The sequence below is a fragment of the Hibiscus syriacus genome, unplaced genomic scaffold (assembly GCF_006381635.1).
Source record: "Hibiscus syriacus cultivar Baekdansim isolate YM2019G1 unplaced genomic scaffold, ASM638163v2 tig00109972_pilon, whole genome shotgun sequence".
Classification (NCBI taxonomy): Eukaryota; Viridiplantae; Streptophyta; class Magnoliopsida; order Malvales; family Malvaceae; genus Hibiscus; species Hibiscus syriacus.
The window spans coordinates 339,362-411,450 of NW_024062543.1; the positions used below are offsets into that span (position 1 = coordinate 339,362).

Consider the following 72,089-nt stretch of genomic DNA (forward strand, 5'->3'; position numbering starts at 1 on the left):
TTTACCACTTTTTGGCTCACATATTCGATGTCGAATTCTGAAAAAAGCATATGCCATTGGGCTAACCTTCCGGATAGAGCATGTACACCCATAATGTATTTTAATGGATCTAACTTGGAAATCAGCCAAGTAGTGTGATACAGCATATATTGCCAGAGTCTTTTTGTAGCCCAGACTAGAGCACAACAAACCTTCTCAATAGGAGGATATCAGACCTCGCAATCGGTGAACTTCTTGCTTAAATAGTAGATGGCTCTTTCATTCTTCTCGGACTCGTCATGTTGACCCAGGACACACCCCATAGAGTTCTCGAATATGGAGAGATACAAGAACAGAGGTTTGCCTGGGATGGGGAACATCAGGATAGTAGTGCGAGACAAATACTCTTTTATCTTCTCGAATGCAATCTGACATTTTTCATCCCATGCTCCATGGTTGTTTTTTCGGAGAAGGTGAAGATTGGATCACACTTGTCAGTTAACTGAGATATAAACCGAGCTATGTAATTCAATCTTCCTAAAAATTCTCGGACCTCCTTTTGGGTTCGTGGTAGAGGTAGATTCTGGATAGCCTTAACCTTATCAGGATCAACCTCGATGCCTTTTCTACTGACTACAAAGCCTAATAGCTTCCCGGATGTCACCCCGAATGTACACTTGCTAGGGTTCAGTCGTAACTGGAATTTCCTCAATCTCTGGAAGAGTTTTCTCAAATTCTCGACATGTTCATTCTCGGTCTGTGCCTTGACAATCATGTCGTCGACATACACTTCGATCTCTTTGTGCATCATGTCATGGAACAGGGTCACCATAGCTCTCTGATAGGTTGCCCCAGCATTCTTTAATCCAAAAGGCATCACTTTGTAACAGAAAATTCCCCACATTGTGATGAAAGTGGTCTTCTCCATGTCTTCAGGATGCATCTTGATCTGATTGTACCCCGAAAATCCATCCATGAATAAAAAGTATGCATTCCCGGCTGTATTGTCCACCAGAGTGTCTATGTGCGGCAGAGGAAAGTTATCTTTGGGACTTTCCTTGTTATGGTCCCGGTAATCAACACACATGTGTACTTTCCCGTCCTTCTTCGGTACAGGCACTATGTTGGCTACCCACTCCGGGTATTTGGCCACTTGAAGAAAACCAACATCAAATTGCTTCTTGACTTCTTCCTTGATCTTAAGGAGCATTTTTGGTCGCATTCTTCTCAGTTTTTGCTGCACAGGTTTGAATTCTGGTTTGATTGGTAGTTTGTGAACTACCATATATGTGTCTAGCCCCGGCATGTCTTGATACGACCAAGCGAACACATCTCTGTACTCCTGAAGTAAGACTATCATGTTTTGTCTTGCTTCAGGAGAAAGAGTTGTGCCGATTTTAACCTCCTTTCGATCTTCCTTAGTGCCCAAATTTAAGGTTTCGACCGCCTCCTCATGTGGCAGTATTTGCTTTTCTTCTCTTTCTATCATTCTCAACAATTCAGTAGGCAAGTTGCACTCCTCTTCATTATCGCATTCATCAAATTCCCCAAGACAAATGGTTGATTCAAAATCCACCTCCGGATCAGGATCATCAGTGCCTACATTATCGTTATCGGGGAACCTGAAAGAAGAAAAATGTGCGTGCGTGAGAGGATAATATCCCACACGGAACAGTCGAGAATTAACTTCGAGAGTAAGTGGAAATGAAGTACTGGAATGAAGAAGATAGAAAAAGGAAAATTTGTTTGCCATGGAGAAAGAAAAATGCATCTTTTATTAAACTTAAACAAAATATTTATTCACCCTTACAAAAGATCACCTATTGCCTCGGGTATAGGCAAATAGGGATAGTTCGAATATTACTCTGAAAGACTCTTGTAAACCACAGGTAGTTCTTCCACCGACCAACTGCTAGGCACGAACCCAGGTGGCAGAGGGCATATCCGAATCTATCTCCGTTGTCAATATCTTCTGTGGTCACGACATTGATGTTCAGATCTTCCAGAGCCGCTTTTAACTCGGATATGGTGGTTTCAAACACATAACCACCTGACTTGAATGTTTTGAAAAGAGGCGGGAATGTCATAGACTTCCACTGGAATTCGTTTCCAGTCAATCTGGCTAATCTTCTCTCCCGATTCTTTTGGATTTCCTTTCTCTTTTCATGATAACTGGGCTGGAAACCAAGCCCAAATTGATCTAATTTTGAAACATGAAGGACATGATTAATCCTTCCTTGCAAATATTTCCCAAAACCTCTCCCGGTCCTGGCGCCTCGACCCAGGGTTTGCTTGATCTCCATCCTTGTGCATTTGGAGAGTCGGGGTCTTAGAATCCTCTTTTCTTCTACCACGAATGTGGTATTCACAAATTCCAAGGAGCGGAATGAACATTCTACCACTTCTTCATCTACTTCGATGTATGGGGCCTCCGTGGTCACGCTTGCCACGATATCTTCCTCAGCATTGATAATTACTAAGGCCCCGTTAATAACAAATTTAACTTTTTGGTGCAACGTGGAGGGTACTGCACCTACCTGATGAATTCATGGCCTTCCCAAAAGACAACTATAGGACGACATGATATCCATCACAAGGAACTCAACCTCATAGGTGGCTGGTCCGATGGTCAACGGTACCTCAATCTTTCCGATTACCTCTCTTTTGGTCCCGTCAAATGCTCGGACCATATTATGACAAGCTCTCATATGAGATGTATCTAATGGTAGCCTTTTCAATGTAACCAAGGGCATCATATTCAGGGCTGAGCCGTTATCAATTAAGACGCTTGGTAAAGCGTGCCCCTTACAGTAGGTAGTAATGTGTAACGCCTTTGTTCGGCCTCTTCCTCCCGATGGAATCTCATCATCTGAAAACGAGATGAGATTATCAGCTTGAATATTGTTCACCAGTCGATCCATCTTACTGACTGGTATGTCTTGTGGCACGAACATTTGATTAAGGACATTCAACAGTGCTTCTCTGTGCGCCTCCGAATTTAAAAATAGTGCTAGCATTGAAGTACACGTAGGTAAGTTGTGGAGCTGTTCTACAATGTTGTACTCGCTGTGCTTCAAAATCTTGAGGAACTCTCTAGCTTCTTCGTCCTTTATAGGTTCATTGACCACTAGCACATCTTCTTTGAATGGCTCAAGTGGTATTTGCCCCATTTTGCTATCGCATCCTTTGGAAGTACTCACCTGACATTCGTATTTCCATGGCACTTGCCGATTGTCCTTATATTGAAATGGCCGAGGTGCTGTGATTACCACCTTGGTTGGTGTTGTCACTGTCGTATTTGCCTTAGGGGTAATTATCAAAGGACTACCCCTACCAAATCTTATGTCTGATGATTCTCCGGTGGCACAAACATCTACTTCCAAAGAATCTTGAATTTCTTCGCAAAACTCCAACTCTTTCCGGTCCATCATGAGCTGGACTAACAATCTGAATTATGAGCAATCTTGTACTTTATGCCCTTCTTCGTTGTGGTAACAACAATGGTTACCATTTTCATTTTCTGTCGTATCTGGATATGGTACAAGAAATCCCGCCTTTACCATTTGGCTCCATACCCAATCCAAAGGAGATTTGATCTCTGAAACCCTCGATTTGATTCTCCTGCCCCCCTTCGGTAGTAACGACATTGATTCCTGCCTCCTGATGATTGGGCAAGGGATTCTGGGCAACGTTTGGTGCTCCGGAGTTGAAAGTGATCCAATTCTTGTTCCGCATTTGTTGCATAAGTCTCTTGAATACGAGATAACTTTCAATTGAATGCCTCTGCACACCGCCGTGGTATTCGCAGTGAGCGTTCTCTTCATACCATTTCAGGTAAGGGGGATTTATTGGGTTCATAGGATAAGGCGACACTGCATGAGTGTCGAAGAGCTGTTGGTATAATTCTTTATACGTCATGGGAATGGGGTCAAACTGCTCCCTTTCCCTTCTTGGTTCCCTCAAGTTCTGTCTAGAAGTACCGGATGGTACAACTGCTGTGGAATTTGAACTTGAGATCGTAACCCCCTTGTTGACGTTGTAGGTGCTTACATTGTTGATCTCTCGCTCTTTAATTTTCATGAGAGGTTTTTTACTGGAGTCTCCTCCCTCAATCTTTCCTTGTTTAATAGCCAACTCGATCATTTCACAGGCCATGACTAAATCTGAGAAACTTCCCGACGTGATTGCTACCAAGTGCCCGAAGTAAGGTGCCTTTAGGGTCTGTACAAACAACTTTCTAGTTTCCTTTTCATCCAAGGGTGGATGAACTTGCACAGATAAATCCCTCAATCTCTGTGCGTACTGTCGGAAACTCTCATTGTGTTTCTTCTCCAAGCTTTGTAACATAACCCGGTCTGGTCTCATATCGTTGATATGCTTATACTGCTCCAAGAAAGACTTGGCTAAGTCTTTCCAGGTCTTGATATGAGTTCGGCTAAGCTGGTTGTACCACCGAATGGATGAACCGGACATGCTCTCCTGAAAGCAATGGATCATGAGTTGGTCATTCCCCCCATATCCTGTCATCTTTTGACAAAACATATTGATATGGGCTGAAGGGCAGTTGTTCCCGTCGAACTTTTCAAACTTATGAACTTTAAACTTTGGTGGAAGCACCAAGTCTGGAACTAGGCTCAGCTCCATTGCGTCCACTCCATAATAATCATGGTCTCCCTGGGCCATCTTCATTTGATCTTCTAACATTTTTATCTTTTCTTCCACCTTTTTAGCTTTATCTTCCTCATCAAAGTCTGGGACATGATAATCATCCGGATGATCGTCAGGGATGATCGTAGAAGTTTGTATCCTAACAGTAGGTGCAACTTTCGCTTTGGTAGCGGATGAGTTCCCGGGTAATACTTCGGGTGAGATAACCACTTGTGGGGTTGGTGGTATGGCCACCCCCTCGGAAGAAATTCCCCCCTGATACACTAGCTTGTTGTAAACCCGAAAACTTGGCCACGATTTGGTCGACCAAGGACTCCTGGTTTTTCTTGATGGACTCCAGAGTACTTTGACTATTCTGAGTCATTTTGTCCTCTAGTTCTTTCTGCAGTCTTGCCATGTTCTCTCCGATCTTCTCCATTCTGGCCTCCATTTGTCTCTTTTTTGCTCGAGTATTGTGCGGGTGATGCGTATCTAATGCTTGTGGTGGTAAGCTTGGTGTCTGAGACATGTTTTGTTAGTTAATACGAATGTAAAAGCATGGAAAATATAAAATAAAAAAACTAACATGAGATATAAAATGCAAAATATGCAATGTATACTGTATGCAATTTGGAGGCATTGATCCAGAAAAGTGTTCATTATTATAAATAATCCTTATTCAGACAAAAAATGTTTTATCTTTTAAGAGACATAAAAACAAATTAAAGGTACATTCGGACTAAATCCTCTAGACCCCGAACGGCCTCCAGTAGGTTGACAAGTCTTCTGCCTTCATCTGTCACAGGTTGAATGCCTTGTCGAGCCACTCCAGCTTCCCTTGCTAGGCCATGAAGATGACGGGCTACTTTTTGCACTTGATCCAGGAAATCTCTGATGGTTGTATCTCGGGCCTTCACCCTTCGCTGTGCTTGTTCCCAACGGAAACGCCATTGTAATCCTCCGTCGAAGGGCACTATCTGAAGCTCGTTTGCTTGCCTCTTGAACCCATCTACAATAGCTTCTAACTCTGCTATTGTCTTGCCATCTTTCTCATGTTATTTTTCTAAGTCAGCTACCCAAACTCTCAAGCGCTGGTTCTGATATTGACTATCTGCCAAGCGTCTTTGGGCAGTCTTCATCTGCTCCTTCCAAACTCTCTCATCATGCCCTTCGAACTTTCTTTTCAGGCTATGAGCTTCATCTTTCCAGTATTCAGAGGTTACCTTCAACTTGGAGTTATCCTTGACCTTATCTTGATATCCCTTTCTCAAGTCTTCGAGCTCAAAACAGACTCTTTTCTGTTCTCTTTCCAGTTTATCTGCTCGATCTTTCTGAGAGTCGGCATCTAGTTTCCACTGATAGCGCTCGACTTCAAGTTCCCTTATCCTCTGCTTTAGCTCATTATTCACAGCTTCAAACTCGGTCTTGGCTATCTCAAGCTCAGAAGGGACATGCCTGAGATGTTCCTCCATGGTCCGGGTGTCCTCACAGTCTGGCACAGGGATGTTGTCATTTTTCCTCAATCTTCGCCACTCCACATAATCCGGAGTGAGCATGCTTCTGGCAGCTACAACATCCATCCGAAATACTTTCCTCCATGAATCGGCTGCTTCTTTGATCATCTTCTTATAGTTGTCACCGTGATACTCAAACTCTAATCTAGCTAGTCCGCATGTTGCTAGGACAAACTGACGTGCCCCATACTGTCTAAGTGCTAACAATGGAGCATACCCGACCGTACCCCAAAGTCCAAGTAAGGTCATAGTGTCAGAGTCCCCACATCGGAAAAGAACGTCACTGAGGAACAACCAGGGGGCTCTCCAGACAATATCCCGGTCCTGAAGATACGTAAAGACCTTCATCAATTTTTCTTTTGAGGCGCCTTCATGCCATTTCATGGTGATGAATTCACCTAGAGGTGAATATGTGGTGCTGAAACAATGGTAATCAACCTCGTTGGTCTTCCAGAAGTGGCTGTGAATCCAGACTTGAAGGAGTTGAACACACCTAGTGAACCTTCCTCCGCCAGTTCTTCTACAATGGTTGAGAGATCGGAAAGTCTCGACTAAGATGGTCGGTGCTGGATTGACCCTCCTCGGGAGTTGTTCGAATATCTCCACTACAGCGTCATCGATGTATCCCAAGGTCTTTGGGAATATAATTAGATCATACAGACCTAATGCAAACAGGTCTATTGTCTTTCACTCATCGGGATGGTGCTTCATTAGTTGCTTGATATGAAGCCAAGCGATTCCTTCTCCACTACCCTTACATCGAGCCCGGTCAGTTACCCATTTTTCATCAACTCCGGCAACCTTGGCTAGTGCATTTTTGAAAGGTTGGCTTTTAAGGTGCTTAAGGTAGGCCCGCTCTAGTTTGATGTTTTCACAATGCAACAGTGCAGTGTACTCTTCAATGGTGGGCACCATTTCCTCCTGATTAAAAGTAAAGCAACTGTATCCCGGGTTCCAGAATTGAACCAAGGCTCTGATTAAGGGCTTATCGGTCTTGATATGAAGCAAAAGTGCAATGTCACCGTATCGTTGGTTGAACTTCTGTTTCTGATCATTCTTCCAACTGTCCCAGATGTCTTGAAGCTCTTGCACATCATTCTGTTTTAGGCTGATAGAGGCATAGCTGACCAGCTCTGACACATAACTTGTTTGAAGACTGTCTCCTTTTTCCTTCTGAGTCTTCTCGGACCATAGTCGTACCTCAGGGTTTTTAATCTCTTGTATTACAACACCTTTGTCCATTTGTTCAGATTATTTTGTGTGTAATAAACGCTTTTCAAGGATCAATGGCCTCGTGTTATGATGCAAATGCTAAAAAACAAACACATGCAAAAATTTAGTACGATAAAAATAAATAAATAAACATAAAAGGACAAAAGGGAAAGAAACAAAAAAGAAACAAGGTTAGAGTAAAAATATCCTAGGTTTTGGAATGTGGTTTCGGGGTAGGCTCTAATTCTCCATAGTCTCCAAATTTAGGTTCTAAAAAAGGTACCCGAGTTCTCATTGCCGGTGCCCCCTTGGGCTTACCAGACCCTTAGTCCTAAACCCATCACAGGCTTATGTGGACTAAGTTAAACTCGAGAGGACACATTCCCTTATGTCTATGCGGAGAATAAATTCACACGAAGACATAAGGTATATGAATCCCGAAGGCTACTTGCTAGGCATATGCGGTGAATAAATTCACACGAATGCGTTGCTTTCACTCCCACTTAAAAACAGGTTCGGAGCTCGGGTTTAGAGCCTTAAGTGAAAAAAACTTTGAAGGCTGAAATCATTAGAAAACGATTAGTACAACTATTTACTCGAAAATATAATCAAAAGTAAGTAAAAGAATCTAAATGTTACTCTAAAATTTAAACTTACCCTTTTCGTTAAAAAGACAACTGGAAATTACCTTAGCCTGACTCACTTACCTGCTTCCCCAGCAGAGTCGCCAAGTTATCGGAACCGTCTTTCGGGTGCACCCGGAATCGGGATTCGACTTGAATAATTGGGTTGGAGTCGCCACCGATCATTTATTTTATTAAAAATGGGTTGATCGGATACCTTATTTCTTACCTGATATGCGTCTTACCAGTGATATGTCGGATTCGGGAGTCGGTTACAGTCAAGGAAGGGTTAGCACCCATGAAATGCCCTTTCGGTACTACATAATTTCCAGTTGTCTTAAATTAAGAAAAATGTAACTTTAAATTAAAAGGTAAAATATCTCAACTACTTACAATTTATTGATTTGAAAGCGTACCCTTTAAAAGTCAAAATATGTGTTAGAAGAGATAAATGAGTAATAAAGAATGTAGAACTAATGAAATAAGGAAAATAAAAAATAAAGAAGATAAAAAAAAGTGAATATAAAAATGAATAGAATAAAAAGAAATAAATAAATAGAATGAAGAAAAATAATAACACTAACGTATTCGTAGCAAACAACTAAATTAAAAAAAATGATAATGCAAATATAAATAAATAAAAACAAATAAAAGGAAAGAAAAAATGAATAACAAAGTAAATACACATATATACAAGTAAAATAATAAAAAAAATAATATGAAATGGAAAAACCGAAAGTAAATATATATATATATATATATATATATATATATATAAGAAAAAATGGGAAATATATATATATATAATAATAATAATACTAGTGATACAAAACTATATAATCGAATTAATAAAACGTAAATATATATATATAACAAAAATAATACGAAAAAAACAAATAATTAAAAAGTATTAAAATTTAATGATCAAATTGAAGTTGGTCGGGACCAAACTGAAAAGAAAGGAAAATAAAGTGGCCAAATTAGAATGGATTCGGGGTTTAAATGTAATATTGGGACCAAAATAGGCATTTAAAAAAACAAATGGATCAAAATGGGATTTTGCCAATTTTACGTGGAAACACGCGGATCTGATATGCAACGGGTCGGGTCGGATGGCTCCGCGTGTCTACTATATAACCCAAAAAAATGTTTTAAAATCTCATTTGTTATGTTTTCCCAAGCCGAGCACATGAGAAATGAGGTGTAAGATCAAATTGAAAAGAATGAGGAATGAAAGGATAGTATGGTCATTTGTAAAGAAAAGAAAAATATAATAATAATATATGGTATATATAGATATACGTGGAAGGAATGAAACAAAGTTTAGGGGTTTCCAGAGTTCCCTTCTTTTTCTTCTTCTTCTTCTTCACGTGGGAAGCCAAGCAAAGGTGAGTTTCTCTTGAGCTGATTATGTGATGAAATTTAAGTTTAGTTTTGATTCTTAGATGCTAAGTAAGATTAAGGAAAGATTAATTTGCTTTAAAATAACAAAATGAAGAGTTTATGAGGATTTAAAGATTTGGAGTTTTTGAATGAAATATCGAAATAAAGTTTATATTGAGAATTGGAAGTTGAATTTGACTTGTCATCAAGTTAATTAAGGGATAGGAAGTGTTAGAATAGGAATTTGAACATGTTGCAAAACTAGTATAATTTTTGCAATTACATAGGAATGACTAGATTTGAAGTTAAAGAAGTGATTATGGAATATAAATAAGTTTAAGTATGTGTATTAAAGTTAAGAGTATTAAAGGAAGTGAAATAGGAAGGTTTGAGCTGAAATAATGTGATTTTCGAGCTCAAAATAGGATTTCTGGGCTAGATGAATCGGTACCCATTCAAGGGGAATCGATTCCCCCTCAAACGAATATGAATTTCTAGAATGCTAGAGGGGAATCGATACCCCCAGGGGGGAACCGATTCCCCCATAATGGAAAAAAGAAAGAAAGAAGAGAGACTAAACTATTAATCCCTTCAATTGGTAGGCTATTAGAGGTTAATTTCAAGACTTAGGCATCTGATAATCATCTTGAAAATTATGTTTATGTAGATATTGAACGTGACTTTGCTTCAAAGTAATCGAAGGGTTAGAATTGATTTCATTCAAACAAGGCTAAGGTGAATACATGTGCATAATATGATTATGTTAGTATATTCAGTTCTAGACTTGCGATAATTCTAGATTTAATATCTTGATACATGATTCATTCAATATTATTAAATATGATATGAATGCATACCATATGCATTATGGGATATACTATGCAGATTGTGGTAAGTCTATTTTCCAGATTAGAGCTTATATATGAATGTATGTGTCATATGGGATTGAACGAGTTACGAGATATCTATATTAGGTATATGAAGTGTTTGTGCTGTGTTTGTTATGGTTTATATGTATGAATGAGCATATGTATTGGCATGTTACAGTATAAATATATTATATGAGTTATGAGAACTATAAGTATAGTTGGCATGCCAAGAGTCAAAGAACTACCTATGTCTTTCGAGGTCTTTCGAGACATATGGACAGTATACCTATGTTCTAAGGAACATATGGATAGTTTACCTAGGTTCTTCGGGACCTCTGGACAGTTACCGAGGATCTTTATGACCTCTGGACAGTTACCGAGGATCTTTATGACCTCTGGACAGTTACCGAGGATCTTTATGACCTCTGGACAGTTACCGAGGATCTTTATGACCTCTGGACAGTTACCGAGGATCTTTATGACCTCTGGACAGTTACCGAGGATCTTTATGACCTCTGGACAGTTACCGAGGATCTTTATGACCTATGGACAGTTACTGAGGATCTTTATGACCTCTAGATAGTTACCGGGGTCTTTGTGACCTCTGGATAGGTCCTTCGGGATATTTATATGAGCTGTGGTGACAGCATAGTGATGCACAACCTCAATAGACTCACATATCTACAGTTCTCACAGGTGCACATGGGCTAATAAGAGATAACATGGAATGTACTGTATATGATATATGAGTGTTAGTGATTATTGTATATCCTATAAGATATATGATATGAGCTTAACTGATCATATAAACAAGAGAATAGAAATATGAAAGGTGATAATATGATAATGATAGGAAAGAAGATAATTATATGTATGCGTGGATATGTATATATATATATATATATATATATATATATATATATATATATATATATATATATATATATATGAAAGGTGCATAGTAGGAATTATTACATGTATATGTGGGTATGATGCTGGTATGTGATATGTTAGTAGAAATTGTTCAAGCATGATTACGAGTTAGAGTTTTATTATATGTTTATGCCTCACTAAGTCAACGACTTAGCGTGTGATTGTTTCATACGTAGGTTACAGAAGTGAGAAGAGTAAAGAGCTAAGAGGAGCAGGACAGGTCAGTTCTCCTTACCAAATGTCAGATCAGAAAAGAGGTGAATAATACGTATTTTAATAAATAAAGTTTAGTTGGCATGTAATCAAAAGAATATATATATTGTATAAGCTCTGAATAGTTTTGTAAACGTTTGGAATAAGTTTTAATGTTATGAAAGTTTTAAATTTCCCTATTTTTTTCTATAAGAGTCAAAGTTCGAAAAGTCAATGTGACACCTCAGACTCGTATCCGGGTCGGGTATGGGTTGGAGTGTTACATCTCTCATCGCCAGCCCGATCAAAACCCCTAAGGTCGTTCGGTGCTAGTTGACATTGTTAACCGTGGGGGAAGCTCGCCGTAGTTATTAAATCCCTAGCGTCGCCATTGTTTTTTATATTCCGACAAGTCTAGACACCGATTTGGCTCACGACTGCCATCATTGCACTCCCCACCTCCATCCGCTCAAAACCCGACCGGTGGGTCGGGTTAATGTCGTGGTTGCCGATGTGAGTAAACTATCTGAGCTAATTTTGAACATTTTAAGTTGTTTGGATTGAATATTGAGCTATGATGGATTGATTTAATTATATTATTGCTCAGAGGAGAATCAGTCGTTTAAAAGGGCCTCCGTTGCCGCCGCACACGCTGGTAGTGCGAATGGGCTTATTCCCTGCCCTGGAAGCTTCTGGACCGGTGCAGTCGGTCTAGACCGACCCGAACCGGTCAACCCGACCTGATTGACCTGGCCCAAACTGATTTGACCTGACTCGAATCGTTGACCGGTCAGACCGTTGACTTTTACTTTGATCGAAAAAGTTAAATTTTTTGAAAAATATTATTTTATGTTTTTCGACATCCTGAGTCCAAATCCGAAGTTTGTTTTGCCAAATTCACACCCGGTAAGCCGTTATGTTTTATCTTTGAATTCAAGTTAATTTCTCATTTAAGTTCAGTTTCTGACGTAAGTTCGGTTGCAATGTATCCGAGGAATTATTAGACATTGAATTAAAGTTTGAGGGTAATCTAATAGAGTTTAAATGGTCGATCGTTATGGCACGAAAATCGATATAATACTCTACTACCTTTTGTATGCTTTTCGAAACTCATTGATAGATGGTAAATGCGTGATTGAAATGGTTGGTCCATTAAATGTATTTAACTATCATCGAACTCAGATGTAAATTGGAATAAAGACAGAACATTATATAAGACTCAGACGATTCGAAAAAGAGAAATTGGTAGACCGATCAGAAATAAATCTAAGTTTAATAATTTAATCAATCAATCGATCAATCTCAAGACTCGTAAACTATGATTAATCTAGTTAAAAGTTAGATGTCAGGAATTATGTGGATAAGAAATTATCTAAAATAGTCCTAAGGGGTAAAATTACGAAAATGTCATTGTATTGCAAAAGACCAAGACTTCTCTTGAAGGTGAAAAATAACCCCGAAAGGACATACTGGATCAATTATCGAAAAAATTGTATATGATTGAATTGAAATGAATTATTGAAATATCCTCGAGCTTCATACTAACTATAATAACCTCCAACGATCAAAGGAACAAAATACCCTGAACATTAAAAGAACTAGATTGCATTCAAGCCTAACTTATCGAAAGTATGCCACAGACAAATTTGAATGAAATGATGAAGATGCGCTTAAAGTGTTGAGCACAATAAATGGCTATGATAATGGAGACGACCTGAGAATTCATATCTTGTTACACTTAAACCTTGGAATCATAGATTTAAATTCCGAATTTATATTGGAATGTCCCTGAAATGTAAAATGACCCAAAGAACGTCTAAGCACTGTAATAACTAAATCATCTAGCTTTGAAACGAATAAGTCAACCTCGAATACCAAACGACCTATAAATTCTATTTTCTTAGATAACACCCAGAGACTGAATTATTGAAGGTGTTTTACACGTCTGAATTTCATGAAATGACTAAATTATATGATCAAGTTAAATGGATTGGAAGAACAGTATGTAATTGAATTTCAGAAATGATTGAATTACTATGAAAATTTTAAAGTGATCGGAATAGACTTAACTACTAAATGACCTAAGTACCTTCAAAGACCTAGAATTAAGGAATGACTCAGACAAATTTTGAAACGTTGATAAACTTGTATGTTGTATTGCCCTCAAGGGTTTTAAATCTCATATTAAGCAAGTCAACATTTATTGATATCGTTGCATTATAGAAAAGAAATAAATAATACTAAAATACCTATTCGTCTCTTCAAGAACTGATCAAGGATGATTATGATATTTATCAAATCAATTGGTGCAACCAGTAATAGGAAGTGAATAATAACGAAGTATCACAGTCCGAATGATCAACAAGTATTGTAGTGTTGGGATCATTGGTTCAATTGGACTCAAAATATTGATAATTCAATATATAATCCTGAATACCCCTGATTGTTTAGGTAATGGAATCACTCTCAGTAAATTTGAATCTAGAATTATTCTATATAAAGTTCCTGAAAACCTTATTGATGCATCTGAATCATAACGAGATTCTAAAGTATCAACTTTAAATGTCTGATTAGATCCATTAGTAATTGATCCCTTTCAATAGGACCTCGTTCCTGTAATTCGATCAAATTACATAAATTTCATGTTTTGCTGATAACTATTAAGTGCTTCTGAAAATACTTGGATCATCTAGTGTATTCCCCATGTACTAGAAGACTGTTTTATATGTCTTGAAATGCGATTTATCAAAATTTACTGATTTACTGGCTTATGAACCATGGAGACATGGTATGTGTTATCCAATTACAGTTGTCACCAAAAAATATGAATTGTTCCTGATTTATGGAATCATGGAATTTATTGATTTATGAACTATGGTTTCCTGTTTTCACTGGTTACTACTTGAACTGTTGTAACACCCCAACCCGTATCCGACTCAGATCCGAGTCCAAGGTGTCACATTGACTTTTTAAAACACTTTTCTTTACAATTCAGCAAAATCTTAAATTCATCATTTAAGAAAATGAATACTTTACTTTAATTAAGATCAATTTGTTTTACAAAACATATCAGAGCATATTCAACTCAAGTCTAATAGTACATGCCAACTATATTCAAAAGAACAAAATACATATTAATCATTACTTTTCTGATATGAACTTCGTAAGGAAGATGTTGACCTGTCTTGCTCCTCTTAGTTTCTCTTTTCGCTTTCCAGCCCTACGTGTGAAACATTCACACGCTAAGTCGATGACTTAGTGAGGCATTAAACTTATAAAGGAAACTCTAACTACTTAAACATGTATGAACATATCATCTCATAATGTCACACAAAACAATATAACATTATATATAATGTAATGTACGCATATACACATCACACATTATTTCCATCAATAACCTTATTCTACTATCAATATTATTATCATTTATATCTTTTAATCATATTCTCTTGTACCTAACCTTTTAATCAACATATGACTCATTTAACCAAACAATACACACATAATCATATAAATCATATAATATAATTCATATCACAAAAACATATACATCACATGTATTATGTTTATTGTTATATCTTTGTTAGCCCATGTACATATGTGAGAACTATAGATGTGTGAGTACATAGAGGTTATGCACATATACTGTCACCACAACTCATATAAGATCCCACTAGGGGCATATGAATTTGTCCCGAAGGACCACGTAGAAATGTCTCGAATGACCACTATGTTCTGAATGACCACATAGAACCCTCGACTCTTGGCATGCCAACTATACCTCTAGATCTCATTGCACGTAACATGGGCATTGATACTTATGTTATTTCACATATGCACATTCATATCACATATTCATATAAGCTCATAGTCATGTAGTTCACTTACACATAGATCATTTCCATTTAATTCACATGTCACATATAACATGGTTTAACATATGCTTGTATTCTTTTTCACATAAACACATATACCTCTTCTCATATATCTCATGTAACCATATATATCTTATTTCATAACATATATCATATATATATATACGTTCACTTATCTCATATCATATAATTTAGGTTTTATCCTCTTATGTTCATATCACTATAATGCATACAAGTCATATTCACACAATATCAATCTTAAACATTATTCTACTTATGCAATCATATATATATATATATATATATATATATATCATATAACATTCTTTTATCTCATAGTTATATATCATATTACATATACTTGTATTCACATAGTTTATATTCATCTTTTCTTAATCACATTTATCCGATATAATAACATATATCATATATGTATATAATAACTTAGATCTTTAATATGGAAATAGACTCATCACAAGTCTTATTTCCATAAAACTTCGTATACCTAGTAGTAAGCACTCACCTGGCCTCACTAGTCAATACCGATCTCTTATCTTTTCCTCAATGACTTTCACTTGTCAACTTGTCCGGACCTTGCTCTCGATCTATATCTACACGAATACGAAATTTAATGAATGTCAGGATTCGAATTACTTGCTACGATTCATATCAATAGAAACTAAATAAAACTCCAATTCAACTTTCCAACTTAAATAGTATCGATACTACCCTCACAGTACCGATACCTCTATTCTAGGGTACCGATACCAAAATTTGCTTCAATGTTCCCTGGTATTGATACCCTCTACATAGGTATCGATACCTCTTCCATATGGTATCGATACTATTCATACATGTATCGATACCCCATGCATCAATTCCTCGTAAATTGCTTTGTAGTATCGGTACCCACTCAACAGGTACCGATACCACTTACCCAAAAAATATTTCTAGCCCAAAAATTTCCAACATTTTACCCTAAATTCTAATTATTTACCTCTCTTCATGCCCTTAAACTTATTCATACATATGTAAACCCTCTTTAAACACTATAACACTTCATTATCTTCAATATCTCACTTTAACTCTTGAATTAAAGAATTTCATCAAATTTTCCATGTGTTCTAAATTTATTTCTAATGTTTTAAACTTCTTAATCCTTCTAATGACAAGTCAAATTCATCAATAAAACTTTAAAAACCGCTTTATATCAATAATTCATTTCTACACCCTTAATAAAATTTCCTTTCTATATCTTCATTCTTGATGTTTTAAGCTAATATAAGCTTTTCCTAAGCTTATATAACAACTAAGGAATTAAACCCAACTTAAAAATCTAAGAATTAACCAGCTGAAATTAACTCACCTCTTGCTCTTGAAGTCCACGACTGAAGAAGAAAAAGAAAGTTTTTGGAGAAATCTACTATTTTTTCTCTTAATCCCCACGTGTTTTATAGCCTACAAAAGAAAGATAAAAATCTTTCTTGTCAAATGACCATTTTACCATTCTTTCTTTCCATCTTTACTAATCAATCCTACTCACATAATTTTTAATTAAATCCCTAAACTTTTAACTTATTTTAAAATTGAGCACAAAGTTTCCAAAACTTACATTTTAGTCACTAGCTATGATTTTGGGATGTTACAAATCTCCCCTCATTTTAAGAAAATTCGTACTCAAATTTTCATTACACACATTGATAAGAACATATCTTCTAATGTTCTCATATTGCTTCATTTACTTAATCTTTCATTTCTTTAATTCTTTAACTACATTTTTCTTTATACATTCATCTACTGTCACTTATCATATAAACAATAACCAGTAATCTCAATCCTTTCCATTCAAAATCATGACTTAAACTGCTTCATTATTAATCTCTAATTACCTTACTATAATAATAACCAAACATTTTGTTCTTATATCATCTAAAAGATAACACTCTTATCTTACTTGATCTTTTTAAACTCTATCATTTTCATTTCTTTCTCCATTTATCCTTTCATAATCATGATCTCCTTATAACATAACTAAACCATATCTTTCCCCCGTTTCTCATACTCTTGTCACATCACTTATACTTATCTCTGATTACTCATCTTTATTACATCTTCATAACTCTTATAATCCATATGAATTGCCCAAAATCTTGTTCTTATACAAAATCCTTATTATATTTACCATATACATATTCTACTACTATCTTTAGCGTCCTTTGGATACACCACCATATCCAAATCCAAATCATACTTGATTAACTTAGCCTTATATTTTTTCTAAATCTTACAACTTCATCACATTTACTATTACAGCTAGTCAATCGTAACTGTTCAATCTAGGGCACAAGACCTAATCAACTAATCATATACATCTTTTCCAATCGGGATTATCTCAATAATAGTTTACTTAACTTATCAAATCCACATTCATTCTCATACACCATGTAATTTCCGTTGTTCAAACTCAATATTCTAACTTCCTTTGTCTTATAAACTGATCACCTATGTACCGATTCTTAAACTCTTCTTATCAATTCTTAGCTTCACTCAAACATATGAATCCTCACCTTCTTCACTATATCACATTTATATGATCAAAATTATACAACTATATCCATATCCATATCCACTTCATATTTGGTTATCTTAACCTGACAATATCTTAAAATCTTATAACTCTAATACATTTTTCATCACATCATCTTGTTAGCCAACACTAACTCTTTCCATCTAGAATGCAAACCCTTATCATATACACACTCTTACTTATACCCAGTATTATCCCTTTGTTTCAAATTCATAACTCTGGTTTCATTTATCTTATAAACTTATCACGGATGTACTTATTTTTGAACTCTTCTACAAATTCTAACTATATCATTTGATCTTTTAACGTTCTTATAGTGACACTTATTCACCATATATTATCTTATCCACGAAATAACAAAACTACTCCCTATTACTTTTCCAATTCAAAACAGTAGAAACCATCTAACGTTATTCTAACATGATTTCAACTTTCTGAAATCCACCCTTTAATCTTACGATGCACTTCCTGAGGTGTCCACTCTTCATCCTTCCTGGCTAGAGCAGTTGAAATGCTATCACCATCAGGTCTATCACTTCTTTCGAAACTCTCATTATCATACTTATATTATAACGTATCAATATGATTCTATTAGCAAGACAGTACACTCCTTACACTATCAGATCAGAATTTTTCACTTTATATTGGCATGTATATAATTTAAAACTCTTTTACCTTCGGTTTAAGCCTAGAATCGACTAAACCTTAGCTCTGATACCATTAAATATAACACCCCAACTCGTATCTGACCCTCACATTGACTTTTTAAAATGCTTTTCTTTACAATTCAACAAAATCTTAAATTCATAATTTAAGAAAATGAATATTTTACTTTAATTAAGATCAATTAGTTTTACAAAACATATCAGAGCATATTCAACTCAAGTCTAATAGTAAATGCCAACTATATTCAAAAGAACAAAATACATATTAATCATTACTTTTCTTATCTGAACTTCGTAAGGAAAATGTCGACTTGTCTTGCTCCTCTTAGTTTCTCTTCTCACTTTCTAAACCTACGTGTGAAACATTCACACGTTAAGTCGATAACTTAGTGAGGCATTTAACTTATAAAGGAAACTCTAACTACTTAATATGAACATATCATCTCATAATGTCATACAAAACAATATAACATTATATATAATGTAATGTACGCATATACACATCACACATTATTTCCATCAATAACCTTATTCTACTATCAATATTATTATCATTTATATTTTTTAATCATATCTTCTTGTACCCAACCTTTTAATCAATATATGAGTCATTTAACCAAACAATACACACATCATCATATAAATCATATAATACAATTCATATCACAAAAACATATACATCACATGTAATATGTTTATTTTATCTCTTTGTATTTTATCTCTTTGTTAACCCATGTACATATGTGAGAACTATACATATATGAGTACATAGAGGTTGTGCACATATGTTGTCACCATAAATCGTATAAGGTCACACTAGGGGTGTAACACCCTCAACCCGTACCCGACCCGGATACGAGTCCGAGGTGTCACATTAACTTTTCAAACTTTGACTCTTGACGAAAAATCAAGGAAATTTAAAACTTTCATCAAAATAACATTGTTACTTTACACAAGTTAACCAAAATAAGACAAAACTGATCAGAGCATTTGTAACATACACTTTTCTTATATGCCAACACTATACACAACAAAAGACATACTTTATCCGTTACTTCTGATATAATCTTCTAGCAGTGCTGTTGTTCTTGCCACCCTATTTCCGCTCTTCCTGATTCTTGGTATATACGAGTAAATCACTTACACGTTAAGTCATAGACTTAGTGAGACATATAAATATAATAAAATTGCATTCCGTATGAATATGAACATACAATCTATCCATCCAATCATGTCATATACAATTCAATGTAAACAATAATAATATGGTAACATATAACTATAACAATGCAATTACCTTTGATAACCTTTTATAGGCCCATATATATTTTTGAGAACTCAAGGTATTCGAGTATATTGAGGTTGTGCACTATACTGTCACCACAGTTCGTATGGGTCCCACTAAGGGTTATGAAATTTATCCCAAAGGACATATGTATTGTATTTGTCCCGAAAGACCACTCCTTAAGAACCATATACATATTTCAGTGGATCAAATCCGTCTCAAAAGACCCTGTAAATATTCCAAAGGATACATATATATCCCAAAGGACCACGTAGAACCATCGACTCTTGGCATGCCAACTATACCTATAGCTCTCAAATCGTATACCATGGACATTATTCTTATGTTTCATATATTCATGTATTTATGTCATTTCTCTTATGATCACATAACTTATATCACTTACCATGTCACATGTTCATTTGAATCTATTCACATATATCATTTATCAAATCATATGAACATGTATACTTTATGAATGTATCATAATAATTATCATGTATGCATGTTCATAAATATTGTGCTATGAAAATCAACATAGGAATTAGACTTATCGCAAGTCTTATTCCATTGTACCATACTTCTAATATGTACTCACCTTAGCCTTGCTTTGACTCGATTCTAATCCTTCAATTGTTTCGTAACGAGATTATGTTCTAAATCTACATAGTAATACATTGATACATATCAGTATACTAATTGATATATTCTAAACTATCACTCTTTAGGCTAAAAAGAAAATTATTTTTATCTTTTAATGAAGGTATGCATCGATGCACTACACCATGTATCGATACATCCCTTGACGGGTACATCGATGCACTATCTATGCATCGGTCCATAAATCACATTCGATGTTTTTATTTTAAAGGAGTGTATCGATGCACATGATGTGCATCGATACACCTTGAACCATTTATGGGATTTATCCTTGATGCATCGGTACACATTGAATGTGCAACGATGCACATAGCCCAGAAATATTATTTTAGCACGAAAATATCTTCATAATCTTCTCAACACTTTACATTTTCTCTCTTTTTATATCCCTAACTTGCATACTCTTACTTAAACTAATTATTATCCATTACATACCTCTAAAACTTAGAAATCCAATTCTCCATATAGAATTTAAGAATCTCACTCAACTTCCAACATGTTCTTAATCTAATTCTAACACTTCCTATTCCTTAATTAGCTTGATGACAAGTCAAATCCCACTTCTAATTCTTATTATGAACTCTAATCCAAGATTTCACTTTTCTACTTCCTTTCTTTAATTATTCATGTACTCCTCATCTTATAGTTTTAAGATAATTTAAGCTTTCCTTAAGCTTAGTTATCATCTAATGATCATAAATCAATCTTAAATTTAACAAGAAACTAACTAACCAAAAACTCACCTTTGTTTTGGGTTCCCACGCATGAAGGAAGAAGAAGAGAAAGAGAACTCTGGAAGCTTGTAGATTTCTCTTCCCTTCTACGTGGTTAATATAACATTTCTTTAATTAATTATTTTCCTTATAAAATGCCCTTTTGCCCTTCAATTCACTTAATAATTACTAACAATCCTTCCAGATAAATCATTAAACTATTCAATCATCCTACTTAAATCATCAAATTCTGAAGTTTTACAATTTAGTCATTAACCTGTATTTTTAGATGTTACAAATCTCCCCCCTTTTTAGAAAATTCATCCTCGAATTTTCATTGCACAAGGAGATAAGATATTGTCTACACATCTACTATTCATTTTCACATATCACCTCTTCAATAAATCTTTTGTGCTATCATAACCTTTACTCCATTACTTTAATTCTTCCATTACCTTTTTCCTTGATACTCTCACATTCCTTTCATATCCCTTATACTTATCCCTCCTTATCATTTTAAACTTTTCTGTCAATTCTTACTTCATCCAAACATACAAATCCTTTATCTTTATTACACTCACTATCATACTACTTTATTATTCAACTCATTTCTTCCAATAAAACATACCCCACCATCAAACCATTCATATACTATACATTCTTCCCAATCAAAAATAGTTCGCACTCCATTTACTTAACTTATCAAACCTTCATTCTCACTTATCCATAATACAATTTCATTGGTTCTTATTCAAACATTCCATTTACCTTTGTCTTATAAACTGATTACTGATGTATATATTTTCCAATTCCTCCAAAATAATAGTATACATCACTTGTTCTTTTAATATTCCCCTAATAACACTCATTCCTTCTACCTTATCTTGTCACTGAACTAAAGAAACTACTTTATTTCAGAACGATAAAGATCCTCTAATTCTATAGTTTCCAAAAACGATAAAGATCCTCTAATTCTATAGTTTCCAATCTTACTTCAAATCATTTGAATAATAATTCCATCAATTTAACAGGGAATTCATTTATCTGAATTCTAATGGAACATTCTCAACATATATTATTTATCCTAACACTGTACCCTAACAAATTTTTCACTTCCATATCACTATAAATAACTTCTAATTGAATTCTCAATTCTCACATCAATTTACTACTAATATATGAATATGCAAGTATAGATCAATCAATATCATAATGTATCTATTACATAATAAAAAGGTACCTGTTATCATCTCTGGATCATCAAAATCTTCATTAGCATTAATATTATACACTCGAGCAGTGGAGCATATTTCCTGTTGACTAGAGGATTCAAGTTGACTTCTACCTCTTCTCCTTTGAGACATCGAAGCAGATCGCTCCGACTGTACTGGTTCTCCTGTCCCCAATGGATAATCTCTCATGAAATATCCTACTTTACCACATCGGAAACAAGCTCCAGTAATTGCCCTACATATTTCGCTATGGCTTCTTTCACAAATTTCACATTGTTTAATTTGACTCTGTTGTGCTCGTCCATCACCAGACCCTACAGATTGAGTTTGTCTAGCTCTCATCTTATTTGAATCTCTTGCAACGGATGCCATCGACTCTGATTGTGCTTGAGGTCGGAACCCAAAATCTCTACTTCTCTTAGGTGGTACAAAACTTGATGAAGCCCCAGTTCTTTTAGATGTTTGGGTTCTTTGATTCCCAAATCTTTCATTTTGAGCTCTCTCTAAGGCTTTAACACGATTTAATACCTCTTGAAATGAGGACAAGTTTAATACTATCAGCATCTCCTTTAACCTTGGGTGAAAACCCTCAACAAACCATTGACACGAATCTTTTTCTATCGAAATTAACTCGGCCGTAAAATGACTTAACTTGTTAAATTCACACTCATATTCATAAATAGTGCGATCCAATTGCTTCAGGTTCAAGAATTCTTGCTTTATTTGCCTGATAAACTGGTCTCTTATATACTTGTGTTTAAACCCTTCTAAGAACAACGACCGGGTCAATTGGTCACTTGTCATTCTCAGAGTGACGTTTGTCCACCAGATTCTCGCTTGCCCACGAAGCAATGAGACTACTCCATCTAACTTCATTACATTAGAACAGTGGAGACCATCTAACATAAGTTTTACATCATTAAGCCAAAGGTCCGCAATAACAGGACCTTCTTTGGCTTCACCTTTAAACTCTGGTGCTCATAAACCCTTCAACTTCTTTGCAACATTCATTCTCGAAGTTGAATTAACAGAAGGTTGAAAACGCGCAAATACCGCGTCCAGTGTTTTGAAGAACACATCTTGATCAGTTACAGGCACTCCAAAAGGTGCATGTTCTTCACCTTGCCTGGCCAGGGCAGGTGAATTACTACTTTCAGCGGGACTATCATCTCCCTCTTCACTTCTAGAGCTACCATGTCTGAACATCTATAAGAACATAATCATATCATTCTATTAGCAAAACAACATACTTACTATTATATCATATCAGAAGTTTTCACTATTTTATTGGCATTGATACTTTATAGGACACTCTAGACTCCAGTTTATGCTGAGAATCGACTAAATCGTAGCTCTGATACCATTAAATGTAACACCCTCAACCCATACCTGACCCGGATACGAGTTCGAGGTGTCACATTGACTTTTCAAACTTTGACTCTTGACAAAAAAAAAAAGGAAATTTAAAATTTTCATTAAAATAACATTGTTACTTTACACAAGTTAACCAAAACAAGACAAAACTGATCAGAGCATTTGTAACAAACAATTTTCTTACATGCCAACACTATACACAATAAAAGACATATTTTGTCTATTACTTCTGATCTGATCTTCTAACAGTGTTGCTGTTCTTGCCACCCTATTTTCGCTCTTCCTGATTCTTTGTACCTACGTGTAAATCACTCACACGCTAAGTCATAGACTTATTGAGACATATAAATATAATAATAATACATTTCGTATGAATATGAACATGCAATCTATCCATTCAATCATGTCATATACAATTCAATGTAAACAATAATAATATGGTAGCATATAACTATAACAATGCAATTACCTTTGATAACCTTTTATAGGCCCATGTACATTTTTCAGAACTTAAGGTATTCGAGTATATTGAGGTTATGCACTATGCTGTCACCACAGTTCGTATGGGTCCCACTAAGGGCTATGAAATTTTTCCCAAAGGACCTATGTATTCTATTTGTCCCGAATGACCACTCCTTAAGAACCATATACATATTCCAGTGGATAAAATCTGTCTTAAAAGACCCTGTAAATATTCCAAATGATACATATATGTCCCGAAGGACCACGTAGAACCCTGGACTCTTGGCATACCAACTATACATATAGCTCTCATAGCGTATACCATCGGCATTATTCTTATGTTTCATATGTTCATGTATTCATGTCATTTCTCTTGTGATCACACAACTTATATCACTTACCATGTCACATGTGCATTTGAATCTATTCACATATATCATTTATCAAATCATATGAACATATATACTTTATGCATGTATCATAATAATTATAATGTATGCATGTTCATAACTATTGTGCTATAAAAATCAACATAGGAATTAGACTTATCGCAAGTCTTATTCCATTGTACCATACTTCTAATATGTACTCACCTTAGCCTTGCTTTGACTCGATTATAATCCTTCAATTGTTCCGGAACGAGATTATGTTCTAAATCTACATAGTAATACATTGATACATATCAGTATACTAATTGATATATTCTAAATTATCACTCCTTAGGCTAAAAAGAAAGTTATTTTTATCTTTTAATGAAAGTATGCATCGATGCACTACATCATGTATCGATGCATCCCTTGACGGGTGCATCGATGCATTATCTATGCATCGGTGCATAAATCCCATTCGATGTTTTTATTTTAAAGGAGTACACCGATACACCTTGAACCATTTCTGGGATTTATCCTTGATGCATCGGTACACATTGAATGTGCATCGATGCACATAGCCCAGAAATGTTATTTTAGCACGAAAATCTCTTCCTACTCTTCTCAACACTTTATATTTCCCCTCATTTTATATCCCGAACTTGCATACTCTTACTTAAACTAATTATTATCCATTCCATACCTCTAAAACTTAGAAATCCAATTCTACATATAAAATTTAAGAATCTCACTCAACTTCCAACATGTTCTTAATCTAATTCTAACACTTCCTATTCCTTAATTAGCTTGATGACAAGTCAAATCCCACTTCTAATTCTTATTATGAACTCTAATCCAATATTTCACTTTTCTACTTCATTTCTTTAATTCTTCATGTACTCCTCATCTTATGGTTTAAAGACAATATAAGCTTTTCTTAAGCTTAGTTATCATCTAATGATCATAAACCAATCTTAAATTTAACAAGAAACTAACTAACCAGAAACTCACTTTTGTTTTGGGTTCCCACGCATGAAGGAAGAAGAAGAGAAAGAGAACTCTGGAAGCTTGTAGATTTCTCTTCCCTTCCACGTGGTTAATATAACATTTCTTTAATTAATTATTTCCCTTAAAAAAGACCCTTTTGCCCTTCAATTCAGTTAATAATTACTAATAATCCTTCCAGATAAATCATTAAACTATTCAATCATCCTACTTTAATCACCAAATTCTGAAGTTTTACAATTTAGTCACTAACCCGTATTTTGGGATGTTACAAGGGGCATATGAATTTATCCCGAATGACCACGTAGAAATGTCTCGAATGACCACTATGTCCCGAATGACCACATAGAACCCTCGACTCTTGGCATGTCAACTATATCTCTAGCTCTCTTTACACATAACATGGGCATTGTCGCTTATGTTATTTCACATATACACATTCATATCACATATTCATATTCATATAAGCTCATAGTCACGTAGTTCACTTACACATAGATCATTTCCATATAATTCACATGTCACATATAACATGGCTTAACACATGCTTGTATTCTTTTTCACATAAACACATATACCTCTTCTCATATATCTCATGTAACCATATATATCTTATTTCATAACATCTATCATATATACATACCTTCACTTATCTCATATCATATAATTTAGGTTTTATCCTCTTATGTTCATATGACATATAATGCATACAAGTCATATTCACACAATATATATCTTAATCATTATTCTACTTATGCAATCATATATGTATATATCATATAACATTCTTCTATCTCATAGTTATATATCATATTACATATACTTGTATTCACATAGTTTATATTCATCTTTTCTTAATCACATTTATCCGGTTTAATAACATATATCATATATTTATATAATAACTTAGATCATATCTTATAATTTATGTTTCACTCTCTTATCTTTACATAAATCACTAACTTATGTCATACTTATGCACATATACAAATCATAACAAACACATGCTTGTGTTCATGAATTCATATACTTTAATATGGAAATAGACTCAATCACAAGTCTTATTTCCATAAAACTTCGTATACCTAGTAGTAAGCACTCACCTGACCTCACTAGTCAATACCGATCTCTTATATTTTCCTCTATGACTATCACTTGTCAACTTGTCCGGACCTTGCTCTCGATCGATATCTACACGAATACAAGATTTAATGAATGTTGAGATTCGAATTACTTGCTACGATTCATATCAATACAAACTAAATAAAACTCCAATTCAACTTTCCAACCTAAGTAGTATCGGTACTACCCTCACAGTACTGATACTCCTATGCTAGGGTACCGATACCAAAATTTGCTTTGATGTTCCTTGGTATCAATACCCTCCACATAGGTATCGATACCTCTTCCGTATGGTATCGGCACTGTTCATAAAGGTATCGATACCCCATGCATCAATTCCTCATAAATTGTCTTGTATTATCGGTACCCACTCAATAGGTATCGATACCACTTACCTAAAAAATGCTTCTAGCCCAAAAGTTTCCAATACTTTACCCCAAATTCTAGTTATTTACCTCTCTTCATTCCCTTAAACTTATCCATACATATGTAAACCCTCTTTAAACACTATAACACTTTATTATCTTCAATATCTCACTATAACTCTTGAATCAAAGAATTTCATCAAACTTTCCTTGTGTTCTAAATTTATTTCTAATGTTTTAAACTTCTTAATCCTTCTAATGACAAGTCAAATTCATCAATAAAACTTAAAAAACCTCTTTATATCAATAATTCATTTCTACACCCTTAATAAAATTTCCTTTCTATATCTTCATTCTTGATGTTTTAAGCTTATTTAAGCTTTCCTTAAGCTTTTATAACAAGTAAGGAATAAAACCCAACTTAAAAAATCTAAGAATTAACCAGCTGAAATTAACTCACCTCTTGCTCTTGAAGTCCACAACTGAAGAAAAAGAAGAAAATTTCTAAAGAAATCTTCCCTTTTTCCTCTTAATCCCCACGTGTTTTATAGCCTACAAAAGAAAGATAAAAATCTTTCTTGTCAAATGACCATTTTACCCTTCTTTCTTTCAATCTTTACTAATCAATCTTACTCACATAATTTCTAATTAAATCCCTAAACTTTTGACTTATTTCGAAATTGAGCACAAAGTTTCCAAAATTTACATTTTAGTTACTAGCTCTGATTTTGGGATGTTACAACTATTTTATTGGGATTATCTGGGTAGGCTAAAGGTTCAGTTTTGATCAAGCTGGTAAATTCTTATGGACCTAAGGTGAACCTTGGGTAGGCTCTGAGGCCCCGAAAAACTTTTTTTGGTAGGCTTTCAGGCCCCAAGGCATTCCCTTGGGTTAATCATGGGACTATATATGGTATACATGTGGAGGATAATTATATGGTTTATTTCATTGTTACATTTACGAGATTTTACTATATCATGATTTAGATATTACGGTTTATGGTTAAAATTGATTTATACTAGATTTTATATGGGTAGGATTCTGGAGTTTGGAGGTTCAGTCCTAATCCAGTTGGTAAATCCTTACGGACCTAAAGATACCCTTGGGTAGGCCCATATGCCCCAAGGCATTCCCTTAGATTGGCTCCCTTTACTGTGTGCTTAGGGTAATCCATTATGGATGCAGTTATGGGGAACTGCATAACGATGTTCGGTTGGAGGGTTCTATTATGGTTTTGAAAACATGTTTTAAACGGTTACTATTTTAAAAAGATCTATATTTTTCATTGGTTTTGGTTGGAACACACTAGTCACCCTATTTCAATCTCCTAAAAACATTGTACTCTGAATGTTTTCTATGAATTGAGATCTTCATGGCTTTTACTCGATGAATTACCAGTAGACCCCATCTTATCCCAAAAACCTGTATACGTATGATTCAATAAGGAAATTTTATTGTTTTACATTTATATGCATGTCCTATAGCATCAATACGTAGTTATGTATTACTAAGCTTCCCAAAACTCACTTTTTAACTTATTATTTCAAGTTAAACTAATCAAACATGTGCAACTATTGACATCAGTAAGGGAGTTCCACTGGCGTTGGTTGCGGAGTACGGTGCATGTGATTAGGGGGCATGTAGGTTGTATTTTGTTTTATATATGAATCTGATAATCTATTTTATTTTTGAATACTAGTAAATTTTACTTTTGTATTTATAAATTGATTTTATGATTTTACATGTTTTCACAAAAAAATTAATTTTTCTGAGATTTTTACGGTGGGTCACTCTAGTAACCCTAATGTGACACCCCAAATCGGATCGGGCCACTCAAGTGATCCTAATGTGACACCCCAAATCAGATCAGCCCACCCGCATCAGTCTGATGGGGTTACAAAAGTATGGATATTGATCTAATTCATCTCATTAATATTTGTAGTACACTTCATTTAGTTTAATTTTTATTTCAGTTTATAAAATTTCAATTAAATTCAAATTAATAAGTAGTCTTTATGTCACATTACCGAGGGTCTCGTTTCAAAAAATATGTCTTCTGGCCGCTTTACTAGGGCTAACTAGTAAAAGGCCTAGAGCCGGAAGCGATATTAGAAACTAATCGCGTCCCAATAAAAAATATCATTATTGTATTCGTTTAGAAGAAAAACAAAAATTGCATTCTCATTATGACCTTACAAAACGACAATTACTTAAATACGTTGGTATTGCCAGAAAAGCCTAAAGGCTAACAGGTCATATTTTACTACAATTAGTTAACCATAAACATATTTTAGTTAATGGGCGTACAATAGATATACCAAATATATATTATATAATTTATAAACGTATAAAATATTTATAATTAATAAAATATTATTTTTTGGTACAATAAAATTTAGGTTAAAATATACGTAAGATTCAATTAGGATTTACATAGAAATTTACAAATTATCTACTAAAAGTGACGATAGTAGAATTCAAACTTGACCTTATAAACTCAAATTATTAAATTACAACCACTTATATCAACGATGTTGGCATAATTATTATTAAGATATTATAAAATGCATAACTCAAATCCTTATTTTTGATTGATTAATATCTTAATTTATTAAAGCTCTTTAGAATATATCAATTAGCCAAATTAATAATTAATCTATTAATATACAATTTATTTAGGTTAATATGTTACATTTTTTAATAATGAATGTATCATTATGTTGTAAATGAGACAAAATAAATCTTAAGTTATTCGAGTTTGGTTCGATCAAAATTTGATAAACATATAATTCGAATTCGAGATCGATTTAATTTCTTAACGAGTTGAAATAAACTACTTAATATTTAACTTGAAATAACTCCAAAAAATAATACATCAAACTTATATTATTTAAATTAATATAATATTATATATTTTTATAAAATAAAAATATAATTTTAAATTTACATATATTTAAAGTTTAAATTCGAGTTTAAACATTAATCGAATAAAATAAAATAATTTATATTCAATTATTTTAAATTCAAATCAAATTTCAATTTTTGATATTAAATTTGAATCACATTTAATAATTTAAATTTTTTAAAATCAAATCAAACTCAATATATTCAAATTCCACTGTTGAAAAGACAAAGAACTGTTGATGGAAAACTCCATCTTGTTTCGGTCTCAGTCCCAGTGTCAGTGTTACTGATATTTTAAACCTTCTAATTTACCCTTTGACCAGTCCTTTTTACTTTTCCCTAAATAAATTATTAATTAATGACTATTATCATTACTATTTATTGGTTCCGTATAGTCTGAAAATAGATATAGATCGATTCGTACATAAAAGCGATAAGATAAGATAAGATAAGATCGTCTTTTCATCGTATATTTTTCCTAAAAATATTACTTTTCACCGTGGGTTCCACCGAATAACTTTTTTTTACCCTGAACTCCTTGGTAATTTCGAACTCCCAAAACGCACTTTTCCATCATATAATCAAACGTAAACTATGTGATTAATATCTAAATTATTATTTTAGTATTTAAATTTTTAATATTTTTATAATCATATTTGAAATTTATTTTTTGTTTCATTTAACGTTACAGTATAAAATTTTAAAAATTTGAAAAAAAAAATTTAGTTACTAAAACGAATAAAAATTGATAGTAAACTCATTAAGCCTTTAATGGTGGGTACTAAAATGAAATAAAACTAAATATTAAGTATGATTTTGAAAATAATAAAAATTTAAAGCTATAATCAAACGCTTCATATTTACCTACCTATCCTACATCTCTAGCCGTCCGATCCCTTCCTCTAAAACCCCGCTGTCGTTTTGGCTCTTACTTTAATTAAGAACAATGGCTTAATACTAATAATTATTAGGGTAAAGTATAGTAATAGTCACTGAACTTTTTAAAAGCTTTCATTTAGGTCTTTCTAACTTTTAAAACATATAATACAATCCTCCAACATTTAATTTGTTTGCAATATGGTCCTTGACGTAACTGGTCGTTTGACGTCGTTACACTGTCGTTAGTACGTTTGCAATATGATCACTGAACTTTTCAGGCGCTTGTATTTAGGTCCCCAACTTTTAAAACTTGAAACACAATCCTTAATTTCATTCTAAACCCCAAATTCCTTTTCGATCTCAATTTTCCTTTTTCGCTTCTCTCTTCTCATTTCCAGCGTAACTTTTGAGTATGAGATGCATGTGAAATTCTAATCTAACTTTGAATTATATGGAGGTGTTGACTTGAATAAGGGTCTATTGAGAGAAGATCCGACCAATGGACTATCAGGACCATCAATGATTCAAGGTGTAATGTTAGATACAAGTCATCTCAAGTGAAGCATAGATGTTCGATGAAATGCTTGTGAGAAAAAATGAGGTTAGAAATGCAGAGTTGACAAATACTTCTAAGATGAACTAAGTGCCATTGTTGAAAGTCACCAACAAAGTTGGAATTATATTATATAAATGTCATATAATAATTTATTCGTTTAATCCTTATAGTTAAAGATTTTTCTAACAAATGATCAAATATAATGAAATCTCAAACAGCGCATTCACCTCTCACCTTCTTTCGCTCACATGCACTCTTGTTTGGTTTTTGTTCTTCAATTTTCTGCCATGTAAAATTGTAAACCCAAACATTACTTTGTCTTTCAGCTTTTTTTTACAAATAAAAAATGGAGGAAGAATTGTTGAAACGCAACACCGATTGCGTTTATTTTTTAGCCTCTCTTCACTTGCAATAAGGTATTTATTTTCTCTTTTGGGCTATCCGGAAGTAAGATTTTCCTCTTTCGCACTTTCTTATTTTTAGCTCGCATTATGTGTTTTTTGTTGAAATTTTTATGTTTCTGGAACTGCATGTCAATGATATGAATATTCAATGTTAGTTTTGAACCAAAACCATCTAATTTTCTTTTTTTATTCTTAATCAAAACTTTTAGTATTCCTTATGAAAGATATTCAGTCCACCATAATAGAAGTGAGAGAGGGTCATAGGCTATTTTTTTTATTCTTGTTTGATTTTTCTTTAAATTAGGGAATTTGTTGTAAGTATCGACATAGTGAAATTGCCAGACTCAATTCGAAAGACTGCTGGTACTAGTTTACTAGGAATTGTATTGATCCGACATGTGATTTTCGGCGTCCTGTGAGCTCGTATTCTTTTTAACAAGTTCATGTTGATTATGAGACTGATATATCGTGAACGAATTAGATTTTTTACATGTTTTGGAAATTTTACAGTTGAATTGTATTGAATTATAGCTTTAGAAGACAATTATGTATGCACGCAACTCGAAAGGAATCATTACAGGGTAGTATATTTGGAGTACCTACTTGACCCTGTCATGATACCTTTCGAGTTGCGAAAGAGACTGAGAGGTGTCTGTTGGAAAATCTTTAACCACAAGGATTAAACGAATAAATTATTATATGACATTTATACAAAATAATTCAAACTTTGTTAGTGACTTTCAACAATGATACTTAGTTCATCTTGGTAGTATTTGTCAACTCTGCATTTCTAACCCCATTTTTTTCTCACAAGAATTTTATCGAAAATCTATGCTTCACCTGAGATGACATGTATCTAACATTACACCTTGAATTGTTGATGGTCCTGATACTCCTTTAGTCGGGTCTCTCTCAATGAACCCTTATTCAAGTCATCACCTCCACATAATTCAAAGTTAGATTGGAAATTTTCATGCATCCCCGACTTAAAAGTTACGCTGAAAATGAGAAGAGATAAGAGAAAAAAGAAATTCGAGATCGAAAAGGAATTTAGGGTTTATAATGAAATTGAGGAATGTGTTGCAAGTTTTAAAAGTTGGGGGACCTAAATGCAAGCGTCTGAAAAGTTCAGTGACCATATTGTAAACGTTATAACGGCAGTGTAACGACATCAAACTGGCGGTTACGTCGAGAACCATATTGTAAACGGACTAAATGTTAGAGGATTGCATTGCAAGTTTTAAAAGTTGGGAGACCTAAATGAAAGATTTAGAAAAGTTAAGTGACATTACTATACTTTACCCTAATTATTATATCTTGCCCTAATCTGACGTGGCACTCACACGTTTTGCACGGCTCTGATCTGCACTATAAAGTCCCACTCAACTCCGCTTGCGCTTCATATTCACATCTTTTTCTCCTATTTCTCTGAGGTTTTGTTTTCTGGGGATTTTGCTTAGAAGAGGATGGGTGAGAGTAGGCAGACTGGGAAGGTGAAGTGGTTCGATGATCAGAAGGGGTATGGCTTTATAACCCCCGACAACGGCGGCGACGATTTGTTTGTTCATCAGTCCGCCATCCAATCCGAGGGTTTCCGTAGCCTCGCCGACGGCGAAGAGGTCGAGTTCGTTATCGATTCTTCTGAAGGACGCACCAAGGCCCTTGAAGTCACTGGCCCCAACGGCAACCCCGTCCAAGGCGCCACGAGATCCGGACGGGGCGGCGGTGGTGGCGGCGGCGGTTACGGTGGCGGTGGATACGGTAGCGGTGGCTATGGTGGTGGTGGATATGGTGGTAGTGGTGGATCTGGAGGCTATGGTGGAGGTGGTAGAAGAGGTGGATATAGTGGCGGTGGTGGAGGCGGAGGCGGCGGTGCTTGTTATAAGTGCGGTGAGATGGGCCATTTGGCGCGTGATTGTGGACAGGGTGGCGGCGGAGACAGATATGGTGGTGGCGGTGGCGGATATGGCGGCGGCGGTGGAGGAGGTATAGCTTGTTACAAATGTGGAGGATCTGGGCATTTCGCTAGGGAGTGTCCCAATAGCGGTCGCTAGTTTCGAATGCGGTTAAATGTATCTTTCACATCTCCATCTAAACCACCTTTTCTCTTTCGCTCCTTTTGTTTTGGTTATTGCTATCCTATGTTATGATACTTTTTGTTTCTTTTTTTCTGGGTTTTTGAAGATGGATTGCTCCTAGTCCTAGTCAGTTTACTTGTTTTTGTTTCTTGGGTTTTTTATTTAATGGGCACTTTCCTTGGTCTTACAGTGGAGTGGATTTTAGTCTTGATGTGCACAATGATGAAAAGGAGATTATGTTTAAATCCCTCTCTCGCTGTTATCTGTGTTTGTATAGATATATTATATAAATACAAACTGATGGTTTGGCTCAGCTCTTACCTTCCATGAGTATCATTTTCAAGTATATGATAAGATCAGATATATCTCCCAACTCTAATACTTTCTCTGTTAAAATATTACATTGGAAGCAGGCGTTTTATCTTGTTTATTTGCTTTCATTTTAGGCGCTTCGAATTTTAAATTTATGTGTGTATATTGATCCAATGTTTTTGAGATTGACATTTGCAGAAAGCTTCCCTTTTCTTTGGGTTTCTTTTGTTGAATGTGAGGGCACTGTGTTTCTTGTTTGTATCTTTATACTAAATGGTGAAAATGGTTACCCTCCATTTTTAATTGCCAGTCGTCCTTTGCTTTTAAACCCTTTACCATGTTTAGAAGGGTTCAGTAAATGGTTGAGTCCTGCCTACTATTATGGTTTTTAGTCGGTTTTAGTCGACCAGTCTAGTTGGGACATGTCGGTTTTAGAAGAGCTTGAACGATTAGACTTTGTAGAGGGAACTTTGAAAGGAAACCCTGCTGCATGGCTTTGGCTCTAGTGGACACAAGAAAGGGTTTCTCTTTTAGTCATAGGCTCTTGGTCGTGCTGGATGCCTTGTGTGTAATACAAAATGGATAATTCCCCCTAATGGTTTCTCATTTTCCAAATTCCTGGGTTTAGGGTTTTTCCCTACAAAGCTACAGCTTTTAGGAAATGAAGATTTTCCTATAGGAGGCAACTTCATTCCCGGCATATATGACTAAGAATTGAGGTTCTATTTGTTATATTGATCTCAATGGTCATATGGACCTAAGTCGGTTCTCTGCCCAAATCTAAACTTCTTCCATTGGCTACGGTTCTCTGCCCAAGCCAGTAGTGAATCGACTAAGCCGATACAACCAACTTATTACATTACCTACCATCAATTTGAAACTCTGAATCAATTTGATATGTTACTTGACACAATTTTCCTTTGTAGCCAAAGACCAAAAGTTCCGAGTTCCAAAGTTTTAACTGTTTTGAGGAATTTTAAGTTTGTAATTGAAGCATGCTGGAGGAAGAGCATTGTTAGTTGGTTGAGGGCAATCATTCCAAAGGAAAACCTGGGTTCGAGCCTTTAAATCTGAAAAACAAGGCATTGTCCCCCAACCCGATATTATATGTCTTGTTGTCTACAGCATAAAGAGGAAATGCTTTTTAATGTTTTTAAAATTGGACTTTAAACCGGTGAAGATATTGGTTCAATCAGATTAAATTACGGTTGAACCGGTTTATATAAAATAATATTTTATAAGAATTTTACGTAATATTCAAAGTAATATATATATATATATAATATTTTTTTTAATTTCACAATATTAAAAGATATAAAAATATTACAGATCATAACATATATAAGTTAAATACTATAATATCAAGTGAAAAAAAATAATTTAAATTAACTACAATATAATATTTAAGGTTAATACTTAATAAAATTCATCAACATATAAATAAAAAAAGTACATAATTTATACAAGTATCAATCATCATAATATTCATTGAAATTGATTTCTTCAAATTTCAAAATATTTGGAAAAACTTTTTCATTAGTTGAACTACACAGCATTAAGATATTCATCACCTAATAATATGATAAATAAATACAAAGTTAAATTTAAATTCTCAAACAATATTTAACAATTAAAAGTAAAAGTGTAAAATATATTAAATAATAAATATAGTTATATAACTAAAATAAACAAGTAAAGATTAACCTTAATTGTTTTTTGATTTTTTAGGGTTGAAAATAAATTTAGGGTTGAAAAAATCATAATAAAATTTTTTTTGATTTAATTTTAAAAAAAAGAACCGGTTGAACCGTCGGTTCACACCGGTTTTGTTGGTTTCCAACCGGTTCATTGTCAAATTGATTTTGGAGGCTGACCGGACCGAATAAACAATTGGTTCCCGGTTCAACCGGTCGAACCGACCGGTCCAATTTTAATAATTAATCGAGAAAGCCTTGAAACCCTTTAATTTTGCCATAGGTGGCATGCTCTTGCAATAGGAATATCCAATGTTATCAAAATTGGACTGGACCGACCGGTTCGACCAGTTGAATTGGGAACCGGTTGCTTGGCCGGTCTGGTCAGTTTTTAAAACTATTTTTGCAATGAATTGCTAAAGAATCGGTAGAATCGGTTGGGAATCGACAAAATCGGTGTGAACCGTCGGTTCTGTTTTAAAAAAAAATTAAATCAAACAACGTAATTTGTTATGATTTTTTCAGCCTCAAATTTATTTTATGATTTTAGTTATATAATTATATTTATTATTTAATATGTTTTACACTTTTACTTTTAATTGTTAAGTATTGTTTGTGAATTTAAATTTAACTTTGTATTTATTTATCATATTGTTAGGTGATGAAGATCTTGATGCTGTAGATTTTCAAGTTTAAAGTGATATTATGGAGTTTTAAGTTTAAAGTGGTGATGGCGGTGGTAGCTCAACACTTCAACTAATGAAGAAGTTTTTCTCAATATTTTAGAATTTGAGGGAATCAATTTCAATAAATATTATGATGATTAATACTTGTATCAATTATGTATTTTTTTTATTTAAATGTTGATGAATTTCATTAAGTATTCTTAAATATTATGTTGTAGTTGATTTAAATCATTTTGTTTCACTTGATTTTATGGTATTTAACTTATATATATTATGACTTGTGATATTTTTATACCTTTTAATATTGTAAACTTAAAAAGAGTATTATATATATTAATATTGCTTTGAATATTATATAAATTTTTATACCTAGTTAAACCAGTGAATCAATGAATCAATACCTTTATCGATTTAAAGTTCGATCCGATTTTAAAATCATTGAGAATATCTCTTCTTTTCCCTCTTATTAAAGATAGTTTTGACCACTGCAACATATTAGCCTTTTCAGGGCTGCAAAATCATTAAGATTCCCACATTTTATTCTAGTCACGAATCAAAAAACAACTTTGTTTTTTTTTCATTTAGGCCGTTGAAGGTTTATTTTTGGTGTAAATCAAATAATCTATAGTAAATCACTAATAGCGAGACTAAAATAATAATGGTTTTTTAACTTTTTATATTTATGCGTTCAATTAAGGTCATTTGATATTGAACGTAGATATTAAAAATAACTTTCAACTATTTAATGTTGAACGTTCACATCATGATTTTATGAAGCTCAGACTTGAGACTTCAAATATTAATAATAATTCTTTTATCACATATGTTACTTGATTTATGTGGTAAAAAATAATTGAACGATTAGACCCGTAATTTCTTTTCGACTGATTGTCGCTTTCATTAACCATTCTTTCTTCAGGAGCTTGTTCCATAGTTTTAGTTCGGTTCATAACTTCTTGATTTAGTTCAATTTTTAAAAATTTATAGTTTTTGTACATAGGTAATTGTGATTGTAATTATCTTGTTTATGCATGTCAAGCTTTTAGAATGCAACAATTTCCAACTTAATTTTTATCTCAACAAAAATAGATTATAATTTATATTTTTTATTGTAAGATATGTTCATGTCCTAAAAGATTAATCCACGTGTGGGTCAACAATCTAATTAGCAACATAAAGTTGTTAGGAAAAAAGGATTTAAAGGAACACTTGGGCATATGTATGCCAAATTACATGTAATTTTTTGTTAGGAGATGATTACTTAAAGGAAATAATCACATTATTGTAAAAGGCAAGGTGCAAGAGAACACAGATTGAAGCATAACAACCTACAAAGCAGACAGAATCCTCAATTTTTTTTTTTTTTTGATACAAACTCTGTTTATTTGTTTCTTTTTCAGGAAAATGCATTACAAACTCCCTAAGCTAAATAAAAATGACCAGTGTGTGCAAAAGTGATTCAGGGCATATGAGTGTGGTTGAAAGGGTGGTGCATAGGAGCAGCCGCAGTTGCGTTAAGGCCATGGAGGGGTGACGGTCGCGAGGCTGCTGATGCCGGTGGTGGACATTGGTAACACTTTGTAAACAGCCCAAATGTGTCGATCTGGTGTATGAAATTCGTCATGCTCGCCCATCCGCCGAATCCGAACCCGACAATCAAGACCCACACCACAACGAACATGTTTATAGTGTATGCCCCTACCCATCTTCCAAAGTACTTGGAAGGTTGCTCCACTGCATTCTGCATCACAGCCGTTCATCAAAACATCACATGTCAATGGTCATACTTGAACATTTCTTCTGTGTTCTTAAGAAAAAAGACAGGTTTTATGTAGTACCCTCAGATATGGGGAATCAGTACGAACATAAACATATTGCAGCACGAATCTCGTGCCTTTTTGCAAAACTATTGCATGTTGTCCTAAAATTTGCAGTGTTTAAATCCAAAACATTATCTGATTAGGAGAAAGAACCGGGACTGGTCTGCTAGACTGTGACCACACGCTACCACTGTTTTCTTATTCTCTGCTGTTTGGATTTATCTAATGCTAAATCAAACCAAAACAACTAATAACATTTATTTTTCAATTCTCTCAGTCAAATGTTTGACTCTGACATTAAAGTAAAAAATGTCACAGTTGCCTGTTCTTACTCAGATTGGCTGAGGATTGAGGTTTAGGGCTTAATACCTCTCTGGCAGTGGCTGACCGGAAGGTGAAAATGTGAGCCAGTGCCGGAATTATGTAGACGGTGAAGCTAACGAGGAGGGATCCGACGGTGGAGTTTATTGGTCCAAAGAAAGGGAAGATAATAGCCAAGAACCAAATGGGGACAACCACTGGCAATCTTGCCGCTGCTCTCTTGCACAGGCTCTTGCGCTCATGCATCCCTATTGCTTTCTCCCATACAAAATACAGCGGCGTGCATGCAAATCCAAATGTAATGAACTGCACAATACAACTCCATAAGAATGAAACATTACTTTTTAGTGCAATATGATGATGATGATGATGATATATGAGTGATGTGGATGTGTACTGAAAGAATGAACATTGTTATGTGTACTATTTTGTTATGCATGCATGGAGGGATCTGATAAATGGAATTTCATAGGCATGCCTGGTGGATGAGCATTAAAATGACAGCCATGTCTCTGAAGTGAGTTCTTGGGAGAAGAGAAAAGGCATTTGAGTGATTGAGAAGCATGTCTCCAAATGCCCAATAAACAGCAGCAGCTGAGGGAAGTGTCAGTGTCAGCACAAACACAGTTGCTATCAGGTATATAGCCTTGAACTTTTGAGGTTTCCACATAGCATGCATGATCTCCCTGTGCATATTAATCACCAAATCCTTCATTAATTAGAAAATTAATTCATGCTACTGCTATAGCATCTAATGTCTAGGTACATCAGGGACCTAAAAAAGCCCTGCTCCAGGCTGATTGAGTTTGGGTTTAGGGTCTTAAAAAGTTCAGCTCCATGAACTTCAAGGGCCCTTTTTTCTTCTGCATGTGGGGTGCCTTTTGATTCACTGAACAAAGCTGGACCTCATCCCCTTATTCACAATGATAAAAGTGAAAGTAAAAACAGAAAAAGATCATTGGCTTTCTACATTGAAAAGGAATACTAGGGTTCCCAAGAAGAAAACAACTTTTTGCCTGCCACGCTTACAAAAGGCAATTTAGGAAATCACTATATTCTATTAATAATAAGGATTGGTCATTACCCATGAGTTTCTCCAATGGTTAGATCATGTCTAAACAATTTAAGATCTGGTCGTTTTCAGAATTGTTTTTACATGCATTTATAATTCTCAAAGGGGTTTTAATAGCACAATTTATTGAGTTGATAAACATGGGCAGATTTGAATATAACGTACAAGACAAGTATTCTAAACATAATTTTTTTCCTTACACAGTGACAGCATGTCCCCCAAACGTATAGAGAATGTTGGTGGCACCTGTGAAATACAGCACCAGCCTGGTAGGACCAGAATGTTGAACTCCCTCAACCTACAATTATTAATAATAGGTTTAGTTAAAATAACTTATCAAGTTGCAGTTTTCTTTCTTTTCAAGCAATGGGACAAGACAACCAGGATTCCTTTTTGACTAAACATTTGAACACAACATGTTCAACAAGTTGAGTAACAAAAATAATGTCAAAGTTTGGTTTTCTATATTACCTGGCCATGGAGGAGGGAGGCAATGGTGAGATACCAAGCTGTGTAGGTGGTCATTATAAGGCCAAGAAAGGACCAGATTCTGTAATTGTGAAACGAGGGGATAAAGACTGTGGTGGCACAACAGGCACCAAAGATGTAAGTCCATGTCCTCTTGTCCAGGTTGTCATTTATGTAATATATGTTGCTGTGATAGCAAAACAAAAGATACCCAACTTCAGGGAATTCATTGTCAGGGTGCATGCATGATGATTCCCTCTCTCTCTGTATATATATATATAACTTTATATTTGGATAGAGATAAAAGCAAAAGAATCAGAAATGAGTAGCCAAGTAGGTACCTTGCACAAGCTATGAGTTGAATGACAGATCCAAACAGAAGAAAAGTGCAGTTAAATGCCAAACCCACGTTCCTCCAGTGTTTTCCAAGGAGACCATCAAGAACTTCAAACCACTGCACAGTTTTAAAAGAATATTGATTCTTAGTGTCATTTCATCATATACTTAAAGATGTAATTTTTTTTGTAAAGAAGTTAAAAAGCAAACCTGAATGACATGGTTCCTGAAATCAACTTTTTCTCTTTCTTTTCTGGTTCTGTACTCCACATAGAGTATGCTAATGAGATAAGCTGTCCAGCTACCCATCAATCCATAGAACAGCTGAAAGAGAATCCCAGAAAGCATCCCCAGTTGAGAAAATGAGTATGGCAATGTAAGCAACACTTGAGCTACCTGATACCAAAAATTCTCCATCAGTATCATCATGTAGGATTTTATACTAAAAGGATTTATAATATTTTACTGGACGATATTATAAAATTTTGGTGAGATAAAACATATTATCAATATAAAATACAAGTCGTAAGTAAATGCAACAAAGGGAAAAGAGATGGCAGCAGAACCTGATTAGAAGCACAGCTAAACCAAGCATCATAAACAGAACCACCATGCCAAAAGAGCTTAGAAACCTTGCTTTTGATGCCATTAGGCTCCCCTTCGGTTTCCATCTCCACATAATTCCCAACAATCACAGTCTCCACTACCTTTTCGCTGGCATCTGCCATTATCTCTTCTCTCCTTTCCTCACACTCCTCACTTCTGTTTTTACTTTCCCTGCAGTTCTTTTTCCTCAAATGACAAACTGGGTAGTATTGTTTCAATGTAAGAAAAGGATAAGTGAAGTGAAGGCGATGAAGAAATAGTAGAGGTATATATACAGTTCAAGGTATGCAGTGGGGACTGAGGGAAAAAAAAGGAAGAAAGCTGTCTGAAAATATCTTAGAGAGTGAGGTTTGCACTTTTTAGAGCTTTAAAACTAGAGCTTTGCTTATTAATAATATTGTGTACATTATATTTTATATAACATTATATTGTATTGGGTATACATTAATTAACGATCAAGAAAGATTTTAAACAATAATAATCTCGTACCATTAAAAATATTAATCTTAAAAATTACTCAAATGAAATTGCAAATAAACTCAACTAATGACATCTCTTATGACGGCTAAAAGCATTTGTGCATACCGGAAGATTATGGTAAAATGTGAAGCATTTGTGGAGGGTAAGGCTATTATGGGGTTAAAATAAGAAAGTAGAGGGGAATGATTGCACCCAATGGGGGCGTGGTGGCTTTACATGAAGATGAAAGGTGCTTTTATCACATGGCCATTGCCTCCCTTTCCTCAGCCCACCCCACCTAAACCCCTAATCCCCATTCACATGTACAGCTTCTTATTATTCTGCTTAATTTCCTGGGATATTATATCCGAATTTTCAAAAATTATATGAATTTATGACTGTTAGATGAATAAAAACAGACGAGTCAGATTAACTCGTTTTTCGATAAATATCTTCTTATTTCCTATTATTAACAACAACGCTCTATTTTTTACTCATCTAACATTCCACAAATGGATTCTAACTTAAATCAACATGGTCCAAAATTAAGATTTTTTTATGATTTTACTCTATTTAAATTTAAGATCTAGATTTTTTTATTTAATTAATCATAGTTTAATGTCTCTCTATTTTTAAGTTATTTTTTATTATATTATTAGTTAATGTAAAAAAATAGTTTACATTGTTTACCAAGTTATTGGCATAGACCTACATCTTTCTTGAAAACACTATTTCCAATATATTTTGTATGGACAAAAAGACTTTTTATATCTTTATCAATTTTAAAATTAGATAATTTTAGTCCCTTTCAGAAAAATAGGAGCAATTTAGGATTTGATAATTTTAAATGTGAGTAATTAGGACAAATAATTGCGGTGTTAATGTTCTCCATCAACTTTATATTTTATTGATATAAAATAAGTTTAGCCTTCCATGTTTATACATAATGTCAATTTGATCATAATTCTAAAAATCTAACTTATTTAGTTCCCCAGTATTTTCAAAATATGTAAATTATGTGTTTTTTTAGAATCAAGATAAAATTTGCAATTAATTGTCCTTAATTGCTCACTTTTGAAATTGATAGAGACTAAATTGCTCTTTTTTAGATGTACCAATTTGTCCAATTTTAGAAAAGAGAGGGAGCTAAGAGGTCTTTCTACCCATTATATATGTCAACATGATGATTTTGAAAGGGCGTATTTATTTAACCAAAATAATTAACACCATTAAAAATAGCTTTAAAAGATTAGAGGGAGTGTATCATAAAAAATTAAACTATAGGGACTAAATCCAAATTTAAGTATAACGAAGGCACAAAAACCACAATTTAACCTGGGTTTACGGATTAGGTGCAGGGTGCACTAAGGACATATAAATGGAGTGTAGTAGAAAAATCCATTCGGAAAACTTGATAGATCATGTTTCATGTGCCCTTGGAAATAGGAGACTTTTTTTTTAATTGTGATTAATACCTTCCAGATGCACTTGCAACATTTTTTATTCATCTTCGGTATGTTGGGTTAACTTCGGTTCGATTTTCACTAAAATATAAATTAAATTGTACTTTGTGGATTTTTAAAAATTGAAACCGGAATCAAAATCGAATGACATAAAAACTATAGTTTTCGGTTTGATTTGGTTCGGTTTTATGATTTTTGACTGTTTACTATTTTTCAAACTCAATCTCTAAAAATTAAATTTAAAGCTTAAATCGAGTGCAAATATATAAATTTAAATTTATAAAAAAATATTGTTAGTTTTAAGATTTTATTTATTTAAATTTATCTTATAATAAATTCAAAATGAATTTATTTTGGAAACTTATTTTTTAAAATTCGGTTCAAATGATTTTATATGGAAAAACCGAAACTGAATAGAATTGTATATATATTTTTAAAATCAAACTACAAATTAAAAAACCCAAATTGAACTGTATAGTCCGGTTCAATTTGATTTTTTCGATTTTCTCAATTAAGTTGCTCAACCCTAGATATGGGTAAAGCCACACAAACAATAAATTATTAAATAGACTCGACCCACCACGTCACATGGTCTCAACCAATAAAATTCATGCATCTCATTTTTTTTTATGTGAATCTTCATCTATTTCCTACATATTAATAAGGTGTGGGTAATTATTTGGAAGTTACTTTAAAATGGATGATTTTTATTGGTTAAAATCATAGATGACGTAGTGAGTCAAATCCATCAAATAATTTCTCCATTTCTCCATAGACATAGAGATTAGGCTGCATTATAGTTAAGTTGGAGACCGATAATGTATATATCTACAATATTGTCATTCATAATGTTAAGGCACTTCATGAAAATGTCATCCAGAAATCTGTAAATAAATTTTTCATATACAATCGAGAGAGGCTAAAACATATGCATAGAGATTAGGCACTTCATGAGTTTGTGTTTCCTTTTTCTTGTTTCTGAATTTGAATACATAACCCACAGAGATTTCTCACAAGCCATGATGGTTAAGCATAATGAGGTTCTTTTTTTTTCTATAGAATTTTAAAACAAAAACCAAAACCCATCAAAATTGTGTTGAATGTTGATGTATATGATTAGATAAAGCATTTCTTTGCAGGGAACAACCCTACATATGTTTTGTTCAATGACACTGGGACCTCAAAACATTGTGTCTGCAGCCCTCTCCTTTGACCATCTTGCTTCCTCCTGACAGCCCAAACGTTTTCGGGTGATTAGGGTTTGGTGCATAAGACAAGAAAAGTGAGAATAGTGTTGATTTCATGTCATCCTGATGATGAACACAAATACAAACGAAAAAAGCTAAGCCCCATTGATGATGCAGCACGAAGTTCAACCTGAGCACGCCAAAGGATATTGGAATTGAATGCCAACACTTTATTACTATAGGATCATAAGTCAAGCCGACTGTGATCAATCGTTATACCCTCAAAGTTTTAACTTTTTTTTTCATGATTTGAGCCACATTTTTGACAAACATTAATTATGGTTTTTGTTCATAGATGATGAAGGCTCGCAAGTAAGTCAAACCCGCATTGAGTTGGTGACATTGCAAAGCAAAACAGATGGGATTAGTGAGCCAATTCCATATGTTTTTGACTCGGACACCCTGTAGAAAATAATACGTTTTGAAAGCGATTTTGAGGAAGAAACAATATGATGATGTGTTTGCTTTATTGGCTTCCATTTTGGAAGCAAAATGTGGGAGTAAAAGAATCTTATACTCACACAATATTTGTCCTTTTATTCTGCTTTTCTGGTTTACAATACAAATGAAAGCTGCATTTTTGGGGGATTTCAATATCTTGTTTTTGGTGTTTATTGCCATTTCAATTGATCCATGCTTACTCCATAGCAACAGGATCTCACAAATTATTAGAGTTTGATTCCATTAAATTTTCGATTCGAGTTTTTAACCAATTGAAATAAACTGTTTGATACCCACTCAAAATCACACGAGTAACCGGAAAAAAATTAATATATTAAAATTTTAAATTAAACCATCTATAACATTAATATTTATATTTGGGTCTTTAAATACAATATAAAGTTTTTATATGTTAAGGTTAGAGTTCAACCTTTCAAACGAGTTAAATTAAAGAATATTTTGAGACTCTCCTTTTTCGTTTAATGCCTTTTGAAAAAATGGAGGTACTCGTATTCTTTTTTCTCTAAAACAAGGCCCCAAAATTTTGCCGGTTGGACATATAGAGGCCCGAATTTTATTGTGCAACGAGATTAGGGTTCACATTCTGTCTCACTGTATAAACTATAGACATATAAGGATTATAAAAGATACCAACCATTATTTATCTGTTTGTTTCCGTAGAAAATGTGCGAAGAAAATATCTTCCTTTTTTGCATGTTAACGTTCTTTCTGCAACGCAGATGTCCGCAACTGCAACGCAGGAAGGAGCGGAATGGACACCGTCACGGTATGCATTTCTGGTCGATCTTTTCATCGAACTGCACAATTCTGGACGAACGGCCTATAACGAATTCAAGAACGAAGTTATTAATCCGTTACGCGTGATTTCAACAAGTTTGGCATGAATCTAGAAGAAAACCAGATAAAAAACGGTTACAACGTGATGAAGAAAGATTATGGTGTTGTTAAAACCCTACTCGGACATAATGGATTCGGCTGGGATGAAACTTGACGAATGGTTGATGACAGAGTTTGGGACAACTATATTGCTGTACGAAGTGAAGCGAGACCCTTCCGGTGCAAGACTTTTCCTCTGTATAAACAAATGTCAATCATATTTGAAGGTAAAATATCATATTGTGGTTGCGGTCGAATTTACGATGTAATTTAATACTATGTTTGTCAATGTGGTGTGTGCACCAGCTCGCTTACTTTGCGTACGTGCTGTTCTTTTACATGTGGTGCAGGTGAAAGAGCTACTGGCAAATGCATTCCCTGGTGACTGAAGAGGAAAATAGCAACACCGAGACGGCTCGATATTCAGAGACAACTAATGTACCTGCACAAATATTCGAGGGCACCATCGATTCCGATTCAATAATTCGAATAAGTGACAAACAATCAAAGAAACGAACGTCCATTCCTCCAAGAGCTGATAAGAAAAGGGTATGCTACGAAGCTGCTGAGACGGTCGAGAACGCCATGTACGAGATTTTTTCAGCTGTTAAGTTGAGAGCTTTACGAAGAGATGCATCAAATGAGAGAACATTATATCAGAAGTGCCTGGAAGAGTTGCAGCATTTAGAGAAACTGCGTGGTGCTGAGTTTACAAAGTCTGTCAACGTCCTCAAAGACATAAAAACGCAATCGTATTCATGATGATCAAAGGGCCTCGGCGTTTGACATGGTTGAGGTCTCTATGGCAAGCATCGTGACAAGAAAAACCGAAATACATTAGAAACAATCAGCTCACCTCCCATTTGTGTGTGTTATAGTTCTTTTGTTGCAGATGCACTTCTATTTGAGAGTACATCAATATTTCCAGATTTGAAACAATTTTCACCCTATAATTTTCCATATTGAGCTTTCACTTTAGAGATCTCCAAGTTTATATATATGCTTAAGGTTTAAGTTATTAGAACTCGTGCCTTTACATGCAACTTCAGGTGGCATATGGGGATCTCTCTAGACATATCTATAATGCACAAACAGGGGTTACTTTAAACATTCTTTGGTAAAACAGGGCACTGAAACTTTACCACAGAAATCAATCAAGGACAGGGTTTGCTTTCTAGTTTATTTGAATAAATGCAAGCATTCAAGTTTTAAGTTTAAACAATCACAAACCAGATTATATCAAAGCTTCCAATACAAAAATTAGCAGAAGGAAAGCATATAAAAATACAGTTCTTATTTTGCTTGAAAAGTAAGGAACTTGAAAATGCCCAAAACAAAAGACGACTTTGAGATTTTAGTGTTTAATAAAGTAACCCAAAACCAAAACCAAAAGGCAAAAACCCCACAATCACATTCTCAATTGCCACTATGTCCTCTGAGAAAAGTAAAGTTCTCTAGTTATTTTTTTTTCTTTCAATTCTTTAACTTCAAACTCCTTCAATTTCCAACCTTTATGTCTTCAATAATGGATCGTTGTCATCTATCTTCCACCTTTGTTTTCCTCCTCTGCCTCTCTTTCTTCTCAGGTAATATAAAACCTTCAAAGACTCAAATTTCCCTTTTGCCAATCCTTTTTTTTTGGTTATCTGCAATATCTGACACTCACCCTTTCTTTGTTTTCATCCTCAGAAGTGAATCCAGCTTCTTTCAAGATCGTCAACAAGTGCCGCCACAAGATATGGCCGGGTCTTTTATCCGGCGCCAACACGCCTCAACTTCCCACAACCGGTTTCCTCCTTAACCCCGGCAAATCAAGAACAGTAACAATACCCAGGTCTTGGTCCGGTCGGCTCTGGGGTCGAGCCCTTTGCGGCCTCGACTCCACCCGTAAATTCATTTGTCTAAGCGGCGATTGCGGCTCCGGTCAAATTGAATGTTCCGGGAGTGGCGCCAAACCGCCGGCCACTCTCGCGGAATTCACATTAAACGGTGCCGGAGGACTAGACTTTTACGACGTCAGCTTAGTCGACGGCTACAATCTTCCGATGTTGATCGTGGCCAAGGGAGGTAAAGGCGGGAATTGTAGCGCCACGGGTTGCTTATTGGACCTCAACGGCGCTTGTCCATCGGAGTTGCGCGTGGCGCGTAAAGACGGTGGAGGCGTGGGATGTAGGAGCGCGTGTGAAGCGTTCGGAGACCCCCAATACTGTTGCAGCGGGGCGTTCGGAACGCCCGACGTTTGTCGGCCGTCCACATACTCGTTGTTTTTCAAGCGTGCTTGCCCACGCTCGTATAGCTATGCGTACGACGATACCACGAGCACGTACACGTGTGCCGGCGCTGATTACGTCATCATTTTCTGTCCACCTCCTTATACCAGGTAAATAAATTTCTATTAACCCAAATCAATCCCATCTTTAATAGGATCCGAGTAAGTAATAAGATCCGAATTCTAATAGTTATGTCTGGAGAATTTATGCATTGTCAATAGTTTAATAAAAATTCTGAAATGATATGCATCAAAGACTCTTCCACGGATTGAAAGTAGTGAACTTTGGTGGAGTTTAAGCGGAATGGTGGGTGCATTGGTAGTTTGGTTGAACCTTCGAACTTTATTCTGATTATTCACGGTAGATTTGCTGCAGATTGGCAGATTGTAGGCCTAATAATTCATACTAAACCAGAAAAATCGTATCGAGGATGCTTCGAAAAGCCGAGATTAGGTTTATGAGAAATTTAGCTAGATGTAATTCATGTGCAATTTCAGAAGGAACATACGAGAAAGTATGGTGGGATGTAGGCTAAATCATTCCGTCTCGAACACTACATTATTCTTGGTAGATACGTCTGCTGAAAAATTATGTATTCATTTGATTTTGATGTGTAATCTGCAGCCAAAAGTTGTTCGGTGAACGGAAAGACGGAGCGATTCTTCCGCTTGTGAATAAGAGTATGATATACATATCAAGCGTGCATGCGAATGGGGCTTCATTATCAGGTCTGCTCCGAGTGCAATTTACTGTCTCTGCAGCCTCTTTTGCTATGGCTCTTTTCCTCTTTTGACAACATATATTATCTCTGTGACTAACATTGGCCTGGACTGGACACTTCCAGGCAAGTAGTAGCAATGGCTAGCTGAACCGAAGGGAGTAATTCTCTACCTCACGTCTGCCACGCAAATATTGTACACGGCTATCTCACCGAACTTGTTATGTCGATACCGATACAGTAAGGGTTTCTAATTTTTTACTGGTGAACGAACATGTTCAATGTATATAGCAAGGTTTGAATTCGAAGCATCTTGAATTTCTTGAAGAAAGTTTCTTAGAACAGAAACGCCAGTGTTGGGACATGTTTGGTTGTTAATTATACGTATTGTTGATGTTATTCCTAAGCAGAAACAACATGTGCAAGAGTTTTATACTTTTCCTTTTAGAGCTCTAAACGATTAAGTTTCCTCTAAATAGACACAATATCCGATAACAGAACGTTTTTCTTCGACTGAAGCTGCCCAACTAGCATCAACATAACAAATTAGATGAAGTACTTGAGTAGCCTTGAAGCTCGAACTATGTTCTTCATGTACTGATCAACCTTATTGACGGTATATGCGATGTTAGACCGAGAAAGACGTACGTATTAAAGATCAGTAAATGGTTGTCCATCGTTAGCTTGAAACTTTAGAGCTTTTAGACAATTAGTGTAGAATGAATGTTTCTTTGATCAACATATCAAAATACTTCTTTTGATTGAATATGAAATGATCCAACTTTCATTCCAAAGATTTCGTTGCACTATATAGCATCCAGTGAATTATTCTTGGGTGTTTCCTGTTTTATTTGCTTCTTTGGTGAAACTTTCCTGCTTTAACGAGTTAGTGTACAAGTGATAATTGAATTCAAAGAGCAGTTTCGATATAAAAAATATTATTGTTCTAAGCTGATCTCAACTCAAATAGTTTTGGTTATAGATATATTTGTACATAAATTCAATCAAATTTTATATTAAATCAGATGTACAACGTACATCGTATACCGTAACATACCACTAAAATAACGAATCCTTAGCTAAATTATCTTTATTAAATAAATATTAAAAGGATAAATTACACATTTTGTACATAAATTATCATTTTTGTTTAATTTTAATATTTAAACTTTATTTTTTTTAAATTATTGACGGTAATGTTTACGTGGCATGACATGTTATTTTTTTTATTTTTTTATTATCACATCATCTTTTTTATTTGTCAGTATTTTTAATTAATTTTATTCAACCAATTAGATATGGAATAAAAAGAGAGAAATAATTCTTGCTCCTAATATGAATTGATCTTGCAATTTAACGGGACATGGTCGATTGTGCAGATAACGAGACGTAACAACCGTTATTCCAACCTTGATTCCAATTTTCAACCACAATTTTTTTTTTGTTTCAAAAAAAGAAAGGTTGGGGGAGGAGGGAGGGGGAATTGATAGTGAAATCTGGGGAGGAGGAAGGGGCTTTTTTTTTTAATAATTTTTAAAATATAATTTTAAAGGATATATTAATTTAACATCTCTCTCACTTTTAGAATTTATAATTTAATCCCTAATTTAAAATGTAAACTTTAATTTTTATTTAATTTAGTCTTAATTTCAGTAATCTAAATTTCTGGATTTTAAATTTTATTTTAATTATATTTAATTTAGTCATTTTAGGGTAAGTTGTGCGACATTTAAAAAAATTCACGACTGCGATACCCGTAATAACATCCGTTATGTCCGTAACCATGATAAATGCGATACTACTGAAAATGTAACCGCAAACGCTATTTAAAACCCGAAGGGTATCTTAATGAAATATCTACAACACCGAGAATCGAACTGGACGTACTTTCTAGCCATCACTCATGTCTGCCGACTTTTAAACAGTTAGATTTAGCCATTCTAGCCCTTTGGTTCTAAACACTTGTAGAAATGCATTCGGTCCTTTTTCTGGCACTGTCTGTCTATCTGGACTACTCATCTGTGTCGTTTGAGTGGTGCGTGAAGATACTAATTTTTTTATCCATTTGTTTTTTATTATTTTTATTATTATATATTATTATTAGTATTATTTTATTTATATTATTATTATTATTTTATTATTTTATTTATTATTATTATTATTATTATTATTATTATTATTAATAAAAAATATTATTACATTTCATGCTATTTACAACCCAGTGGCCAAACTGGAATCAACCCAAGACCCGGAGGCCCATTTTACAACCAGAACTGGCCCAACAGAACCTTAAACCCAATTAGGGTTTCATCATCTCAGCCTCAGCCGCCAACGATATCAACCGTTGGATCTGAGAGATCTAACGGTCCACAAATTGTTCTAGCAAATGAAGCCCTAGGGTTTCATAACCCTAGGTTTACATCCCAGCCGTCGCTGCCTCAGCTATCCAGCCGCTTTCGACACCTTCAATGCCAGGTGACCCAACCAGCAGCTGGTGACGCCTTGCTGCCACTACACCGCCTAGCCAGAATGCTCCAGAAACGCCACGATGCCCTTTCCACGTCGAAGCCCTATGGTGAGTCACCACCATAGCTATGGTGACTCACCGAAGGGCTCCCTTTGGACTGGTCCGAGCCAAACATCCGATGAGGCTATAAAAGCCATCATCAATCACCTGCAAAAAAGACAGAAAGAAGAACAGAAACGAGCAGACAGCAACCAACAACCACATAAAGAATAACGAGAACAATCACAACAAAAACAACAACAAGATAGCAAACCAAAGGAAAAGAAAAGGAAATCAAGAGAACTTACCCTAACCGTCGGAATCTCCATTTTCGAGAGTTGAATTGCTAAAAATACGACCTCAGATCTAGGACGATCTGAGGGTTTTTAAGGTAAACAACTCTCGGTTTCGGCTTTAGGGGAAGCTAATCTTCGATTTAGGCTATTTTTCAAGTTTCGGCCACTGTGGCTATAGTCGAAGGTTGTTAGCGGCCAACTCTCTCTGTTGAGAGAGTCTAGAGAGAGGCGAGAGTCTAGAGAGATAACCCAAAAATGAAAAATGGGTAAAAATAACCCTAAAAGGGCCGGTTAAAGGGTTTAAATACCCTTCCAAACGATGTCGTTTTGGGGAAGGGGTTCTTGTGTAATTTCACACATGGTAAAACCCTTTCCGCCATCCTTATAGTTTTGTAAATTTCCATTTTAGTCACTAAATCAAATTTATAAGTATTTTGATTCGGTTTTATAATTTTATTTATTTATATTTTAGTCACTGAAACTAACTTCTGAACTTTTAATTTGGTATGCGCATTTCTATTTATTATAATTTAGTCCTTGATCTAATTATATATATTTTAGGTTAAAAACCTTATTTAGTCCTTCATAATTTAATTAATATTTATTTTAATCACCTATTAATAATTATGGCTAATTTACACTCTTAATATATATATTACATGATAATTCTAATTATGTCCATTAATTGTTTATATTTTATAATTTGATCATTAATTTTTATATAATTTTCATTTTAACCATAAGTTTTATTATTTTTACATTTTAAACTTATATATTTATGAATATGATCTTATAGTTTTTAATTTCTTTTATTTTGATCATTATTTATTTGCAATATTATTTTATTATTACTTTTGACATATTTTAATTATTACTTTCATTATTATTTTATTATCATTTTCGTATTAGTCATATAAATATATATATATATATATATATATATTTGTTTAAATGATAATATTATTTATTTTTAATATTAAGAAATGGCACTCTTAATATAACTAGATGTCCTATTCTGATATTTTAAATAAATAAATATTATTAAAATTATATATTTAATTTTATTTAAATATTATTTTTTAGGAAAAATTATTATTTTTATTATTTATTTATTTTTCAAATATTAAGAAAAGGGAGTCTTAAAACAACTAGATGTCTTATTCTGATATTTTAAATAAATAAATATTATTAAAATTATATATTTAATTTTATTTAAACATTATTTTGTAGGAAAAATTATTATTTTTAATATTTATTTATTTTTCAAATATTAAGAAAATGCAGTCTTAAAACAACTAGATGTCTTATTCTAGTATTTTAAAAATAAATAAATATCCTGTTTATAAAAACATATATATTCACTTCATTATTTTTAGGAAAATTATTATATTTTCATATATATTTATTTATTTACTAATATTAAAGAAAAAGACAATATTAAAGAAAAAGACAGTCTTAAAGCAACTAGATGTCTTTTTTCTGATATTTTTAAAATAAATAAACGTCGTATTTACAAAACCCTATATATATATATATTTAATATTTTTTAAAAATATCAATCTGAAATAAAAAGATCGTAAATTAAATTCATATTTCGAATTCTTAAAATCTATTATTAGAGACAATTTATAATCAACAGATACCAATTTTGGGCGTTGTGGGGGTGCTAATCCTTCCCCAAACGTAACCAACCACAAATCCCTTTTTATTATTAAAAAGAATGAATTTTTGGTTAAACACATACCAATTTATCTTTTAAATGATATTTTCTTAAAAATTATTTTAAAAGATGATTTTTAGGTATTCGACCTACCTAACCCAAAAGGTCGATGGCGACTCCCAAAACATTTTTTAAATCAAAATCATTTTTATCCACATTATTTTTCCAGCCAAGTAAAATTTCGTGCCCAGGCGAAAACCAGTTACGATAGCTTGGCGACTCCGCTGAAGACTGGTCAAACCTAAGTGGATTAAATATTGTCTCTATAATTAGAAATTGAGAATCCAATTTTATTTAATTTATGATTCTTTTTCTTTCAATTTGTTTTATACTCTTGTATATTTAATTTTATTTTCTGTGTGAAAATTTCTCCTCACACACAACACTTGCATTGCATAACATAAGCTTTATAATCAAGCTTGTCCCTTTTAAGTGGGAGTGAAAACGACGTCTTCATGAGAATTTATTCTCTGTGTTAGACCTAGCAAGTAGCTTTCGGGGTTCATATGCTCTATGTCTTCGTGAGAATTTATTCTCTGTGTCAGGCATAGAGAAATGTGTCCCCTCGAATTGAGCTTGATCCGCTTAAGTCTGTAGTGGACTAGGATTGAGGGTTGGCAGCCCAAGGGGACACAAACAAGGACAGTTCAAGTACCTTTACTCCTAGAACTGAAACCCTTCATATAATAAACCCTAGAAATTCTCCTTATCTAAGATAATACTGAAACCCTGTCCGAAGGTGTACACAAAGGAGAAATAAGCTCTAGTTTTTAATTTTATTTTATTTTTCTGAATAAATGCATGCGAACTAGAAATCATGCAGTTAGGTTAATTTTTCCAAACAAAGCATGGAATTAGAAAGCATGAGGTTATGATTTATACCTTGATAAATAGAATTTTTCTTTCCATTACTTGGTACTAACCAATTTATTTTTTCATACATTTTGTTTTGCTCTAACTTGTTTGTATTGATTTCTTTAGTTTGCATTGCATGATCATGGCATAACCAAAAGGTGTTTACTTGAAAGACTGTTCATCAAATTGGAAAGAATTCATAAATGGACAAAATTTTTTATGATCAAACAAACTATGACGCAGCCAAGGAATGGCATCATGAGGGAACTCCGAAGAGAGAGGAGAATTATGCACGCAAAGATCCTGTTATATTAATACCAAAAGTATTACACAAAGATCCTGCCAGATTGATACCAAAAGCAGTCTACGGTAAGAGCATCAGTCGGGGCATTCAGAATAAAAGAGGTTTTTATGAAGCTCAAGTATGTTATTTGAAGGATCAAAACAAGAAATTGAGCACAAAAATGGAAACCATGCATAAAGATTTCCAGAAGATCAGTCAAGCCTTTCAAAATGCTGGCATAGGAAACACCCTAGAAGAGTAGATAACAAAGGTCACCAAACTGAAAAAGAACTGTAACATATATGAATATCTTGTCCAAGTACTTCTTGAACACAAAGGTTCTCTTACAAGGAAAAATGAGCAACTCCGAGAATTGACACAAAAGATGAAGGAAAAAGAGAATGTCACGGAAGAAGCTGCAGTCCAGACAAGCAATATGACCCATAAGCTGATAGACTAAGATGAATTTACAAGGAATTGAAGAAAACTGATAACTCAACTTTTGAGCATGACTGGAAACTAACTTGGCTTTAAATAAGTTAGGAGAGAAAGTTATCCCCTATATGTAAAGTTTTGTTGAAGTTAGGACTGAAAGTTGTCCCCTATATGTAAAGTTTTATTTGATGCACCAAAACTTTTGTGTTCAATGAAATCTGTTCTAAGATGATCACTCTTGAGTAACACTTTTTCATACATGCATTTTCATTTTGCATCTTTGCTTTTTTTATTTTTTTGTTTGCTTTTGTATTGCATAATGTGCATTCTTATTTTGCATCGTTGTATTTGCATTTGCATTTGCATCTTTGCATAGTTACATCTATAGTTTCAAACTTACATCATGTATTAAAACATTCATTCATTAAAATAAGGATTTCAACCGAAGTGATCTTGGTTCTTCCTTGTAGCAAGAACACTTAGCACAACACAAGAAAAATGTCTAAAGAAACGGAGGATATGCTAACCAAATTTGAGATAGAGCAAAAAGAGAGGCAAGAAGAATTGAGGAGCAAGTTGGCACAAATTGAAGCTAATATCGCAAATTCTCATATCGATTTACTGAACAATATGAAAGAAATGATTAGGAAGCACCAGACCGCTGGAAAGAGTCTTGTTGAAAACCCCACAAATCCTCTGGGTGTTACACCTGTTCACATTCCTGAGCACACCTCGGTATATCAGGAAATCCAATCACCAGTTCACTTCACTGTTAAAACCCACAATATCAGGCTGGATCATCGTTCCCCACTGATTGTCCCACTGCTTCTGGATTGAAGCCAGATGAATTTTGTACTGATAATGAGATCTCTGACCCAAATGAATTAATTGAGAAGAAAAAACTCATCCAACAACTGAAAAATGTAGAATAGGTGATCAAATCTATAGACAAGGTTGAGTCATTTTATGGGTTTGACGCCAAAGAACTAAGTTTAGTTCCCGATCTAGTTCTCTCACCAAAGTTCAAGGTTCTATATTTCGAGAAGTATAATGGGACCACATGCTCTTCATATCATATCACTATAAACTGTCGTCGTATGACTGGCTATATGGAGAATGAAAAGTTGTTGATCCATTGTTTCCAAGATAGTTTATCTGGGTCTACATCCAAGTGGTATAATCAACTAAAACGTACTTAAATACGTTCTTGGAAAGACTTAGCTCAAGCCTTTTTGGGTCAATACAAGCACATGACTGATAGGGCCTCTAATCGAACAATGTTGCAAAACATGAATATGAAGGACAATGAAAGCTTTCGACAATATTCACAACGATGGAGGGACATTGCTTCTCAAGTGCATCCACCATTGACTGAAAGGGAGTTCACTACTTTGTTCATCAGTACATTAAAATTTCCCTATATTAATCACATGATAGGGGTTGCCACTAATAATTTCTCTGACATCATCATGAGTGGAGAAATTATCGAAATAGCTATCAAGAATGGCAAGATAAGAGGCTCTGACAATACTGACGTCGAGAAAGAAGCTGAGGTTAATACAGTGAGGTCTTATTCAGTTAAACATGGTGCCAAATCTTATAGAGTGATCAAGAAGGAAAAGAATGTGCAGTGTTTTCAATTTCCTCCCTTCCATTGTTTGAGGGAAAAATTGCATTCAAAAAATGCTCTCAGTCAGATTAAATACTCCACGACTTGTTCAACCACAGTGGCCTCCAAATGAGAATTAGACCTATAAGGAGGTTCCTTGGATAAATCAGACTGGAATTCTAAATTGTTCAGCTAAGTTTCATGGTAACCTTGAGGGAAATTTCCAAGATCCTTTAGAGCAAGTAATTCAAAAATGCAAGGTAAAAGAAGGGGTTAAGATTCAATACTCGAAAAACATTGCTTCAATATAAACTAATGTGACCAAATCCTGCGAAGAATATCGGGCGCAAGAAAATGGGAAAAGAAATCAAAAGGCTCTCATGGATGTAATTCGAGATTGGCCCATAGGTCTAAGAAAGAATGTGGCAGATATAACCCAGAAGACACCTCAGATACCTATATCAGATTTTCAGAAAACCAGTAAAGCAAGGGGAAACTTAAGGAGTCTGGTTAATACTACCCCAATTATAGCTGAAATGAGCATCAGAACCCCCTCGATCACAGGAGAGCATTTAGTCGTTTGGAACGATCAAGGAAAGTGAAAATTTCTCGATCAAAGAAAACTCTGAAGATGTTTCAAGAATCTATCTCAGATTGTACCCTCATTTGGTTAAGGGTCAATACATTACACCAAGATTGGTAAAAGTGTCACCAAAGCCTTATGACCATTGCTATGATCAAAATAGCTTATGTGATTTTCACTTAGAGGTATTGGGCATTCAATAGGGAATTGTTGGTCACTGTTAACAGAAATAGAGATGCTCGTTGACAAGGGAGTTTTGACACAAGAAATAATCAAGAAATGGGGGGGGAAATAAGGATGGAAATCCTGGGCCAAGTGCACACCCAACATTCGAGGAGGAATGATAGAGCAAGCGAAATAAACAAGTGGAAGTGTTATCTACCACTGTAGTACTTTCTATTTTCAGCATCTTGTTTGAACTTGTCTTTTATTCCTTTCTATGTCTTGTTGTGATAAATAAATTTGTGTTGCTTGTAAGGTTAGAGCAAGGAATTAAATTTTAATCTTCAAATTTTTTAGTATCAAGTAGATTAAATATTCTTTTTAAGAGTTATAGATCTTTGGAAAGTGGTAAAAGAATACATTCCATATCCCATCCAAATGCCAATTACTTGATCCTTACTAAAACCAAATCTTGACCATACATTTATCTGAGACTCTGAAGTCATGTATCTACTATTTTTGAGACACCAAAACCAGATATTTACCTTATCGGGTAGATTTGATTGGTTCATTACCTTCCACTATATACACGACTTCAAAAATCACACCTTTGCCCTTCCAAATACAAAACCATCATAAACCAAAAGACCTCAAAAGAACCAAACTTTCAATTATCCGTGAATCTTCCTACAAGAAGAGACGAGAGGAGGCATCATGAACCAACTTATCAAAGATAATTTCGAGTGATTGGGGAATACTCAAAGCAAGAAGGACAAAAAAAAGAGAAATTGAATAATTATATCATGCATTAATTACATTGTTTTCATGTAAATAAAGATTAATCTTAAATTCATCCCCCTGGGGATACCTCTTTTTATAAAGGCTTCTGTGTATGAGATGACTAACGACATTGTTTTATGTATCCTTTCAAATATATGTATATATATATCCCTTATTGTCCCCTTTTGAGCCTATAATATTTTTCTTCCGATTCAACCTTAATCAAGGATCACCCTCTACATTGGGGGAAAGAATAAGGATATCTGCTCACAGGAATAAAGATTGTCAATTACGAAAGCAAATCTTCATGAAATGAAGAGAATTTTGAACTACAAGGTAAGTCAAATACAAAGTGATTGAAGATCAATCTATTCAAGAATAACGAAAGAATTTCCAAAATGCAAGAGGAAAAGGAGGTGCTCAAAGCAATTCAAGTCCTATACTCATTCATCTGGAGAAAAAGGAAAAAGAAAAAAGAAATTGAATCAAGATGGGTGACTCATTGAGCCTTAAGCTACAAGGTTGATCAAGTGCAATCAGTTCAAAGATTCATATTCAACAAGAAGCACAAGAAATGCTAGAGATAAATGAATCTTATGGAAATATCCCCAGAAAAAGAAATGATCCAAGTCAAGCAAGGCAAGAATGAAGGCATCAGAATGAATTGATCATTGGTTCAATTACCTTTAAACACTTGTTTGGGCCATTTTATCCCTTTCTTTCATAACCCTGAACCCTGGCCTACATTACGTACCTGAAAAGACCATTCTAATCATACATGGATTTCTATGTGAAAGAGATTATCTTTAGATTTCATTCCGCCTCTCAGAATTGATTTTTTATTTGCAAAAATTGGTTTTTTTAATCTTTAATACATGATATGAAAAATGATAAAATGGGGTTCAAGACGTAAAATTTCTAAATATCGTCTTGAAACCAAATGAGGATTCTAGTTGAAAACCTGAAAAGACGGCTTGAATATCGAATGGTGCAATAACAAGAGACGATCTTACGCTCTTGATGAAGTACCACACATAGCAAAGATGTTCCTAAAATTTTGGAATCAAGAAGTATCTCTATGAGATGAGCATAGCAACCACTTTTTCAAGTTAGTGGAAGCTCAAAGTGACATATGTACTGGAACAACCTGAAATACATTACTTTACCAGAATCAGCCTACACCTTAAATCAGTCAATAATTTTGACACTTTCCATAGGACTATGATTTTTTGATTTAAAAGTGTAGTTGATTTATTTGATATTCATTAAACTCATGTTTATGATTTGATTCTATTGTGAACCTGTAATAGGCAATATTTTATAAAATTCTTTCATTCTTTGATAAAGAAAGAAAATAAAAACATTTTGAAACAGGATAGTCTCAAATGAGGAAGGTCCTTGAAGCAAATTATTGCCTACTCTACCTCTATTGGAGAAAAAGAATAAGTGATGCCAGAATGATTACCCTATTTAAAAGGGACACTTATTTCATACTGATGACAATAAGCATCACCAGACAAATTATTTTCCCAGCCTCCAATCATAGAGCTATAAGTCCCATTAAGGTCTATTATAGGAATGAACAAGTCCACTATTGTCACTCTGGTTATACCATAATACTGGCTCAAGTCTTGATACATCATTGCTACTTCTTCCATATCGATCATTTTCCTTGTCAGGATTATATCCATTATATCCTTCAGAAAATTGCTGAGCTTGAAATTAAGAACTTATGGCACATAATAAGACATTGGAACATATTCTACACTTGTATGCCTTTCATATTGGGTAACATTGGTTACAGGATTCCAAAAGTAAAGATAACCAATTTTACTATCAACCAAACCTTTTCATGGTTCGGGAAGAGTGGGATATAGCAGTGAGTATCTTGAAGCAGCAGAAGAGATAGTCACTGTAACAGTCATTGCAAGAAAATACACCAATAAAAAATCTTCTAGTTCATCCTAATGATGTTTATTTCTTCCGATAAGGTTGTTACACTGGATGCCACCCACAACAAGGTCGAATTTGCCAAATCTACTCTTTAATTGTTCCAACCGATTACCATTTAGTTCTTGTGTATCTATTTTCAAAGGTATGCTAAGATAGTAGAAGGCAACCTCTGCATCACTGATCCCAGAAAAAAGAGACAGGACATTAATACCACCGGGGAACATGTCTCTAGCAGATCCTCCTCCTCGTGTATGGTTTTTAGGGAAACCTAGAAGCATTTCCACTTCATCAAGTTCAAGTGGAATAACTTTATCCCTTTCAACCTATACCAGATTCCATTTTCGGCATTCATCAAGAACATACTTCTGGACACTTGAAGGTGGCTCATCATCAAAAGCTTCAAGAGCCTTATAGATCCTTTCTGTCAATTTGGCACTTCCTGTACATGTTTGTAAATAGTTCAACTTTGTTCTTGGATCCCAGGAAGGCCACCATTTTTTGTCAATAGAAAAACAACATGTATGGTGCGTGGAGGAAATGGAATAAGAGGAAATTTGTTCTCAATTGGCATATTATAAATATAGTCTCTTTTCCATGCAGCTGCATAAAAATACTTCGAATCTATAAATTCTGGCTCTACATCGTATAAGTACCGTGACATTTCAGTCCAAACACCAATTGGAGCAAGTTCCACGTTCTCGTAGTAGAAATAAGGAGGCCCAATAGCATCTTCTGGAAGTGTGCTTTGAGTTACCTAATCTGGTTTGGTAGGAACCCCAAAACCAATCATTGGATTTAGAAGATGAACTTCATGATCGTCTTCATTAAGAAGCTTCTTTTCAAGCTTCCTCTACATCTTCATTTTCAAAAAATCATAGCCCGAGTTTTGCATTTTCTTGTAATTGGGGTCATTGCATAATGACTTCTTCTGGTCCTATCTTCTACCAGAAGAAGTGCGTCAACAGCATTAACCATTTGAGCATCACATATAAAATTTTTCAACTCTGCAATTGATGAATCGTACCACATCTCTCCATGGCTATTGAAGCCTTAGCCTCTGAGTACCCCATTTTTGTCAAGTATAACAGTTTATTCTCCTCATCAAAATCAGAATTCAGGATTTCATCGGTATCAGAATAACTATCAATATCTGTGAAATCATCCTGAAAGATCGCTTCATAATCAGATGAGTAGTTATCAGAATCAACATGTTACATAGGTGCAGACTTTTCAAGAGCCTGTATCACTGTATATGTAGTCTTGCTATTGCATCAAAATAAGATTACTGATCACGTAAATTGGTTTCTCTCCCACAGAAAAGTATATTCTAGAAATAGGCTTCACTGAAAACAAGGTTCACTGTGTCGGCCTGGAATGAATTACCAAGCGATTTATACCACTCTGTCCGACTAGATCCCTCCAGATCCAAAAAAATGGGCACCTCATTCAGAAGAGGCACATATCTCAGACATTTTCGTCAAAATGATTGATTACTTCTTTAGTTTGTGACAACATGAAGAGAATTCCTCAAGTTACTTAACAATTGTTGTTTAGTGACATCAGAATGAGAGTATTCAAGATAAACAGATTTGAGGCACGGATAAAACCGCAAGTACCCACAACAGTACATTGTCAAAATTGGACCTCGTGGAGATCATGATATTGAAATCAAACAAACATTGAAAATAAGCCTTACAGTTTAGAAGGTTGGGAGCATTTTGAAGGCCCAATACAGACAGATCCATGCGGGACATCTTGAAAGCCCATTTCAACCAGAAATAGAATGGTGGGGCATTTTGAAGGCTTATAGCAATATGAATATTTTGGTATTCTTAGAGGCTCATCTCACCAAGAAATAATGTTGAACACATTTTTAAAATCTGTATCAGCAAATAATGGGACATCTCGAAAACCCATTTCAAACATACATGATCCATGTGGGGCGTTTTGACGGTCCACGCCAGTATGAATATTTGGGCATTTTGAAAGCTCACATCAACAAGAAGCAAATATTGGGGCATGCTGAAAATCCGTTTCAATCAGAATGAGGAATGTTGACGCATTCTGAACGCTTGTATCAGCAAATGTTGGGGCATGCTGAAGGCCCATATCACGAGGAAAGATTATTGCTTTGAGCAAATATTTCCAATAAGACAGAAAGGAATGAAGAATGAAAATGGTGAAACAGTAACAGTAAAGCTGACTATACATAATTGCTTCGTTCATCATGTAGTTGTATTAGGGTCCTATTGTTGAACAAATATTTACTCAGTAAATATGGTTTCAAATACCTAATCTTCTTAACCATGTTTTACATGACAACATGTTCTTTGTTAAGATACATCACGGTTACATGGATAAATGTTGAAAACATTTTGATATTTCGATATAACAAACTAAGTTTAAATGAATTTTAAGATTTTACAAATGATTTTCTAAAGTATATTCGATTCAATTAATCGAATATCAAATTATTACTCCAAGTCTTTCAAGATCATTTCAAACCTTACTAAATGTGTAAAATTGTGTTCTATACTTAAATTATTTTTGAAACAATTTTCACAAAGTATTTTGAACCAAAATCAAGCCTAAATCAAATTTTCAAAGTGATGCACCGATGCACCAATCCATGCATCGATGCACCATGGAATTAATTGAACATCGAATGCATTTTATACATCGATGCACTTAGTGCATTTGATGCATCGATGCACAAGACCATGCATCGATGCACTCATGCTATTTCAAAACATCGAATGCATTTCATGCATCGATGCACTCTTAGTGCACCGATGCACTGAGAGTCCAACGGTCAAAATATTTGAATTTTACACTGATGCACCGATGCACCTAGGGTATGCATCGATGCACTGATGCTCTCAACTACTTTAATTAATTGTTTTCACACTTAAACGGCTCTATTGAATCCACTAATCATCCCCAACGTTCAGAATCATTTGAAGGTGTATTTAAACAAGCTTAGAAGTCATTGATCAACAACAAGAAACAACAAGCAACTAGAATCAAGAGAGAATCAAAGAGAAAGCATCAAACCTCAAGTTTGAGCATTTCAAGCCTATTTTTCATTCAATATTCATTTTGCTTTCAAGAACACTCATTGTACTCAATTGTATTCATTCTTGAGTGTTTTTTTCTTTGTTCTAGAATTGTGCAAACAATCTACCTTGTGAGGATTTCCTTGTAAGTTTGCAAATTTGTATTGTTCTCTTTGGGAGAGAGTGTTCTCAAGAATTTGGGGTATAATTCTTGAGGGTTTGTAAGGTTACTCTTTATCCTCAAAAGAAAGACAAATTAGTGAATTTGTGGAAAATCCTTAGTGTGAATAGCTAAGGTAGTGGACGTAGACTTTGGTTGAGAAAGTCGAACCACTCTAAATCGATGTGCAATTACTTTCAATTTTCTGTAAAAGCTTCCACCAAATTTTTAATTGCCAATTCACCCCCTCTTGGATGATTCCGTCAATCGATTAACTCAACAATTGGTATCAGAGCCTAACTCATTTGAAGGTTTAATCGCCTCTTGAGTCGATTCGAGAAGAGTTACATCGATAATAAAAGTCATCAATGGCCTCCACTTCAAACTTTGACTCCGATCTCGATTCGATGTCCGTCAACAAGCCTCCTTTCTTCAATGGGGCTAACTATGCCTATTGGAAAAATAGGATGATGTACTTCATTCAAGCAAGTGACATGGGAGCATGGAATGTTGTAGAAGACGGATATATCAAGCCTCTCACTCATCCAAGAATGTGGAGTGAATGAGAGACAAGATTGTTCCAGCTCAACTCTAAAGCCATTCATATCATATTTTGTGCTCTTGGACCAGATGAATACGGAAGAGTTTCATCTTGTAAAACTGCCAAAGAAATATGGGACAAGCTTCAAGTCACTCATGAAGGCACCGATGAGGTAAAAAAATCTAAAATTAGTATTCTAACGCATAGCTATGAAAATTTTAAGATGAAACCAAATGAAGATATCAATGCTATGACAGATAGATTCTCAACGATTGTCAATGGTCTCAAATCATATGGAGAGATCATTTCAAATGAAAAGCTTGTGAGGAAGTTAGTTTACTCCCTTCCAAAATCATGGCAATCAAAGAAGATGGTAATCATCGAGTCTGAGACCTAACGTCCTTAACTCTTGAAGAACTAATCGGTTCCCTCCTCACTCATGAAATGATGCTTGAAGATGAGGTGGACTTCGATAAGATTGACGAAACACCAAAGGAGAAGGAGAAGAATAAAAACATTAGAGTTGCTCTCAAATCCACAAAAGATGAGAGTGATTCGAATGAAGATGACAATGACGAGGAAATGGTATTGTTTGCCAAACGGTTCAGAAAAATGATGAGACCTTACCGAGGAAGAGAATTCAAACGAAATGAAGGCCTCAAAAATGAACCAAAAGATAAGGACCCGATCATTTGCTATGAATGCAAAAAGTCGGGGCATGTCAAATATGATTGCCCACAATTGAAGAGAAATGGTCAATCAAAGAATAAGCACAAGGCTCATGTGGCTATATGGAGCGATGAAGAAGGTTCCGATGAAGAGGAACAAGAAGTAGCAAACTTGTGCTTGATGGCATTCGGGGAAGATTCTAAGGTAACCTCTAACTCATCTGATTTTGATGATTTATCCTATGATGAGCTATTAGAAGAATATAATGGGTTGGCTTCGGATTATGAGAAATTGTTTTTAAAATATAAAAATGATATTTCAAAATTGAAAAATGAAAATAAACTCATATTCAAAACCAACAACGATCTTGAAAGTAAAATCAAAGATTTGCAAATCAAACTAGAAGAGTTTGAAAAGAAAATTTTGGATTTGCAAAATTTACTTTCAAAGGTCAATGATGATCATCAAAAGAAAATTGATGATCTTAAAACTTCTTTTGATAAAGTTGGAACAAAACATTTTGAAAAAGGAGAAAATTCAAAATCCAACTTTGTTAGAAAAGGTTTTAAAAACTACAATCATAGAGGTCCCCAAAGAACTTCTAATGGAAAAATCGTTAGAAGTATGTGGGTTCCTAAAGAACTCATTACTACTAAAGATAAAGATATCCTATACAAATGGATACCTAAGGGGACTATGATTTTGGAAACTAATGAATATGGACCCAAAAGAATTTGGGTACCAAAAATCAAAAATTAATCTATGTTTGTAGGGAAAGGAGCATTGCTACAAGGCACGGGAAACAAATTCAAATTCATGGTACCTTGATAGTGGATGCTCGAGACACATGACCGGGGACAAAAACCGGTTCATAGAGCTTAATGCCAAAAATGGAGGAGAAGTGACTTTTGGTGATAATTCAAAAGGTCACATTGAAGGTATAGGTACAATAGGTAATACCTCTTCCATACAAATTAAAAATGTTTTATATGTGAATGGATTAAAGCATAATCTTTTGAGTATTAGTCAATTTTGTGATAAAGGATTCAATGTCATGTTTGAAACTAATGGTTGTAAAGTTATTGACATTGCATCTAATCGGATTATGCTTGTTGGTCATAGAATATGAAACATTTACATGGTGCATTTAGATTCTATTAATGTGACTAATTTATGCTTAGTTGCTATGGATGAGCATGATAGTTGGTTATTGCATAGGAGATTAGGACATACTAGTATGAGTGTTTTGCAACGGTTAATTCAAGGTGATTTAGTTCGAGGGTTACCTAAACTAAAATTTGATAATGATAAAATCTGTGATGCTTGTGCTAAAGGAAAACAAAAGCGAGTTTCTTTTAAATCCATTAATGATGTATCAACTAGTAGAGTATTACAATTGATTCATATAGATCTTTTTGGGCCAACTAGGACTACTAGCTTAGGTGGAAAACAATATGCATTTGTCTTGGTAGATAACTATTCTAGATACACTTGTGTTCTATTCTTAATTACTAAAGATGAAGCATTAGAAAAATTCATCACTTTTTCAAAAGTAATACAAAATGAAAAACGTTACTTTATAACTAGTGTGAGAAGTGATCATGGAACTGAATTTGAAAATCTTGGATTTACTGATTTTTGTAATTCTAATGGTATTAGCCATAATTTTTCAGAACCTAGAACCCCTCAACAAAATGGAGTTGTTGAGAGGAAAAATCGAACTTTATAAGAAATGGCTAGAACTATGCTTTATGAAAACAATTTACCAAAATATTTTTGGGCGGAAGCCACAAATACCGCTTGTTATATTATTAATCGAGTAATGATTAGGCCTATTTTAAAAAAAACTCCATATGAACTTTTCAAAAATAAAAAGCCTAACATTAGTTTTTTTTCATCCTTTTGGATGTAAGTGTTTTGTTTTAAACAACGGTAAAGACAATCTTGGCAAATTTGATGCTAAAAGTGATGAAGGAATTTTTTTGGGTTATTCCTTAAATTCTAAAGCTTATCGAGTATTTAATAAAAGAACTTTGGTTGTAGAAGAGTCTATACATGTTGTTTTCGATGATAACCTTCTTCCAAGGAAAGATTCTTGTGTGAATGATGACGTAGGTGTTATAAATACAAATGACGTTAGACATGACGTTGGAGAACCATCATAAAAGGAAGAAACGAAAAATGAGGAAACTCATGATCCTCTCGAGAATCCAACCATTGAAGAAAGGGAAGCCTCTTACCCAAGGGAATATAACTATGTCAAGGATGGTGAGATTATAGGTGATCCATCCAAAGGGGTAACAACTCGATATTCTCTTAGAAATATTTGTAATTATGTTGCATTTATCTCATGCATAGAGCCTAAGAATATTAAAGAAGCATTAAATGATTAACATTGGATTATGGTTATGCAAGAAAAGTTAAATCAAATTTGAGAGAAGTAAAGTATGGACATTAGTTGAAAGGCATAGTAATAAATCTACTGTAGGTACTAGATGGGTATTTAGGAATAAGCTTGATGAGAGTCGTAATATAGTGAGAAACAAGGCTAGACTTGTTGCTCAAGGGTATACTCAAGAAGAGGGCATAGACTTTGATGAAACATACGCTCCGTAGCTAGGATGGAAGTAATTAGAATGTTATTAGCATTTGCATGTTTTCATGAATTTAAATTATATCAAATGGATGTTAAAAGTGCATTTTTAAATGGTTTTATAAAAGAAGAAGTGTATGTGGAATAACCTCCAGGTTTTGAAGATTCAAAATTTTCGGATCATGTTCTTAAATTGACAAAAGCGCTTTATGGTTTAAAACAAGCTCCTAGAGCTTGGTATGAAAGATTGTCAAATTTTTTAATTGAAAAAGGTTTTTCAAAAGGGAAAGTTGACACTACATTGTTTTTAAAGCATAAAGGTAAAGATTTATTAGTAGTTCAAATTTATGTCGATGATATAATATTTGGTTCTACTAATGATGCTCTTTGCCAAGAATTTTCTAAGCTAATGCAAAGTGAGTTTAAGATGAGCATGATGGGGGAACTCTCATTTTTCTTGGGACTCCAAATCTAGCAAAGAAAATATGACATCTTCATCAATCAAGCTAAGTACATCAAAGATATGCACAATAAGTTTGGACTGGAAAATGGCAAACCTCATGACACTCCAATGAACTCTTCAACAAAGCTTGACTTAGATGAAGGAGGTAAATGTGTATATGTTAAATTATATAGGTCAATGATTGGTCTTTACTTTATCAAACTGCAAGTAGACCGGACATTATGTTTAGTGTTTGCTTATGTGCTAGATTTCAATTATGCCCTAAGGAATCACATTTACTAGCTGTTAAGAGAATCTTTAGATACCTTAAGGACACTCCTAGTTTAGGACTTTGGTATCCTAGATACTCTAGCTTTAGCTTGCATGCTTTTTCTGATGCGGATTATGGAGGATGCAAATTAGATAGGAAAAGCACCTCCGGTACTTGTCAATTCCTTGGAAATATGCTAATTTCTTGGTTTTTAAAGAAACAAAATTGTGTCGCATTATCTACCACTGAAGCGGAATATATTTCAGCCGGTAGTTGTTGTACACAAGTTTTATGGATGAAACAACAACGTTTTGATTATGGAATTGAAGTAGGCACCATTCCTATCAAGTGTGACAATACTAGTGCTATTTGTCTCACTAAAAATCCTATCCAACACTCTAGAACTAAGCATATTGAAATTAGACATCACTTCATTAGAGACCATGTTGCTAAGGAAGATATAGTTCTAGAATTTGTTGATACTTTGCACCATTTAGCGGATATCTTTACAAAACCTTTAGACAAAGAAAGATTTTGGACACTTAGGAGAGAATTAGGTTTAACTAACCTATCTTCACTTAGTGTTTAAAATAATTTTAGCACTTTTAAGAATAAATGAAAAATGCATATAATAGTAATTTTTTATTACATTCATTGTTATTAGTTATGGGGAGTTTATGTTACTTGATGAAAATTAATTTTATGTTCAAATGAAATTTAAAGGATTAATTTGATTGATTGAACATGATTAATCTTCAATATATGAGTTGCCAATACCACTAAAGCTAACTAATTTAGCATTTTAAGTGTTTAAAATGAATTTTTGACATTTTTGTGCTTCATGCATCGATACACTTAACAGTGCATCGATGCATCCCTTTGAATGTGCATCGATTCATCATGTTGATTCACCGATGCACGCCTTGAATGTGCATCGATGCACAGGGTCATGCATCGATGCATCCATCGGGTTTGTGGGTTTATATGCCTCTTTTTCTTTTATTTCCAAAACCCTAAAACTAAACATATATCCGTCGTTCATCTCTCTCTCTCTAAAAATCTCCTTTCTTGCTCCAAAATCATCATTTTTGGTCGGAATCTTCAAGCTTTTAACTTCTAATCCTACTTCAATCATTAATTCGTGCAAAACATCATTACATCTCTCTCAATCCGAAATTTCAAGGTAAACTTTTCTAAAAACTTTATTTTATCAATTTTTGATCTTATGGGATTGTTTTGATTAGTTCTAGGATGAACATTATATCGGGCATTGATTATATGATGATTCTAAACTAGAATTTACAACAAATTTCATCAAAAACACACAATTTTTCAAAATTTTCTTTGAAATTCGAAATTTAAAAAAATTTATTTTCGAAAAATCATTGATGTTTTTGACTTCATTATATTATTTTTATGAAAACTATATGTATTGCAATATTTCCAATGATATTTTCAAATAATTTTCAAAATTTTGCCCATTAGGATTGTTTTAGAGAACCTTGATTATTGCGGACTCAATTGCGTTTTGGGATTGATTATTGTGCATACATGTTTTTCAATTTGCAGGTTATCTATTTCTTTCATTTTTCCGATCTCTAAACCATATCTAATCCCAAACGCCCTAGGACTTTGTCGAGTCGTTCTCGTTCAAACCGACCTCCTAATCACGTTCCTCCTCTACCTACATCTCTATTAGGATCTTGTTTTAACATGACTGAGCGTCGTAGAGATGAATTGTACTCTAGGTACAGAAATTCTTTTCAAACTTATAGAATCCAGGAAGAGCGTATTCCTTCTCTTCAAGCTATGATAGATATTAACTTTGAATACCTTCCGATTCTTAAAGCTTGGAAGTTTGATAAATTGTTTCAGTTCAAACTTATCGTCTATCAACAATTAGTCCGCATTTTCTATTCCAATGCGGTATGTATTCAAAACGAAACTCAATGTGGAACTATAGCCATTAGATCTTATCTCTTAGGCCAATATATTAATATTGACCCCGAAACTATAGCTTTCCATTTTGGGTTAGATAATGATGAGATATATAATGAGAATGAAATTGTAGATTACCCCTATGTTCCAAACGCTAGTGTTAGTACTCTACGATCTCATCACGATCATTTTCTTCATCTGATGATCTCTTGGTGGTTTAGACCATCCGGGGGTAGGTACTCTGTAACATCTTCAATACCGAGTTAATGACCAAATTGTAAAATTTCAGGAATTAGTGATTAAAGTGGGATAATTAAATAGTTCAATGATTTATTGGAAATATGATGAAGGTTATTTAGTAATTATTGAATAAAGTAAAGGGTAAAATAGTTATTTGACATGGAAGATTTTTATTTTTCCTTTATTAGATAAGGAAGCCACGTGGAAGAGAAAAGAAGGCAAAATAAACTTCCAGAGTTCTCTTCTTCTTCTTCAGCCGTGAGTCACCATGGCAAAGGTGAGTTTTATGGTTAGTTGATTATTTGTTAAAATAAAAGTTGGTTTATGATTATTAGATGATAACTAAGCTTAAGGAAATCTTAAGTTATCTTAAAATCAAAGTATGATGGAGTTAGGAGGGATTAAAGATTTGAGGTTCTTGGGTAAAATCTTGAAATAGAGTTCATAACTAGAGTTGGAAGTTAAATTTGACTTGTCAATGGTCTAATTAAGAAGTTAGAAGCCATAGAATTTAAATTAAAACATATTGCAAAGTTGGTTTAATTCTTGAGTTACTTATGAGGAAAGAATTTTGAAGCTAAAGATGGTTATATGGATATAAATTGGTTTAAGCATGTGTATATGAGTTTGAGAACATGAAAGGGGTTGAAAGATGAAGCATTTGAGTTGATTTGAGTAGATTTTTGGGCTTAAAAATTTTGGGCTATGTGCATCGATGCACATTCGAGGTGCACCGATGCATCAAGGGTAAATTTCCAGAAATTGTTCAGAGTGTATTGATGCACAGGAAGTGCATCGATGCACCCATTAAAAATGGAAACATCGAATGCAATTAATGCATCGATGCATAAGGAGTGCATCGATGCACATGTTAAGGGGTGCATCGATACACTGTAAAATGCATCGATGCACTTCAAGGGAAATAGAATTATACCTTTCTTTTGGTCTAAGAAATGATAGGTTAGTGTATATTAATTGGATACTAATATGTATCAATGTATGATTATATAGATATCGAGCACGAACAAGTCCCGGAGCGATTATCAAGTTATGATTCGATCGCAAGAGAGGAAATTATAAAAATGGATTGGAACTTAGTGAGGCCCAGGTGAGTGCGTATTATTTTATATATGATGTTTAATGGGAAATAAGAGTTGTGACAAGTCTAATTTCTATAATATTGTGCATGAAGCATGAACATGTGTTTGTTATAAGTGTCTGAGTTATATGTTATGGTATGTGTTGACATGTTATTGTATATGTATTTCATGGTTGATGTGAATATATGCTATTTTATGATGATATGATAAGAAATTATATGAATATAAAAGAGAAGTTATGTGATAAGATCTTTAAGATATATATAGAAATGGAATATAAGATTACGCGAATACATGATATGGGATAAATTAGGTAATAATATGGGAATATGGTAAAAAGTGAGTTTAGAAGAAATGATGGGAATGAAGTACTCAAGTGTAAAGGTTATAAACAATAAGAATGTGAGTTGGTAAGTGAATAGTGGTATGAACATTTATGTGAAATAGTAAAATAGAATTATATCATTGAATGAGAATTGAAACAGATAGATAATATTGACCTATATGATGATATGAGACTTGAACATAAATGATAATAGGAACATATAAGATGAGTTAGATGGGAAAGATACATATGCTTAAATAAAATTATGATATATGGGTTGTATGATGGAAATCTATGTAATTATATTAGAAAGTTATAGGTACTATATGAATTGAATTAGGTAAATAGATTAGATTAGTATATAAATGAATAATAGAAGTGACATATGTTTATAGTGTGACAGATGTGATTTGATCTAGTGAATATCATAGAATGAGGTATAAGCTATATGATGAGATAAGTTTTTTATACATATATATAAGCTATTAATCAGGACATATGAGATTATGAGAAGGAAATATAAATGATGTGAATTTAAGTATAGGAAAAATATATATATATATATAGGAAGATGATTAGATGAATACACATTTAGATGATGAAATGATGGATTATATGAACATGTGAATATATATATAGGATAAGACATAAAAAAGATATAAGCAATGTGACGAGAAATGTGAAATAGTATGAAAGTGAATATGACTACATGATATGTGAAGTGATTTAATTGTTTATACGTATATGTGATTCAACTTATGTGACATAATCTACGTGCTATGTGAAATGTGAAATGACATAATGATGATGCCTAATTTATGTGTAATGAGAGCTAGGTATAGTTGGCATGCCAAGAGTCGAGGGTCTACGCG

General features: G+C 34.2%; 3 protein-coding genes, 1 long non-coding RNA gene and 1 pseudogene across 6 annotated transcripts; 4 read left to right on the top strand and 1 right to left on the bottom strand.

Annotated features, from left to right (window-relative positions):
* Window positions 1-33,230: 33,230 nt before the first annotated feature.
* On the top strand, window positions 33,231-34,119 carry LOC120211236 (glycine-rich protein 2-like). Its single transcript, XM_039209829.1, has one exon. It carries the CDS (start codon window positions 33,279-33,281, stop codon window positions 33,864-33,866), a length of 588 nt encoding a protein of 195 aa, XP_039065760.1. The 5' UTR covers window positions 33,231-33,278; the 3' UTR covers window positions 33,867-34,119.
* A 3,797-nt stretch (window positions 34,120-37,916) lies between these two features.
* On the bottom strand, window positions 37,917-41,415 carry LOC120211384 (auxin transporter-like protein 2). Its single transcript, XM_039209926.1, has 8 exons — window positions 41,166-41,415; window positions 40,810-40,995; window positions 40,605-40,717; window positions 40,267-40,450; window positions 39,996-40,093; window positions 39,202-39,409; window positions 38,772-39,029; window positions 37,917-38,323 (listed from the first exon to the last, which is right to left on the bottom strand). Exons 1-8 carry the CDS (start codon window positions 41,325-41,327, stop codon window positions 38,042-38,044), a joined length of 1,491 nt encoding a protein of 496 aa, XP_039065857.1. The 5' UTR covers window positions 41,328-41,415; the 3' UTR covers window positions 37,917-38,041.
* Window positions 40,364-40,739, top strand: LOC120211385. The gene is made up of 2 exons (XR_005524592.1): window positions 40,364-40,401; window positions 40,562-40,739. It is a non-coding gene; the product is annotated as an uncharacterized LOC120211385 (long non-coding RNA).
* A 3,897-nt stretch (window positions 41,416-45,312) lies between the features above and the next one.
* LOC120211283 lies at window positions 45,313-46,626 on the top strand (annotated as a pseudogene).
* A 502-nt stretch (window positions 46,627-47,128) lies between these two features.
* Window positions 47,129-49,017, top strand: LOC120211386 (thaumatin-like protein 1b). 3 transcript variants are annotated; one of them, XM_039209928.1, is made up of 4 exons: window positions 47,129-47,298; window positions 47,402-48,092; window positions 48,607-48,710; window positions 48,835-49,017. In XM_039209928.1, the coding sequence occupies exons 1-4, from the start codon at window positions 47,226-47,228 to the stop codon at window positions 48,849-48,851; spliced, it is 885 nt and encodes a 294-aa protein (XP_039065859.1). In that variant the 5' UTR covers window positions 47,129-47,225; the 3' UTR covers window positions 48,852-49,017. The 3 variants fall into 3 exon arrangements, with proteins under 3 accessions (XP_039065859.1, XP_039065858.1, XP_039065861.1); XM_039209930.1 differs by having other exon boundaries at window positions 47,130-47,298; window positions 48,827-49,015; XM_039209927.1 differs by lacking the exon at window positions 48,835-49,017 and having other exon boundaries at window positions 48,607-48,800.
* The last annotated feature ends 23,072 nt before the right edge of the window (window positions 49,018-72,089 follow it).

Coding starts and splice junctions, on each gene's coding strand:
- LOC120211236 (XM_039209829.1), top strand. CDS start 33,279: ATGGGTGAGAGTAGGCAGACTGGGAAGGTGAAGTGGTTCGATGATCAG.
- LOC120211384 (XM_039209926.1), bottom strand. CDS start 41,327: ATGGCAGATGCCAGCGAAAAGGTAGTGGAGACTGTGATTGTTGGGAAT. Junction 39,410..39,995: donor GGGGGACATGCTGTCACTGT/GTAAGGAAAAAA, acceptor TAATATGCACAG/GGAGATCATGCATGCTATGT. Junction 38,324..38,771: donor GGTCAGCCACTGCCAGAGAG/GTATTAAGCCCT, acceptor GCTGTGATGCAG/AATGCAGTGGAGCAACCTTC.
- LOC120211386 (XM_039209927.1), top strand. CDS start 47,226: ATGTCTTCAATAATGGATCGTTGTCATCTATCTTCCACCTTTGTTTTC. Junction 47,299..47,401: donor CTGCCTCTCTTTCTTCTCAG/GTAATATAAAAC, acceptor TTTCATCCTCAG/AAGTGAATCCAGCTTCTTTC. Junction 48,093..48,606: donor TGTCCACCTCCTTATACCAG/GTAAATAAATTT, acceptor TGTAATCTGCAG/CCAAAAGTTGTTCGGTGAAC.